The 72,089-nt window shown below is 37.8% G+C and overlaps 1 protein-coding gene and 1 long non-coding RNA gene across 2 annotated transcripts; one reads left to right on the top strand and one right to left on the bottom strand.

Annotated features, from left to right (window-relative positions):
* Positions 1-4,172: 4,172 nt before the first annotated feature.
* LOC143669683 (uncharacterized) lies at positions 4,173-14,725 on the bottom strand. Its single transcript, XR_013168969.1, has 4 exons — positions 14,412-14,725; positions 10,675-10,938; positions 6,132-6,212; positions 4,173-4,509 (listed from the first exon to the last, which is right to left on the bottom strand). It is a non-coding gene; the product is annotated as an uncharacterized LOC143669683 (long non-coding RNA).
* Positions 14,726-23,457: 8,732 nt separating this feature from the next.
* On the top strand, positions 23,458-50,898 carry HPGD (15-hydroxyprostaglandin dehydrogenase). Its single transcript, XM_077144387.1, has 7 exons — positions 23,458-23,590; positions 23,927-24,050; positions 27,046-27,152; positions 34,697-34,793; positions 46,139-46,215; positions 47,779-47,942; positions 48,939-50,898. Exons 1-7 carry the CDS (start codon positions 23,498-23,500, stop codon positions 49,075-49,077), a joined length of 801 nt encoding a protein of 266 aa, XP_077000502.1. The 5' UTR covers positions 23,458-23,497; the 3' UTR covers positions 49,078-50,898.
* The last annotated feature ends 21,191 nt before the right edge of the window (positions 50,899-72,089 follow it).

A 72,089-nucleotide genomic window follows, 5' to 3' on the forward strand; every position in this document is an offset into this window, starting at 1 on the left:
CATCATCGCAATCCACTTTTGAACATTTTCATTACCACCCAAAAATAAAAGTAAAAATAAAAATGAACAATAACACCCAAAACATCCCATACTTCCCTACCCCCATTATATATTTATTTATTGCTCTCTTTTTTACTTACTTATTGGTCCATACACTGGATAAAGGAAGTGTAAATCACAAGGTTTTCACAATCACATGGTCATACCTTAAAAGCTCTATAGTTATTAAATCATCTTCAAGGATCAAGGCTATTGGATTACAGCTCAACAGTTTCAGGCATGTACCTCTAGCTACTCCAAAACACCAAAATCTGAAAAGGAATATCTATATACTGCATACGAATAAGCTCCAGAATGACCTCTTAACTCTATTTGAAATCTCTCAGCCACTGAAACTTTACTTTGTCCTATTTATCTTCCCCTTTTGGTCAAGAAGGTTTTCTCACTCCCAGGATGCCAGGACCAGACACATCCCAGGAGTCATGTCCCACGTTGCCAGGGAGATTTACATCCCTGGGAAACATGTCACACGTAAGGGGAAGGGCAGTGAGTTTATCTGTGGACTTGGCTTAGAGAGAGAGGACACATATGAGCAACAAAATGACTTTTGGGGGGTGACTTTTAGACAATCATAAGCAAGCTTACCTTCTCCTTTTAGCAGTATTAAGTTTCATAAGGACAATCCCCAAGACTGAGGGCCTTGCCCATCAATTGGCAGTCTCCAATGATTGTAAGAATATTAGGTCTTTTCCCAGTGGAGAATAATATTTCTATCTCCCCCCCTCCCCAGTCCTTCAAGGGGACTTTGCAAATACTTTTCAATCTTCTGAACAAATTACTCTGGGATGTATCGGGGCATCACACCAACCTGTACAAACCAACAAGATCTCACTCCCTATTCAAGGTGTTATGTAATTATGGTGTTTGAATAAGCTGACCTTACAAGTTAAACATCTCTTCCTTTGGTCTCACACAAGTCGAAGTTTTAAAATACAGTCAATATCAGGGTACAAAGGGTAGTTCAGTAGTAGAATTCTCGCCTGCCATGCAGGAGACCTGGGATTGATTCCTGGCCCATGCATTCTCCCCCTGCTCCCCTCCCCCCAAAAAAAAACTCAAATGGTACTGCAATAATGGGATACTCACATGGAAAAAGAATGAAATGTGACCCCAGCCATGCAGCATGCAAAAAAAAAAAAAATGCAATATCATCCTTTACCCTTTAGTCTGCCTTAACTTAGTTCTACCCAGATCAGCTTCGTTTATATCTGTATTTGAAGTCTGGTCACTTTTTCAGTGCCTTTAATAGTTGCTGCCCATGCACACATTTAAACCATCTTCAACTCCTCTATCTAATACTAAATATTCCTCAAACCTATCCATTTTTTCTAGCATCATTACTACCATTTAGTATCTTTTTCTTACAGCCACTAACAGTTATTTTCTGACTGGTCTCCACTCTTCCATTCTTGTCATTTATAATCCATTCTTTCACAGCAGCCAAAGTGATTGCTTTGACACTTAAATTGCACCACTCTGTGCCCTTGTCATTTACTTCCCAACATGAAACCTCTATGCTAACTAAGTGAAAACCCATTTTAGGAACCAGGTCTTCTTACCTGTAGTGACAGTCACTTTCTTTCGTAATTATAGGCATGGAATTTCAAACATGAAAATAAATTTAATTTTCAAAAGATGCAAAATTATGGTAAATAATTTTTGTTACAATGCTTTCTAGAATAATTGTTTAAAATGGGAATAAAAAGAGCTTAAGATGATAACCAAATCTAAATGTTGTCATCTAATGTTTAGTCTTTTTGAAAAGAAAGAGCTTTATGCAACACTCCTGGATAGCTGAAGCACTTTACACCTGTTCAGGAATTTCAACTGGCAATAAGTTTATGTAATTTTTTTTTCTTTATAAAGAACACCACTTTATCACTATGCCTTTTTTTTTAAGGTTCAAGTAGGGTGCCTTTCTTTCAAAGTGATAGGACAACTCAATATATTAAAGAGCTCTTTACAGGTTTTCAGATTTTTATCTGAGAGTGTGCATGTCATTTAATCAGTACCATACAGTCATAATTGTCATTGTTTGTCCAATGAAGATGGCTTTGCGGTCAAAATACTGATGTTCAGTTCCCAAATACCAATTTACTGATTTTAGAAACTTGAGCAGTTTAATTAAACTTGTGAGCCTCAGTTTCCCCAATGATATATAAAGGAATAATAATTATAATTACTACAAAGTATTACAGTAAGGATTTAACAACATAATGCATGTAAAACTAGAAAGTCATAAATGATAGTTTCTTTCTTTCACAGGTGATTCATAATAAAAACAAATTAAAAAATGCAGGGGTTTCCCCCTAATTTTTCAGTTCCTTAATCCTCTTTCCAATTTTTAATGTTATTTAAAAACCAGTACATCTGGTATATAAAGAAGTTGCATTGAAATACGGTTTCAAACTAGAAGCTCTTTCTAAGGATCCACAGAGGAATAACTAGTTTGGAAACTGGGAGAAAAATAATTGTGAAAGTGTTTACATTTCATATATAGTCTTCCAATGACTGCAAATATACTATCATAAAATGTAAGAACTGGAATGGATTTTAGAAAGAATACCATTACAATGTATATGACCTTTGCTAATAATAATGCAAGCGCCTAATGTTTCTTGCATGCATAATATATCAGACATCATGCTAAAAGCTTTAAACATATTACCTCATTTATTAGTCACAATAGCAACTCGTATACATTGTTTTTATCCTCCTTTTATACATAAGGAAACTGATGCTAAAAAAAAAGTGAAACAATTTGCTTAAGTTCACAAAGCAGCAGTTTCAGAATTGAGTCCAAGCTGGGTAACCAGCTAGAAAGCCATAGATTTCATCACCATATTCTTTGAATTACTGAGAACAAAACACTTTTTAAAAGATGAAATAGGGTTAAAGAGCTGAGAATTCATAAAATAAAAAATAAAATAATAATCAATATAAATTAAAAATATCCAAGCTCACTGTCAATCAAAGACATATAAATTCAAATAAAAGCAACTGATTTAAAAGAGTAACAATCCAGAGTATTAGATAGTTATTAAGGAAAAAGCCATTGTCATACCAGCTAGGAGGAGTATAAATTGGTATCGAACCTTTGGAAGTCAATCCAGCATATCCTTTTAAAGCAGATATTTTGCCTCTATGAATTTAACTTAGGGAAATAATTAGAAAAAATATATATGTAAAAACTGGAAATAATCTTAATGTCCAACAATAGGATATTTGTAAATTAGCATACAATTTAAGCGTACTCTTTCACAGAATCATATTTTGCGATTTAAAATAATGCTGTAAGCAAGATAGCAAGTACATTTCAATTCATGTGCCAAATTTTTAAAAATCTTATAAATAATTTCACTTGCCATGGACAAAAAGGTTAAATTGGTAAACTATGCTTATTTTACTATGGATCACATTATTATTTAAACAATTAAGACTGATTTCTTAATGTGTTTAAATATTAACATTTTGTTTCATAAATTGTTACCAAAGTCATGCATATTTGGGCATATTTTGGCAATTGTCATATAATTCAAACTGCAAGCACATATTAATTTATGTTCTCCTTATAGACCATCTGAGTTTAATAGAATACAGAAACATTTGAAAAACGTGTTTACAAGACTCTGATCAAAAAGTAATTACAGGGCAGGCAACAGTGGCTCAGTGGCAGAGTCCTTGCCTGCTGTGCTGGAGACCCAGGTTCGATTCCCAGAGCCTACTCATGCAAAAAAAAAAAAAGTAATACAATGTATATATATCAAACAAAAAGGCCACAATTGCTTAAAAATATTAATAACAACAAAAAACGCACTATCAGTGACATGCAGTAACAGTAAAAGATTTTCTGTGATCATTCCACATCTAATCCATTACATCTTAGCTTTTTTTAAAATTTGATGTTTACCGTATTTCTCAGGTGTAAGTCATGATACCGTATACGTGTATACATATGTACATATATACATAAACATTTATGTTTTGGTTTTGTTTTCAAATTATCAAAACAAAATTGATAAATTGTATATATGATTACTCAAAAATAGTTTAATTTGAGCTCAGGATTTTCACAAGAAAATTCCCTGGGATTAATACTGTTCAATTTAATTAATCCTTAACCATCTTTCTTCAGAAATTGCAATTTGATTCAAAATGCCTTTTTGCAAACCATGTCTTAAAATGTCCCCAAAACATTTCAGGGTATAAAATAAGAAGTTCGTCGTTTTTTCATAGTTCTTCTCCTCGTTCAATTTTATAAATGCTAACATTTTTAATTCAAATTAGTTACATTCTTATGTTTTTAAAATGTAAGGAAATGTTCTTTTTCTCTTACATGAGTGGGTGAGGAGAGCCATCACGCCAGCCTGGGTCTCAGGGTAGCATGCTGGGGCTGAGGGAGGTTTCCACGCTGTGCAGTGGAGCCAGGCACAGCCCAGCCCAGAGCATCTGAACTCAAGCAGGGTGGAGGAGATGGGAATGGAGATGGGAAATTGGTTAGAGCAGTGTTAATCAAAGAAGACAATGAAATTCAGGTTTCTCACTATCAGAAAAGAGAGGTATAAATGTGGAGAAGGAGATAACTAGAATGAACCTATGGTTTTGAACTGGGATTTTGAGAAAGCCCTGTAAAATGGTTTTACAGATAGGTGATAGATGGATAACCGATAGATGAGAGATGATATAGGTACATAAAGATACAGATGGGTACAGACAGGGGTAAGACTGAGAGAGAGAAAGAAACAAGTAGGTATTTTATGCCCACCATGCACATTCCTACATGCGTCAGTGTATTCTCTAACTTTGGAGGAGAGGACTTAGAAGTGTCATCGTGACACAAATGAGCACACCTAACTCCCACCCTCCAGTGGGGTCTTCTTGGAGAAACGGCTGACTCCAGGACTGAGGCAGGAAAAGTACAAGACGAGCCTGGAGCATTTGTGTGTGTTTGTGCATGCACTTGCTTTGGGGGGGACAGGAGAGAGGGAGCCAGGCTGGTGAGAATTGTCACTTGTTTCTGAATTGCCAAAATCATCACCAAGGATCCATCAAGGAGTACATAAGAGGACAGAGGAGGCCGATGCACTGATTCTAGGGGAGGTCAGGAGTTTCGGGGGAAGGCTGAAGAGAGAGAGGACTCCCAGCTGCCCATTTTCCTTTGTTTCTGCATGCTGTGCAACGGGGTCACGTTTCATTCCCCTGCATGTGAATATCCTGTGCCTGTAGCATCATTTCCTTTCCCTTCTAGTGCCATGAGAAAGGGTCTTCCTCTGGCCAGAATCCACCAACCCCCATCCTGTTTCACTCCAGGTGGGGAAGGGGACGTGGGGAGAGGGCATAGTGTGAGTGGGCCCCAGGAGAGGAAGTGGTCTGGGGATGGGGTGCCAAAAAGCGAGGAAATGATTAAAGAACCAGGCGGAAATATTGAAAGCATACACAACCAGCTTGAAAAGATTCCGACTGGCTAAATTTGGCACAATTTAAGTAGAATGAACAGTTATATTAATGAATTGTAACTCATGGAATAAAATAGGATTCTGTGTGTCCATACTCATGCAAATAATTAAATAAATTTAGAATATGATGAGAAGTAGGATATTCACATATTCTCAAAGTGCTTTGTAACAATATATTTATTTAAAAAGGAATAAGAGTAAATCTACAGTTGAGAACTCTTACAGAAGACAGCTGAATCAAGAAATCAAAAATTCAGAGTAATATAATCATGGGATATAATTAGAACTTAGCATGATAAGCAAAGGGCATAATCTGAAGCTAATCCTGAGGAAATCTTAAAGCAAAGTCAAACTGCAGGGAATTATACAAAATATTGGTATGTAATTTAAAAAAATGTCAAGGTGTGAAAGTCAAGGACAGATAGAAGAACTATTTCAGATTTAAGGATACCAAAGATATATGAAAAACAAATGCCACAAGTGATTCTTGATTAGATCATTTTGCTATTAAGGATAACATTGAGACAGCTATAGAAAATTAAGAGGCCTCTGCCAATTACTTGGAATAGCATATCAATCACAAATTTATAATTATGATGCCAGTACTATACTTACACAACAGAACGCCCTTGTTTGTGTGTCCGAAATATCCTGGGGTGACGGATCATCATGCAGGGAACGTGCTCTCAACTAATTCTAGGAGAAAAAAGTTCCTTATACTATTTTTGAACATTTCTGTAAGTTATGGAATATTTCAAAATAAAAAGTGATTTAAAGAATCTAGTCAAATGAACTCACTCATAAATTGCATGTGTAAATTACAGCTTACAAGCCCAACTGAAAGATTCCTCTTCTGTATTTAATTTTATTATTAGCAGACTGAAGTATATTTAACTTTGCATTTTCTGGTATGTTTATACTTTCAAAGAATGAATAACCTACTGTTCCATAGGGGCATATCATTTTAGCTGATACAATAAGACCATATATTCATCATTAATAGATTTATCCTACATTAAATTCTTCAAAAGTAAACTTTGGAACTTGTTAGTTTATTAAAAACTAAAAGTGGATATTCAGTTTACTGAAAATATTTTATGTTTGATATTTATTTTATGTACTTTACTGAGAATGTAAATTTCTAATAAAAGAGAAAAAGAGAACTACTAATATTGAAACTATAGGTCATTCCTAATGTAGTTGTATACTTTTTGAAGTGGAAATAAATTTTAATAACTTTGAAAATGTTATTAAACCACACTTTTTCTTCTTATGGTTCCTGAAATCTAAAATTTTCTTGCCGACTTGGCTTTGCAGTATAAAATTAAGACAAAAAGGATCTAGTTTAGCACGAAGGCATGCTGATTCCAAGTTGTTATCCGTTCACCTCACTAAGAGCTCAAATACCACTGGATCAAAATTCAAGTACAGAGTGATGTTACCAACTGGTGATATGAACACCTCCTACAAACCTCTCCCCAGAGATTCAGGGAACAAAGGACAATTCTCACTTGCTCAAAACTCTGGAGGGAGGTAAAAACTGGAGGAGGAGCCACAAAAGTTGAATTGAAGAAAAAGAAAAATATCAGATAGGAAACTTCCATCCCTGGCCTGCTGGTCCCCTTCCTTCCCCTTCACTCAGTCCCAAACAGCTCAGGAAGTGCCCAGAGGCAGGAGCCACGAGCCCTCCCACCTCCCACCTGGGACACAGCAGTGAGACAGGTCCCCCCTATATCCAGACACAGAGACCTGAGCCCACAGCAACCCCTGGCAGGACTTAAGCTGCAGGGGAGGGCAGATATAAAAAGGCAGCAAGGACGAATTTTCAAAACAGAGGATCAAGGAAGGGACCTCAAAATCTTCCCTAAAAGCAGGAAGTAACCAAGCAGAAACTACCCAGATCAACTGTTTGGGGACCCTGGGGGACTGGGGAGGAAACTGGAAGGCCTGGGTCCGTGAGGAATGAACAGTCTGTGAAAATGTGGACAGAGACTGTGATTCTAGCCCTGGGTCCTGAGCCCCTCACCCACCCTTGAGGGAAACAGCAACAGAGCCCAGATCCTTACCTGGGGACAGCTATAGACAGGGGCATCTGGGGGAGTCCTCTGCCACAAGTAAAGGAGGAGATGCGCCCCATGTTGAGCCAGATTTTTGCCCATGAAGTGAGGGCCCAGGAACCCTGCAGTTTCAGCTCCACCTATTCAGACATTGCAAGGGGGTGGGGGTGGGGGGGGTCCAGAAGGCAAACAGCTTCTGAGGATGATTAAGTCACCAAACAGCACCATCTGCTGGGCATGCAAGAAAGTGCAGGGGTACAGCATGGCTTTTCAGAGCCTCTGGAGACCCTATCCCAGGTGTGGGTACCTGGCCCTGTTTTGGCTGAGAAAAAGAATGAAATGGGAAGTATTACCCTTCCTGACTTTAAAGTACATCATAAGGCCACAGTGGTCAAAAAAGCATGGTACTGGCATAAAGATAGACAATGGAACCAAACTGAGAGCTTAAAATGGACCTTCAGATCTATGGTCAACTGATTTGTTGTTGTTGTTTTGTTTGTTTGTTTGTTTTGCATGGGCAGGCACTGGGCAACAACCTCAGCTGATTTTGAATAAGGATCCCAAGCCCACTCAACTGGGGGACAGAACAGTCTTTTCAATAAATGATGTTGAGAAAATTGGATATCCATATGCACAAGAATGAATGAGGACCTATTTCACACTGCACACAAAAATTAACTCAAAACAGATCAAAGACCTAAATAGAAGACCCAGTACCACAAAACTCCTAGAAGAAAATGTAGGGAAACATCTTCAAACTTGAATGGTAGGCAGTAGTTTCTTAAAGTTTACACTAGAAGCAAAAGCAACAAAAGAAAAAATAGATAAATGGGAAGCCCTTACAATCAAATAATTTAATGTTTCAAAGGATTTTGTCAAAGGGGTAAAAAGACAACCGATTCAATGCAAGAAAATATTTGGAAACCACATACTTGATAAGGTTTGCTATCAAATCCTACGACACAACAATAAAAAGATAAACACAATCTAAAAATGGGCAAAGGACCTCCCCCTCTATACATGGGACACCTCCCCCTCTTTATGTGGGACAGGACTCCCAGGGGTGTGGACCTTCCTGGCAACATGGGACAGAAATCCTAGAATGAGATGGGACTCAGCACCAAGGGATTGAGAAAACCTTCTTGACCAAAAGGGGGAAGAGCTAAATGAGACAAAATAAAGCTTCAATGGCTGAGAGATTCTGAACAGAGTCAAGAGGTTATCCTGGAGGTTATTCTTACACATTAAATAGATAATACCTTTTTAGCTAAGGTGTAACAGAGAGGCTGGAGGGAACTGCCTGAAACTGTAGAGCTGTGTTCCAGTACCCATATTTCTTAAAGACGATTGTATAATAATAAAGCTTTCACAGTGTGGTTGTGTGATTGTGAAAACTTGTGTACGATGTTTCTTCTATCTACCTTATGAACAGATGAGTAAAACATATGGATTAAAAATAAATAAATAATAGGAGGAACAAATGTTAAAATAAATTTAGTAGATTAAAATGCTAGTGATCAATGAAAGGGAGGGGTAAGGGGTATGGTATGTACAAATTTCTTTTCTGTTTTCTTTATATTTCTTTTTCTGAATTGATGCAAATGTTCTAAGAAATGATCACGGTGATGAATATACAACCATGTGGTGAAAAAAAAAGAATGTTCATATTGTATGTTGATTGGTTTTATTCATAAAAAAATTTTTAAAAATGGGCAAAGGACATGAACAAATATTTCTCCGGAAAGGGAATGCAGGTAGCTGAGAGGCACATGAAAAGATGTTCATCTTCACTGGCTATTAGGGAAATGCAGATCAAAACCACAATGAGATATCATCTCACACCTTTAAGAATAGCCACTTTTAAATAAACAGGAAACTACAAGTATTAGAGAAGATGTGGAGAAATTGGAAATACTCATTCACTGCTGGTGGGAATGTAAAATGGCACAGCTGCAATGGATGACAGTTTGGTGGTTCTTTAAGAATCTAAGTATAGACTTGTCATATGGACTGGGTAATTCCATTACTTGGGATATACCAGGAAGTTCTGAAAGCAAGGATATGAACAGATATTTGCGTGCCGATGTTCATAGCAACATTATTCACAGTTGAAAAAAATGGAAACAAATCAAGTGTCCATCAACAGATGATTGGATAAACAAAATGTGGTAAATACATATGATGGAATACTATTCGACAGTAAAAAGGAATGAAGTCCTGAAGCATGCAACAGCATGGATGAACCTTGAGGAAATTATTTTAAGTGAAATTAGTCAGACACAAAAGGACACATATTGTATGATCTCACTGATATGAAATAATCATATTATGTAAACTCATAGACATAAAATATAGAATATAGGTTACCAGGATATAGAACGGGGCAAAAGAATGGGGAGTGGTTACTTAGTATGTGCAGAATGTTTAACTAGTGTGAACTCAAACATTAGGAACTTGACAGAGGTGATGGTAGCATGTCATTGTGAGAGTATTTGATAGGGCTGAATGGTAAGTGAGTATGGTGGAAAGGGGACGTTTAGAGTCACGTATGTCACCAGAAGGAAAGCTGGATATTAAAACATGGGAATATATATCACAATATATATGTGATGGACAATGCTCGTGACTAACTGTAAAAATATATAAAAGTTCTTTCATGAACTAGAGCAGATGTATGACACAATTATAAGGAGTTAGTAATAGAGGATTATATGGAGAAAATGTACCTATTGCAAACAATGGACTCTAGTTAACAGTATTATTTTAATACTCTTTCATCAACAGTAACAAATGTACTATGCCAACACTATGGATCAATAATATGGGAGGATAGGGAGTATGGGCAGATTAAACTTTCTTTTTATTTTTATAACTTTATTGGAGTAATGAAAATTGTTCTAAGTTTAGCACAGGGCTGTATGCACAATCATGTGATGACACTGTGAACAGTGATTACATACTTCGGATGGTTTCCAGTATAATTCCATACTGTGTGAATATACCTCAGTAAAATTGCTTTAAGAATATTCAAGTGTAGAATTATACTGGAGGTGAATGTGTACATCACCCCACTCCAGTTTCTGGAATTTATCTATACTAACCTCTTCTCCAGCTCCACTTCCCCTACTCCCCCCATCTTGATGTGTCTTTTCTCATCTTCTGGAATCTTATGTGGACTTGCCTTCGAAGATTGTTCACAGCAGTTCTTCAAGCACAAAAGAGAATGCTTTGACACTGAAGATGATAATTTGTTTGGATTCAAGATTAACATTTAAAAGTAGCTAGGTGATGTCTGTCAATCTTCCAACCCCTCACAATCTTCAGATTATATTTGGTTTGTTCTTTCTAGTTCAGAGAATGTTCTCCTGGACAAAGAAAATGGGAAACAAAACATCATCATAAAAGCTATGGGTACTCAAGTATTCACTTGAGTATAACAGATGACTTATTACATCAACATTAAACAAATGACGGTTATATCAACTATGCTATCTCCTTTCCACATATATATATATTGTTTCACAAATTTAAAGGAAGGTTTTTATTACCCTCAGTTGTGTAGAATCTCAGTTCTTTAGAGGCTTTGACCTTCATAAGACTCTTCTTCATTTACGTACCTTTCTTGTCTGCATTCTTCTACAATCCACACATGCTGGCTGTCTCATTCCCTTCTCAACTCCAATGTCATGGCCACAGAGACCTTCCTTTGCCCCTGGACCTCACAGAATTCCCCCTGCTCTGCCTCCCACTGGACTCCACCCCAGTCGTGCTTGTTGTAATTACATCACTTATCCAGTACTGGCAATGATTGCTTTCTTCTGTCTCCTTCAACTGGAAAGTGAGCTCCATGGAGGCAGGAACACTGCCATCTCTCTAAGGCTTCTTACTGGCCCAAGCACATGGCAGGTACCAAATAAACAGTTGTTGAATGCAGCGATGATATGCAAATATTAACTGGTATAGCAAAAGACACTGAACAATCAGAACACATGCCAGCTGTATAGCACAAGTATAGCAGAATGCATGCTACACTTGTGGACAGTCTGTGCACAGACTGATTATCGCCCTTAGTAAAATGAAAGTGTATTTGCCAGAGCTGCTATGGCAATTAACACACAATGGGTTGGCTTAAAGAGCAAGGCTTTATTGGATTATGGTTTTGGAGGCTTGATGTCTGAAATCAAGGCGCTAGGGAGGCCATGCTTTCTCTCCGAAGCGTAGGGTTTCTGCTTGCCACAATCCTTGGGCTTTCTTGACGTGCATATCTGCTTCACGTCGTGTGGCAATCACTCTCACCTGGTGTCTAATCTTCCAGTTTCTGCTGACGTCTGGCTTCTTCCTGTGGCTGTCTCTGAACGACTGCACCCAAATTTCTTATGCTTATAAAGCGCTTCAGTAATTCAGATTAAATAGGATCTGTATTTAGGCCATGACTAAATAGGATCTTAGAAGATCCTATGAATAAATGAATTCATGCTTCAAAGGGTTCTATTTATAAATGGGTTCACACCCACAGGAATACAGTTTAAGATTAAGAACATGTCTTTTGCTGGGAGTACATAATTTAATTTCCCATGTAATGAATCTAAGGTACAATGCCTATCATAGGGCAAGCCCCCAGTAGATGTTAACTGTCATTGTCATCATCATTATGAGTACTTTAGAGACATATTCCCAGGGAAGTAAAGCACATCTATTTAGCCATGTGAAGCAACTATAACTCTGAATGCATAACGCATACTTCTGCCTAGTCTAATGCAAGGATAATTTTCAGTACCTATAAGTCCTGTTACTGCTGTCTTCACAAAGATAGTTACGTGGCACAAAATGTACTACCTGAGAACAGGTGATCTGACTTCTAGATATGACTCAACCTACAGTAATTGGTGACCTAAGAAATGATAACTTAATCTTAGTTGCTTTAATCTACCTATCTTGAAAATAAAGGGATTGGAACAGATAATAAATAGCCAAATCTCCAACCAAATTAAACCTCTAGACAAGCCCTGTGTTGCGGTAAATAATTAATATCTAGGGTAGTAATAAATAAATCGTCTTTTAATTCCAAATTACTAAATTGGTTTTTAGCTCTCTGAAAGGGTTCTTTATACCATTTTACCTTCAAAAATAATATAACACAAAAGCACCAGTCTTCTCCCTAGGAGAAATTAATAAACTAATGACCTGAAAAAAATTAATGCAATGCCAAACAGACATTTGTCCATTCCTTGGTATAAGTATAGTCACCAGCCAGAATCAATTGCACCATTAATCCTGACAAAATCCCTATAAAGCATCTGAATGGTGAATATTAGCCACATTCTTTTATTACAGGAGAAAAAACTGATCATGTAAACCAAAGAATTTGCATGGTTTGCCTAAAATAATCCATAATATTGATGAGAGATCTAGAAGAAGAAACTGGTTTAGAAATTTCCATTCCAGATAAATAGATGGGAAATATAGGAGTAGAAGATTTCATTATCCTTCTTTTATTCACTGCCTCCAAAAAATGCAGTCCAGTTCCCAAACGGTCTGATCTGAAGGAAGTTTAGTGATAGTGCTAGTCTCTCCACCCAATGGAACTGCACACAAACTGGTTTTCTCCTCCACAGGATCACTGGGAAGATAATTGATCTTATCTCACTATCAAGATTGTCACATGCCATTGCTATCATACGTTAGAGCTGCCCTTACTGGATAGTCACTGTGCTTTGGAGCAGAGACTTTGATTCTTGGGCAAGGGACCAAGACACCTGTTCAAGGAACTCTGTGCTGATATATCGTTTCTTCCTTCCCTTCTTTCTCATTCCTTCCTTATCGTATTCCCCCTTCCTTGGCATTCCGACACCCCCCCCTCATCCAGGCTATTGTCCTTAATTCCAAAAGATTGCTTATAGATATTTACAGGAGTTAAAACCCATTAAATATATGAGTAGAAATATTCCTACCATTAGGTTGTACTGGTTTTTTCACAATGCAATATGAGGTCTCACCTTTGTAGTTTCAAGAAGTTGACAGCTTTTAGGAAAACTATATTCCAAAGCAGAATTCAAGCAAACCAGCACATTTACACAAAAGCAAATCTTGAAAAGACAAGTTCAGGTCAGGAGTTAATAGAGAGGTCTCATATTCTGCCTTATCTTCATATATCCGAATATATTTAGCAACAACCAAAAAAGCATTTTTTGAAAATGAGGATCTAAAAAAATACACTTACCCTGACTTGCCCATGTATGTTTGGCTTATTGTGAGCCAGAAAGCAAAGAAGGAATGAAAGGCTGCTCTAATTAGATTTAGCTCCAGATGTGGGAGCTGGTTCCCAGAGCAGTGAGGGAATGCCCATGAAATTATTCCATGAACTGTAAAACACTTCACTCATGTTCTGTCTTATTATTAGGTCATCTTGAAGAAGCGAGCCGTAAATACAAAATAGTTTCAGATCAAAGCCAAAAATTGGAGTATGTGCTGTGTCATTCTGAAAGCTGACTGAATCGTGCCCATTTGAAATAAATGTGTCTATTCACAGGCCTCTGAAGAAAGGCCAGTTCCACATTCTAACATACACTATTTGTTACAGTTATTGTTATTTGATCCAATGTAGCAGAGATCTGCATTGCAAGTTTCACAGTATTAGCAAATACTGGGCCTTCATATTTTTTCCTTCTAATGATTTTGCCAATGTTGCTTTAAAGCTAAGTTTCACCCGTATTTCAAGAGCAGAGCACGTGGGGTGAATGAGAAGGACAGCAGAAACCACTGCAAAGTATGTTCCTAGCTCTGCTTTCCTCCATCCCATTACCCATGTTGGTTTCGCGTGTGCTGACTTCGTACTCACCTTAGCCAGGACACGAACAGCTCTGAAAGTTGCCTGGAGTACTGTAGCCTCATATGCAGACGCTCCTCATCAAGGGGAAAAGACTGTGCGTGCACCAAGAGCAAACAGTTTTCTTTGTCCTACTCCCATTTTCTGTTTCTTAATGCAAGGAGCACATCTTCTACCTTAAAGGAGCGCTCTAGTTTATGCAACACCTGCATTTGCAGATGAGTCATGTGAGGATCTCGTCAGGTCGGGGAAAGCGAAAGGGAACTGCAACTGGAGCTGCGGCGGCTGTGTCGCCCCTCCCAACATGGCTTCTGGAACCGCCCCTTCCGGACACTTGACTTCCGGAGAACCGCCCCTTTTAAAACCTGACTTCCGGAACTGATGAACAGCCGCTTCCGGACACCTGACTTCCGGAGAACCGCCCCTTCCAGACGGCACCTGATCCTCTTACTTGAAAACTTGCCCACGCCATCACCCAGGCGCTAACTCACCTCTCTCCATCTTGGAATTGGTGAGCTCAGCCCGGGAGCGCAGAAATAAACCTGCCCGCCTTAAATTTCCTGGTCTACTGTCCTTCGTTCTCACCCTTTTGCCTCCTAAACCTTTCAGATCTGATCTGTGAATGTCCCCATAGCTTTCACATCAGCCTGCACTAGAAACCAACTGCCCCCTTATCTGCAAGTCATGACTCCTGCTACTTTCGGAATCGGGTTCTCTGATGTGTTCAAACACTCAGAGCCAAAAATATATTCACTGATTAATATTTTTCAGCCCATTTATAAATGTAATTAAATTGGGGGGGTGCAAGGGTAGTTCACAGGGGACAAGAGTAGTTTAGTGGTAGAATTTGTGCATGCCATGTGGGAGACCCAGGATCAATTTCAGTCCTATCTACTTCCCAAAAACAAAGAAACAAGCAAAACAAACAAATTTAACAAATCATGCTGCAATAATGGGATAGTCACACGAAAAAGAATGAAATGTGACCCTGCCATACAGCATACAAAAAAATAAAAATAACATTAAATGTAATTAAATTTCCATGCTAAATACCCTAAGATTTTATGAAACGTGGAAAATCGCGTATCAAAAGATTTCTCTTCAGTCTGAGAAATGGGCTTCTGAAATCTGACCTCTATTGCTCCCTGGTACTGATGGACAGCACAGATTTCCAAAGACACAGTAGGAAACATTCACATCCTAGGCATTTTCGTCTTTCCTAAAGATCAGAGGACACTCATAGTGCATTTGAATATGCTGAAGTCAGTTTTGCTGCAATCCTCCAGAATGCCTTCTATCTGATAGGACCTTCTATTAGCTATCCACAAGAATAAATGAAATTTTCTCTCTGCTGTGTATGGCAGGTTCTAAAAGGAACATGGAATCCTTTAAATGTAGAAAGCTCGAATTTCATTCTTCCCATACTCATAGGATTTGAATGCTAATCTAATCACCCATCTCTGCCCAGTATGATTAAATTACCAAATAGAAAAGAAGCCAACTCTCAACTATTTTCTAAGGTGCTTCGCAGAAGTTAAAAAAGAATAAATAAGTTCTGAAAAATGAAACAGCTCAATGAAATGCAAAGATGTCTCCTTACCAAAATTTAAAAGCCAAATATACTGGCTCTGACATCTGGTATTAAACACGATGTAAAATTTTTTTTTCATTATGATGAAGAGAATTACAAACTCAAAAATTTGAGAAAATATCCCCATGCAAATGTGAATGGGTGATTGTTGCCAGAGCTTTTATTGACATTCCTCACACCCTGATGACATTGACGGTGACTCTGTGGTCTCTGGTTAGCATCATGATGGAGTCTTCCACTCCCCTCTGCTTCTCCTGAACTCCTTGATTTAATAACTGTAGAACAGAATAAATACAGTCGCTCTGCTTCCATTGCCCCTAGCTGCGATACATTCTCCAAAGTGCAATGAGGATAATCTTTCAAATACCCAAATTTAAAAGGGCTCTCCAGTTCTTAAAGCAATTCAGTGGCATCTTAGTGTCTTAGAAGGAAGTCCGATGTCCATTTCATAGCTTAAAACACCACAAGAACGTAACAAGACAATAAAAAATGGTCAGCTCCTCTACTGAAGCTTGTGGTAGTATAGGCAAGGCAGGTACCCAAGATCCCTAATACTAGAAGAAACTGCCCTATTTTAGTAGTACGTTTTAGGTTTCAATAAAGAAAAAGCTCATTTCCCTATTTATTTAAATGTTATCAAATAACTTTCCATCAGTCAGGTGGGTGCACTGCCTCTCTGAGCATGGGCCCAAAACGAGGTGCATCGAGATCTCTGCTGACCACTGCTCATGGGGTGAAGGTCAAATCAGGTAAAGATTGACCCACTGTCCTTTTACTTCCAAGGCAGAACTGAGCCAGTGTCTATAAATATATATACATATATATGTAATTAACAAATTTTGATTTGAACTTAATTCTATTTTTATTTACTTGACTTTAAAGGAAATCACTATTCAGTGATGGTTAAAAGCATTGCCCAGCTATAATTATCCTGAAACAAAAAGTTTAACTTAAAAAAATTAAACGTCTTCTATGTTCTAAATAAGTGACTGGCTAAATTCTCTAATCTACCCAAACCTGTTTTCCTCATCTGTAAAATGACCACAATAATAACTACCTCACAGCTTGGTTGTAAGTAATACATGCAATTGCATATGTATTGTGCTTAATCATAAAAGCATTTATATAATATTTGCCAGGTGCCAGTCTAAATACTTGACGTGCATTAATTTAACTTAGCACAGCCTTCAAAACAACCTTATGAAATAGGTGCTATTATTAACATCATTTTGCTGAGGAAGATGAGGTCCAGAGAAGTTAAGTAATTTGCCCAAGGTCACACAGCTAATAGGTGGTGGGGCTGGATTCAAGTCCAGGCAGTTTGACTACAGAAGCTGTACTTTTAACCTTTACGGAATGCCTGCCTGTTGCAGCCCATCACAACCCCAAGACCAAAGAACACACCAGGCAGAACGTTACCCACGAGTTTTAATTAGGTTATGAACAGAAGAGTCTTCCCAGTGGTGGCTGGTTGGGAAACATAAGCCAGCACTCTTGCAAATGGAAGTCAGCGCTCTGCACTGATCAGAGGGGGAAGCAGGCTTTACAGTGGAGATAGACAAAGAAGGCACAAAGCCAAGAAGGGGCCTGCACATGTTGCTAAGAAAGTTAACTATTTTCTTATAGCAACATTTCACGGTTTCCTGAAACCTACAGGATATAGGATCATTCAAAGAAGTTTCAGAAGGTCTCTCCAAACAGCTTGACCATTCTTTCCCCCTCCAGAGAGGCAGCTTTCCTTCTGGCCTGGGCTACGTGCCGAAAGCTCTGTTTCTTCCTCTCTTCCCTTAAGGGAGGGGTCCCAACCTTTGGGTTGCTCAATCTACCCCCAAACAGCAGTTTGCATTGATTGTAGGACAGACATTGCATTTATAAGTCACAGCAGCAACACATTAACAAAACATGTAAACCAGGATAAAAAAGGAGAGTAATCTTATAGTAAATGTTGCCATGGTCAGGTTAAAAAATTCTACCATTTTGACAAAGGATCATCAGACAAATGCTCAATACTTTGTATATAACTTAACACTTGGATACCACATAGAATATTGATTACAGCACAGAGGGCTTTAGGTGACATTACAGCTTTAGAAGGTAAAATCTTGGGTGTTGATGAAAAATTCTTTCAAACTTTCCGTTGGCCGGTGTTGTTGCCGGGCAAGTGCCCACATTGTCAGATTGGCAAGGTCCATGGTCCACAGTAGGGCCAGTAGCAGCAATGATGTCAGTTCAGTGCACACGCAACATTGAAATTTATTGTTTGCATATAGGTTACTGCAGCCTGGAGAAGAAATACTGCGAGGGGGGTTTAGTGACCTCAATACCCCCATGGGCTTAGGATTCCCAACCAGTATGGCTGCATTAGCCAGGATCAGGGCCAATTGATCTTGTTTTCCCTAATTTTTAGTGTTTGTTGCACAGGCAAAGGCAGGTTGTTTTCGTTAGCTTGTTGTGCTTATGGAATCATTGGTCCTCTTTACCTGTATTCACAGGGCTTGCACAGGTCCAGCAGTTACTAATTCAATGGGAGAAGGGGCTGATGCATGGGGCCTAGAGTTGATGCTTATCAAAGCCAGGTAACAGGCAGCTGAAATTGTTGGGCCAGTCTCCACAAGGTTTGATATCCTTGATGCCCCATTTTCCTGTTCAGCCATTTGGCAGCTTCAGGTGACGTTGGTTCTAGGCCACAAGTCTTTGCCAGAGCAGCTGCTTCTATGTTACCTGGTAAGGAGGTGGAACCATGAGCAGAAACATGGAAGACAGTTACCTTATGTAAGTGACAAGCTGTTCAAACGTCTTCCCCCATTTCCTTTCCTCACAGGGGATGTCTGATGACCATCTGTTGTTCTTGCTTCCATGTGGCCATCCAACATGTCACTCCTCAGTATTCAGCCCAGTTGTCAGTTCAGACAGCTAAGTCATCCCCTGGTTCATGAAGAATCACCATCCATACAGCTCACAGCTCAGCCCATTGGCAGTTTCCTATCAGTAATCAGTGCTGGGCTCTATGACTGCTTCTGTTCAAGTAGCAGGTTTCCCATGTGCTGACCCATCTGCACACCAAGCCAACTCAGGTTTACTTCCACATTTATCTATGGTGGGCACAGAAAAAGCCACCTTGGGAGGATCAGCAGGGAGGCGCAAATGTTGTTCTTCCACACAGGAAACTGGTCCCAGAATATCACACATTTCTGCACTTAAGGGACTATTGTTGAAAATACCGTTGCAGCAGATAGGCTTCCCATTTGGTTGAAGTGCTAAGCTGAGCACTCCCTGAATGGGGTTTAGTGGCGGCATCATGCACCTACCCTTGAATGAGGATTGCAATCCATAATGCCACAGAACACTTCTGAGTTAGTCTTTTAACTAGTAATAAGGCATTATAGGCAGTGCACAGCTGTTTCTCTAAGGGACTGTGCTGCAGGTCAGCTCTTTTCTTGAGCAGGGAAAAAAGCTAATAGGATCTCATTTTGCATGTGGCCTTTGCCACCTAAAGCCAATATTGGTACTTGGCATATCTAATTTGCATGGCACATCCGGGTCCACCCTTCTAAAAGCATGAGCCTGTGTGATAGCCCACTTGGCTTTTTCAAAAGCAACCTACTGTGGAACATCCTATTCCCCTTTTTTTTCTTTTAATTTCTACAAAATTGTCTAAACATTTGTTATGCGACTTGTAACATATCAAATGAGCTTAACTATCTTTTAACACTTCATTTTTATAAGGTGAAATAACACATCTTTTGCAACAGTTTGCAACAAAAAAGATATCTTTTAGGGTTAGGCCTTGAGCGCACAAAATATTAAAGTTGTCAGGTTTGAAAGAAACATTTGGTTCCTTATTAAACCAAAGTTAAGGAGAAGGCTCAGCTCTTATAAAGTGATAGGACTTGATATTATTAACCAAGGACATGATAACATTAACACCAAGTACAGGAAGTTATTTTGATAAAACACAGATGTTTCTGCTTTTTACACTGATTATTCAGAAAAAACTTCTATAATCTTTTACTAAAAAACAGACCAACAATCCAAGATAATTTTGTTACTTTAATGGAGAGAAAACCAAACTTCAGCTTCACATTAGTACATTACTTAATACCTAAGCTTTTGTTCTTTTAAATTTTATAGACAGACTCACTAACTTCTACCCAATCTTGACTACAAGTAATAAATTTCCTTTTTTCACAAACCCTCTGCAACTCTCCACATCCATCCAAGCTTTGTTCCACATTTTCTTCTTTCTTCAACCTGTGGATTTCTCTGTCTCTGAGACAGTCTGCTATAGCTGGTCATAATGCAAACAATGACCACTGACTCAAATGCAGTCAAGTAAGTGCACAACCCCTCCCCACATCAAGGAAACTGACCACATGGGGATTATACTCCACGAAGCCTCCTTTCATGTTATAGGATTTACATACAGAAGAAATAATTACAAGCCATCCCAAGGTTCTCTCCAGAGATTCTACCTTCTCAGTACTCTTGTCTTTTGCGGCCAGTGGCTCTTTGTTCTCCTGGCTGGCTCGCCAATTATTCTAGCCCAACATAACCCCAAGGCCAAAGAACACACCAGGCAGAGCACTACGCATGAATTTTAATTAGGGACTTATGAACAGGAGAAGATTCTTCCCAATGGTGGCCGGTTGGGAAACTTAAGTCAGCACTCTTGCAAATGGAAGTCAGCACTCTGCACTGATCAGAGGGGGAAGGGGGGTTTTAGAGTGGGTGTAGACAAAGAAGGCACAGAGCCAAGAGAGTGCCTGCACATGTTGCTAAGAAAGTTAACTATTTTCTTATAGCAACATTTCAAGGTTTCCTGAAACATACAGGATATAAGATCATTCCAAGAAGTTTCAGAAGGTCTCTCTAAGTAGATTGCTCATTTTATCCCTCTCTAGAGAGGCAGCTTTCCTTCTGCCTGCGCTTTGGTCACACAGGTTGCTACGTGCTTAAAACTGTGTTTTTTCTTTCTTCCTTTAAGGGAGGGGGTTCCAGGCAACCCACACTGTTTCCTGGAGTATAAAGAGGCGCTATAAGAAGGAGATGAGACATGAAGGACTTCATATGTGATCCCCTGGAGTTTAGATATTTTAGGATTTTAAACATGAGAATGTCTATGCATGATTAGATTTATGTTTTAAAATTCTTTCTGAGAAGAGTGTGGAAGCTGAATAGGATTTTAGAAATTTTAGGGCAAGAAATAATTCAGGAGGCAAACTGCAGTTGTTATCACAGGAGAAAGCATAAGTGTCTGAGCAAAGGCAGTGATGGTGGAGATTGAGAAGAAAGAGGAATTAAGGGGTATTAATTGTGTCCATCCTTTCTGTGTACTAAAAAACACAAGAAAAAAAACTTTCTCACATTTTTCTCTATCTCAAATATGTTATCTATTAATAATCTAGAAGAATTAGTTAGAACTAATACTTATCATATTATTGTTCTGTGCCAGGCACTATAGTAGTGCTTTATATGCATTACCTGATGTTAATCCTCATCACACATTATAGGAGTTGTTACTTTACAAATCAGGAATCTGAGCCACAACAAGTGAAGCAACTTGCTCAAGGTCACACAGGTGGTCCACAGCAGAGACAAGATTCAAACCTGCTTTATCTGAATCCAATTACGATGCTCTCACATCCCACTCCCACCCCCACCCTCATACTGCTTCCTGCTCTTCCACTTCTCACGCTGGTTAATCCTGACCTTTTAGCATGCATCAAGGCCTTCCTTCTTTTTAAAAGACAACTTTTTTTGCTTCCTAATATTTCCAACTACTGTGCAAGCTATTTCTTTCCATGTAATGTTGGATTTGAATCTGTGCAATATCCATCCTCTCACCCACTATTTTCTCCTTAAATTTCAGCCATCTGATTTCTGTACCTTCTAAATTTACTCACATTAATTCTGATCCTGACAAATTCAAAGGTATTTCCCCATGCTTCTTTTTCATTTGCTCATTAAAGTACTCTGTTCATTGGTCACCCCTTTCTTCTTGAAATTATTTTCCCCCTAGGTGCAAGAGTGCTTTGGTCTCCCAATCTGTTCGTATGCTGGCCCAGCAATTCCTTCTATGTCTTTTCTTCAGACATAGAAGAAAATGTGCTCCACGCATTCCACAAGGGATGTTGTCGTTTTTGTTATCTGTTGCATTCTTTCAGTATGATCCCTTAACTTACTCTTCACGTTACAATTTTATAAATCATGATATAATATAAATGTCTCCGAGTCTTAATTCCTCATGGTTCTTTCAATACCCAATTTAAAAAGAATTTTGATGATATTTCTGCTTCAGTGGTTTACGACCAATTTACATTTTACACATCCCTTCTCCGTGGAGCCACTCTCCTTACCTTGTGTCTACTGTGAACAGACAAAAGTGCACAAAGGATTCTGCTAGTAGGTTAAGCCTTCTGCACAAACCCTCATCTCCTCAAGTGCCAAATGCCAGCCAGGAATTAAGTTTACACAACTAAAATTGAAGCTTGCCCAACGATGACACCGGAAGAAGGAGGAATAGGCTTGGCGGATGCATCTCGGCACACAGCTGGTTCTCAAGCTCCTGGAGGGCAGAGACTCTGTCCACGCTTAACGCGGAGCTTCCAAAGCTGGCCTCGCTCAAGAAATGGTCATTGCATTGAACCACCAGTTCAGCAGGCTACAGCGACTCTGGAAGTCTTCTGCAAGTGCATATTCACAGTTCTTGCGAGGAGCTCTCAAGATGAAACATGATTGACTGATCTGAAACATGAGTGCCACAAAATTCTTAAAGCCTCTGCCCTGAAATGATGTGATTCGGGGTTCCCCAGAGTGCAGTTCAGTTTTCTGGTCCAATATCAGTACAAGTTCTAGGCAGAAACACAACCAAGGAAAGCATGAGGGTGGTAGACACCTCCGCCAGCCTCCCCGCACTCCTGCCCTGCCCTCCATGACCCTGAAGATGAGATTTGACCCAAAAATTTATGAAAGAGCAACATCTCCCACATTTTTGCCTTTTTGGTGTGTTCCAGTTTTGCTTTTATCTGGGGGGTCGGTTGGAGTAGGGGAGGCCTGGAGAGGGCAGGGGAGGAGAAAGAACGCCAGCACCCAGGGCTCTCCTCTGCCCGCCTTTTATGGCGATGGGTTTTCACCCCATCAAATCCATTTGTTTGTCTGTTTGTTTGTTTGTTTAACTTTGGGGGAATCACCTCCTCTCTGCTTTTCCTCAGCCTGCTCACTGCCAGCCACGCCAAGGGGGGCGGCTGGGGGCGGGGAGGGGGGGGGGACAGCGCACCGGGGCTCGGACGCGAAACCCGAGAGGCAGAGCTCGCGGGGCGTGGGGCGCGGGGCGCTCGGGGGCAGGTGACACGGCTGCGGCCGCGGGTTCCCGGGCGCTGGCCCGACCGTCTCCTCCCCGCCCCCTCGCGGGAGAGCGCGGGGCCGGGCTGCAGGCGCGCGCAGGGGGCCATAAAAGCGGCGGCGGCGGCGACGCGCGGAGCTCGCCCACCGCCCGACCGCCCGCACCATGCACGTGAACGGCAAAGTGGCGCTGGTGACCGGCGCGGCGCAGGGGATCGGCCGGGCCTTCGCCGAGGCGCTGCTGCACAAGGGCGCCAAGGTGAGCGCGGCCGCGGAAGCGGGGCTGCCGGGGCTGGGGCGCGCGCCGCCGAGCCAGGGCTGCCGGGGAGCCAGGGAGGCGGCGCCCCGGGTCCCCACCTCGCCGGGTGAAGAAGCTGCGGAGGCTGAGCCTGTGGAACAGACCCCGACAACCCCCCGGAGGGAACCTGAACTTGCATTTCCGAAGTGCGCGTCCAAGAGCGGCGCGTCTGGTTTTCGTAGATCGGGTTTTTGTTTTGTTGTGTTGTGTTTTTTCTGTTTGTTTATTGCTTGTGTGTCTGTCTGTGTCTGTCTCGCGGTCCGCGGAGGACCTCGATTCCTCTCCTCTTGTCTGCAGGTAGCGCTGGTGGATTGGAATCTTGAAGCAGGTGTCAAGTGCAAAGCTGCCTTCGATGAGCAGTTTGAACCCCAGAAAACTCTGTTCATCCAGTGCGATGTGGCTGACCAGGTCCAGCTGAGAGGTGAGTCAGGGGCACCCGCCGTCCCCGCCGACCGCTCCCCCCGGCCGCCCCCAAAGACAGCTGGGGCTGTCAGGTTTCCTGCCGACACTCCAATGGCCATAAAACGTGAGAGAAGCCAAGACTGCTTGAGAAATCCTTTTATTTTAGTCATTTGGCAGCACATAATGTAATCAAAATTCCTTTGGATATTCAAAGACAGTGCTGCTGCAGTAATTATTACGTGATTGAAATTGCAGACTAAACTTGGAAAGTTCTAGTGTGCTAAAGACCGTGGCGAACAACTTCTCCCAGAAAGCTGGAAGACATGGAGTGCAATGTTGACGATGTAATGTAGCCGTGTTTTTCTTTCAAAACATATTAGCGTGCAAGTTCAAGGATCACCATCATAGACATGCTTCTTAGATGCGTGTAATCAGATGTCGCTCTGGTTTTTCCCCTGCGAGATGGGGCTTGACAATGAACAAATCGCATCCGTCCTGCAGTGTTAGGATTGCAGAAGAAAAGTCTCTATCAGACTTTCCTCATTGCTTTCCTGTTTCCCTCTACTTAAAATAGGCCAATATACTTGTGAAAGGGCAGGGCCAATATTGGTATAGAAATACACAGATTTGGTCATATAGAATGCATTTTAGGGGGAGAATAAAAGATCTGCATTCCACAAAGTTTTATTCACATAGTCTAAGCAATCTTTAGGTGCACCCTGAATCAAAGGATCGTAAAACTTCTATAAAACTCACTCTGGTACTCGGGGACACTGAGGTGTGAATCTCTTTTAAAATTTTGGGTGTGCTGTAAGAGAGTGAAAATGGGCTCGTGTGTTTAAGGAAGTGTTCCCCTACGAAGGGAAATTATTTTAAAAGAACATTTTAATTGCATTAAAATGAAATCCATGTAATCCATAGCATGGATTACAAACATAAGTAGAACAGATCTGTAAACTAAGTACTAGTGGAAACTGTTTTACCAGAGATGATTTTGTGGTTTGCATGTGATATTTTGGATAAAGGATAGCCGTGTCAAATCCCAACATCCATGCTGACGGAATAGGAAATAGTATAGATCATCTGAAAGCCATTTCTGTCAGAATTTGTGTAGTTTCGCATATGACATTTAACCTTAATTGTTTTACTTCCCACTGTTTAAAATTAGGACCTTGGCCATAAACACATTCCTTAGGATAAATGACTATGGAGGAAGAAACTCAGAAACATAATGAGTGACAAGGAAAGGCAGGTTCTGAGAAATCCACATGCTGTCTGCACAGCAGCATTATTTTGCATCTAGGGAAAACAGCATTGACTCTTCCAGTTTGACGATTTAACTGTTTAGACATGTGTCTATGACTTCTTTAACTGTTTAGACATGTGACCAGGAGCAATTTCATTGAAATCATAAAAATACACAGGTGAAAATGTTCTTAGAGATTATCTAGATATAACTTATTTTACAAAGGAGCAAATCACGATGCAGAGAGGTTGGATAAATTATTCAGAGTGTCACAGCAAGGGATACACAAGGTCTTGAACCCAGGACTAAGTGATAAGACAGAAAGAAGATGGCATATTTTATGTGAATAAGGGAAATGCAACAGAGACTAGAATGAGGAAAGGAAGTTAAAGAAGAAGCAATTGGGCAAACATATTTAACAACCTCATTTCCTATATAGAGGGGCTACTGAAATGGAGCTTTCCAGGAGTGGAAATATACCTAGAATGGAAAGCAAGAAAGTGAGTTTAATATTTTCTAAATTATTTCCTACTGAATGACTTTTTTCTCCTCTGTTGGAGGACTCTTTTATGAAATCATAAGGTATAGTAAAAGAATTCCACGAAAAAGTAAGTCAGTTTTAATTTTTGTTGGGTTTTTTTTTCCATTCCAGAACAGTGAATATAACAGGTACATATTAAAAAGTCTTGACAACATTTTAACAATTGATCTACATAGTTATTTATCCATTTGGGAACTGATTAATCACCTTCAAAATCTGTTAGGTGGTATTTAATAATTCTTTGATTTTGTTTTGATCCCAGTAAAGTTTGTGTTGAGCTACTATTTTAAAATAACTCATATGTTGGCCTGGAGTCTGGAAGCACATTTCTGTCACATAGAAGAACAACTAAAATAGTCAACAAAAGTCTCAAGTAATTGGAATAGAACCAATGGAAAAAAGATCCAGGGAAACAGTTTTAATTCAGTGGAAGTATACAAAAAGCTGTTTGGAGAAAAACTGAGCTTCTTGATAATACATAGGTTGGATTAACTAAGGGAGGTTTGCAGGGACTAAATTATTGAATATTGTAATGAGTGACCTTTGGGCTTCAAAATCTATGCAAACTTTGCCCTCATTGAAGCTAGTTTTTATAGAAACTAGGAATAATGGTGAGAAAGAAGAAAGAATGAAATAGTAAACCTCAAAATTATAGTCATCAAATAAATCCACTGGATGAAAAGTAGACTTTTGACTTTCCTTTATTAGTATATTAAAAATCCCAGAATGATCATAATGGATCTGATCACCAGAAGACTTGTGTTAATATAATACTTTCTGAATATAATGTGGCTAATTAAAAGGCATAGTCTAAGCATAGAGGTCCAGTAACTTCTCAGGGACAGAGATGCTGAGTGTCCAAACTGACTTCAGAAGGCTCTTAATTTAGGATGCTTAGTTTTCTAAAATTTAGTCCATTAAGTTACTGCTTATAGAACTTTCATGTGAAACACATCACCTAGGGATCTTGTAAAAGTTCTGATTCTGATTCAATAGGGCTGCAGCCTGAGATTCTGGATTTCTAACAAGTTTCCAGGCAATGTGAATTGATGCTGCTTGTCCACTGGCCACAAGCTGTGAAGCAAAACATTAAGTCACAGTGTCTAAATGGAATTTTCACTATGAGGGTAAAAAAAATAAAAATGCATTTATTGACAGGGGATGTGATTTATATGTACACATGGAAAGTCAGGAAGTATCTATAATGTCTTTTTTCTTGTTAATTAGATACTTTTAGAAGAGTTGTGGACCACTTCGGAAGACTGGACATTCTGGTCAATAATGCTGGAGTGAATAATGAGAAAAATTGGGAAAAAACTCTGCAAATTAATTTGGTAAGCAATCTTAATCATGTTTATTTCCTAAAATTATTCACTAAATCGATGTTTACAAAGAATAAACAGGAAGTTCTTATAGTCACAGAACACAAAAACATTACTAGAATAACTCCAGAAAAGGCAGTTACGAAAAGCTAGGGAAAAAATGCATGTAGTTTTTTCTTTTACAAATTTTCTTTTACAAATAGGAAGACATTAGAGACTTTTCATTATTAAAATGACTCTGTCTTAGCATATTAAAAGGCAATGTGGAAAAAAATGCATGTAGTTCCTTGCTGAATCATGGTTTGACGAATGAGGACCCACAGGCCAAACTGACCTACCACTTGTTTTTGTATGACCTGCAAGCTAAAAACAGGTTTTACATCTTCAAATAGTTAGATGAAAGTCAAAAGAAGAACAATGCCAAACATATGACTCCATGAAATTCAAATTTCAGTGTCTGTAAATAAAGTTTTATTTAAGCATGGCCACACTCATTCATTTATGCATTGCCTGTAGCAGCTTTCCTTCTACCACAGCAGAATTGAACAGACCCTGTGGTGTTCAATGCCTAAAATAGTTACTATCTGGCCCTTTATGGAAAAAGTTTGCCCACTCCTGGCCTAAGTTCATTTTTTAAAAAGTAAATCTTGATTAAATGTCAAGAACATAGCAGAAAACAAGTTTAAAGTGATGATTGAACTTTGTGGTTAAGATTTTTATCCTGAAGGTCTCTCTCTGTGCCTATCTAATTTCTACACTGTCTGATGATTAATTAGCTCTAATGATGCATAACTTTATTTGCATTATAAGAAAGGTAGAATAAGAAATAAAATTGTCTGCACCTAAGACAAATAACGTTGATTTTATCCATTGTCTCACAAGTTTGTTGGTAACCACATTTTATTAACACACTTAACATAAGACTTTGGGGTTTCGAAAATCCCAGACCTTTTGCAAAGAAAATGTAAGGGCTGGGTTGTGCATTGGGGTCACCCTGCCCTTGGTTAAGGTGGTTCTTCCTAGCCATGCAAAGCAGGCATGTAGAAAGCACAATGAGCCACTGTGTGTTATTAACATTTGGGGCGTGGCCTCACACTCGATATCCTCCTAGGAGATTATAAACTCTTAAAAACAGGAACCATGCTATGTTTTCTTTTGTTCCTCTCTTGGTAATGAACTCAATATCTTGAATATGGTGTTTAGTCAATAAATGTTTGGCTTGAATTGAAATTCCCATGAATAAATTATCTATAATAATAACTTGGCAGAGTTATGAGAAATAGGCTACCCCACACAAGAGCTGAAGCCCTAAGCCCCACTTTGATAATAGTACAGAGTAGCTCCCCAACCTTTAGGCAGATGCCTGGAATCCCTTACTCAAGAGGAAAGTGTGCTGTTTTCCAGCACAAACATCCTCCTTCTGGAGGTTCTCTTTAAAATTTTTCTCAAGTGTTCTGAGATTATTATATTTCAAAGTAGCTTTAGAATCCATTTTTCAAGTTTCCCTCAAACTTCTTTTTGGGATTCTTATAAAAAATATATAATTTACTAGTATATATAAATTTGATAACATATAAAAGTATATATTTGTTAGTGTATAAATGTACTAACCCATGTCAGTGGATTTAACTTTAGGACCATGCTGTCATTCTATATGTAAACAGGGTAAAACAATCCGTTTTGCCTGGGCCTCTTTAAATATCCTTTAATGGAATTTAATTTTTTTCTCCGTAAGTCTAGTGCATTCATGGTGGGGATAATTCCTAGATACCTCATAGTTTTTCTTCTGCTCCAAATATTTTCATACCTTTTATTACAATATATAATTGGATATTGCTGGGTTAGAAGATTGATCTTGAGTTTTAGATTAACTTTTTTTTTTCTTTGTTGCAAATCTTTTGGGCTCTAATTTTCTTTCCTTGTCTTACCTAAGAGGACAGAAACTCCTGGACAGATTTAGTGAGAAGAAATCACCTGTTCTTGTACCCAAACTTAAAGGGAATGTCATAGTTTCTTAAATAATTATGACCTTTGCCATGAGTTTTTGATATATAGAATTTAAGTAAATAAGCTCCTTGCCCTAGTTTACTAACAGATGTTATTAAAATAAGTGTTGAATATGACCCCCACTTTTCCTGAGTTGAGACAATTCTGTGATTTTCTTCACTGTTAGGATAATAACATAGTGAAATAAAATGAAATATTTTCTGACTCTGACTCATACTTGCATTTCTTGGATAAATCTTACTTTACTATGGTATAATAATGTTTAATATTCCATTGAATTTGGTTAGTTAATATCTAAACTTATATATTTGTATCTGGGCTTATAAATGGCATTAGCTTATTAGTATTTTTCTTTTAAAGAGCAGTTGTAGCTTTACAGAAAAATCTTGCAGAAAGTATAGATTTTCCCTATAAGACCTGATACATACACTCAGTTTTCCCTTGATTTGTGGATTTAAGCCATTTATATTTATTTTTACTCTTTCAATAGGACTTATTCTTACACCCTAGTAGATGTTTTACATTTGCCAGATATTCTTTTTGTTTTTGTGTACATCCACTTCAATTTTTTCCTGTTGGAAGTAAAACTGCATTTCATATGTAATCTTTGCTGGTTATCCCTGACTTGTTTAAGAACCATATTTAATTGCATCCTTTGGTTTCCTGATAAAACAAAGTTTTGACTATACAACCAATTAGGAACTTAAGGCATTCTTAGAATAGGTTTTTATAAGCATATAACTGTCTCCAAAACCACATAAAGTGATGAGACATTTTTTGAGTTAAGGTATCCTAGTAAAAATCACAAATTGCACAGCAGCTTTCTCCCTTTGGCATCACAAATGCTATTTTAATAGCTTCCTCATTAATAACTATAGAGAATTTCGTAAAGGCCGCTACCATATTAAGTTTCTATATTCATTACATTGATAATGGGCATCTGATTGTGTCTTTTCTCTGAGAAACACAAGGTGAAACAATTGAAATCAACAGAAAGAAGCACGAAAAAGAAAAAAGTGAGGAGATTATCACAGAGGTAATAGGACTTGAATTCTCCCTCTTCCTCCAGCTGAAAGGGAATGTTTGTTTTACTAAAGCCTGTGTGAATAAACACCTGCTCCAAGTTGGAAAGCACCAACATCATCTGTAAATAAGAAATCCTTGAAGACCAGGGAAATTTTACTGTGACCCTTTGGCTGCAACCAACCTCCTGGTACCTTCCCACTGATAATTAGCTTGTTTTTCTATTGCTTTGGACTCTGTTGGCATAGGCCACTCCTTAGTTTAACTCCAGAGAATGGTGACATTTATTCAATTTCTCATAGAAAGAATAAGACATAACCTTTGTTACTCGGATGCAACTGAGGAATGCTTTACTTTCCCTCCTGCCTACACCCATTGCAATGTCCTTGATGATCTCTGTTACTATAATGCATATATTTGTGTGTGGCTTTTACAATCATTTCTTTTTAGACCCTGCTCTGGATTTAAGTTGCCTCTCCCTGTCTTATATAATTCTATGAGTGATCTATTGCACATTTTTCTATGCTATTGTCATGTCAAAGGGTGATCGCCTAGATAAAGGACCTCATTAAGTGTCACTCCGTCTTCTGAAATCAGCATATCTCTATCATTCTCATAGAGCTTATTATTTTTAATTTTATGAGTTGTCTTTATACATGTGTAATTTATATTAGTATACCATAAATTCTTCAAGGCAGAAATGTATCATTTCATGTCCTTAAAGTAGATGTTCAAACAGCATTTATTGGAAAAGTAAACTGGCATCACATGACATTCTTCATACCTGAGCATCCCTCTCTGGGTTTAGTACACTGCCTGGAAATTTTCCTAGTAACATCAGTGTTGCCAAGCTGTCATCTGTCCTTCCACTTTTACTCCCCACCAGACTTACCCCTTCTTCATTATTTCCTCAGCTGATCGTGTCACTCAGCCCACACAAGGGGTACACAAAACCTCTCCCCATTCTTTAATTTTCCATGCAGAGGTTGCTTCTTAGTCTGAAGTGAATACTAGCAGCCGTATTTGTAGTTCCTAAGAGCTCACAAGGAATGTTCAGGAATGAATGAGTCTTTGCAAAACTAGCAAAAAAAACTGTGTTCCAGTAGCCTTGTGCCTGATGCTCCTTTTATCCAGGGTATAGACAGATGAGTAAAATGATAACAATAATAAGGATAAAAATAAATAAATAATAAGGGAAGATAAATAATAAGGGTCAAAATTGGGTAAATTGAAATACTGTGGGTCCATGAGAGGGAGGGGTAAGGGGTATGGAATATATGAATCTTTTTTTTTCTTTTTATTTCTTGTTCTGGAGTGATGCAAATGTTCTAAAAATGATCATGGTGAAGAATACACAACTAGGTGATGATACTGTGAGCCATTGATTGTATGATATGGCTGGACTGTATGTGTGTGGATATTTCTCAGTAAAACTATTTTTTTAAAAAACTAGCAGAAGTCACTCTGGCATTTGGGCTGAGACATAACTTTGGCATCCCATCCTGTAGTGTTCTTCTTTTACTTTAGCTTGTTGAAGCTGTACTGAAGCAAAATAATTCATTCCCACTCAGGTGGATTTATAATCCAATTTGAACATACCACTAAGCATCAGTCCCTCTGTACCATGCTATTCATATAAAAATGAAACAAAGTACACAGCTATTGCTGGTAATTACTTTTTTCAAAAATACAATATTGACTGAGAATTTGCATTGGAAAGGGTATGCATTTAGCATCAGTCAAAACTAGGTTTGAATCCTGAATCTACAGTTTATAAACTGTGATGTAATTTCTCTGATCTGTAATTTCTCTGATCTTGAATTTCCCAGTTTGAGAAGTGAGAAGCCTCCCATCCTCTAAGGATCAGTAAGCATAAAAGAATGATCATTTATGTGAAGCATCCAGTGCAGTGCTGCTATTTAGTACTAACTCAGTAAATTACATCTACATTCCAAAGTACCAAAACCAACAATTTTCATTACCAGTATCTCGTTTCTATGTGAAGTAAGTTTCCCTGCTCTGTGTTATCTCTAATGAAGAGCTGAGGAAATGGGTAGAAACCGTATTGTCAGTGTGTTTCTTTTCAACACAATTTCAAATTCAATATCACATAAAAAATTGTCTCTGAATTACCAAAAGTATTGACTTTGTGTTAATTAGATCATTTGTCAATAATTGAATTATAATATATTTTCTATGTGAAATTAGATGTAAGGTTTTCTTTCTTGACCACAAAATTTTAACTACTTTTATGAAATGGGCTAATATAAAACAATGGATTCTAGCTATTTTGTGTTTATGGCTGCATATGTCTGTAATTTACATTTCTCTTTTTTCCTATCTATACAATATATCTATACAATATATTAACATTGATAAAGGAAAAAATATGTAGACTCTTAATAAGAAATATGTACTTCTATGGTTTGCTGACTTCCTTTAATATACGATCTGGGATAAGGAAAAGATTGTTAGAGTAAAGAGGCGAAAAATGTCGTTTATGCATAGCCAAGATATTAGATCTTGTCTTGCAGACTCATCCATCCTAAGAATCCTTTGTTTGACAAGATACTCAGTTCACCCAATCATGGGTGAGAAAAATAATCCCCTGCGTTCTTCCACCAAGGATCTGCAAATAAATCCTGCTTTCTCTTTTACTTAAAAGTAAAGCTTAAAGATTCCCAAATTTTCTATCTAGCTGCATCTTGTAGATGTTGAAAACTCAAAAATGGATTGTCAGCAAAGCTGTAAATACCTGAGAATAAAAGCATAACGCCAATACACCTAAATAGGACTTCTGTTCAGACATGCTGGAGACTTTGGGCAGAAGCTAACAGAATCTAACTGACTTCAGTGATTTGAGCCATCTGCATTTTTTCATCTTATATAAACAATTAATGTTTTGTTTTTTCTTTTTAAAAGGATTATGTGGAGATTTTACTCATTCTTCCTAAGCCTACCCAATATCAAAGTGACACACAGCTTTAAAGTGAATAGCTCTTCAATTTAATTCTTTTGTTCTAGAACTACTTTTAGGTAGGAAAGACATCTTGAATACATGTCAAGAAAACTCTAAAAGCACTTTTCAAAATCTTAAAAAGAAGGTAAATATCAATATGTGCCCTCAGTTTCAAGATCATTAAATATTTGTCATTTTTCTCCTCTCTAAGGCATGGAAATAGTAAGAATTAAGATGTCAAAAAGAAATGTTCATGTTTCAAAAGTCTGAGCTCAAAAAGAGAGGAGTTCTTAAATCTAAAGGCGCAAAAAAGATCTCAAATATAAGTTTCATCTGAAAAGAATTTGTAGTGATGAATTCATAAATGCTAGAGTAAAAGCAGAAAAGTGCCTGCACATGGAGATAGGTAGCAAAACAGATTAACCTATCAAAAGGGTAGTGCAAGTCTTGATGACTAAAATTAAGAGAAAGACAGACATCATGAAGATCATTTGTGCCCCTCACAGAAAATCCCCACCTATGTGAGCTCACATAAAACTGAGTTTGGGATTGCTTAACCTGCAGCTAAGCGACGACTCATCAGGACTAAGTTTCTTTTCACCTCTCCTACCCACCATCCTTCATGATGGTTTCATCTTCAGGATGCTAGTAATATGCCAGGTAGGTCCAGCTTTCACACTGCCAGGCAGCAAGGTAAAGTGGATGATATCACCATCTCTTTCTGGTTTTCTTAAGAGCACTCCTCTCCCCCAAACCACCCCTCTCTCCTCTGCCAGCTGACTTCCCTTCGGGTCTCATTGGCCAGAACGGGGTCTCATGCCTATTCCTAAACCAGTCTCTGGCAAGGAGAATGGGATTTCTGTGGCTGAATTCAATTAATCAGTGTCTACACTAAAGTGGAGAGTCATCTTCCTCTGTTTTACAGGAAGCAGAGGTAGGTGCAGAAGCAAAATAGAGTTATTAAGAGAAAAAAATAGGGAAATAAGAAACTGTGTAGGGGGCAGGCCATGGTGGCGCAGTGGCAGAGTTCTCAACTGCTGTGCCAGAAACCTGGGTTCGATTCCTGGTGCCTGCCCATTCAAAATATATATATATATATGTATATATATAAACTATGTAGGAAAAGCAAAGGTATTCACTATTAAATATTATAAGATACAAGCAAATTAAGCAGACCAGATGAATGAATAATAACAGGATACGAGAACCATATGCTAAGAGAAGGAGCAATACATTCTACCTCCAGTATCTACAAAACATAAAGACCCTCGAAGATGCTGAGAACCAAGTTAAAGTGACAGTGAAACACTGAAATATAACCTTTAACATAAAATCTCATATCAGGCAACACAGGGGAGGTTTTGCAGTGATATGATAGACTTCACAAATATTAAGCAAGCAGAATCCAGAATCAATGACTAGCTTTACAAAAATTTCCAAAACCTATGCATCGATGATATTTGCAGAAATCTCCCTCGGTGTCTGGATTAGCAGTGAAAGCTTTGATGTGCGCATCGATGATAAAGGATCCTGACTGTGTTGGTTTCCCATTATGCCTCTGGTTTAGGTCTCTGTAATCAGCGGAACCTATCTGGGCTTGGATTACATGAGCAAGCAGAATGGAGGGGAAGGTGGAATCATTATCAATATGTCATCTTTAGCAGGTAAGGACAGTTACAGTGTTCAGAGTGTCATTCTTGTGCAGCAGTTTGGACCACAACTGCAGATCTTCACAGTGTATTTATTATCCCCTTGTGTTTAAAATGGAAACCTTATTTTGTTTTGTTTTTTTTTAATGGTTCAATAGAATTTTCTACTGGCATAATATCACGATTTTAACAGTAGGTTTATTTCAGTTCTTTTAAATTGTGACTTTTATGTTATGTCACTGTAGTACTATTAAAATATATAGAGTTCTACAGGGTCACTGTTTTTCAAAGTTTAGAGACCCCTGAGCAATAAGGCATGCGAAGGCAGCTCTGACAAAGTAAACAGTACTCAAACAAAAACCAAGGTGTCTTTACTCCTATATGATTTTAGTAAGACCATGAAAAATTTTAATATGGCATACTTATTAGTTGAGATATGTTAAACCGCTATAAATATAGATCCAAACACGCAGTGTGTTAAATACAGAATGCGCTGATTCCTCACTCATATTTCACCCCAGGAAGGATTCTTGCAGGCATCCATCTCTCTCACAGGCAGTCTTTTGGAAAACCAGACAGGCGGAAACTCTGTCATCTCCACTATGGAGCTTCCAGTTACTCTGGGACTGGAGGGTTCTTTTCCCTCTAACAGAAAGAGAAAGCAGGGAGGGGCATGCCTGTTCTTTAAAACCCCCAGCCCAGTATTAGCAAACCTCGCTTCACTCATGTTCTATTATAGAACTTGATCTCAAGGCTCAGCTAACTGCGAACAAGTCTGGGAAATGTAGTGTTGCTGTGTGCGTAAAGAAAGAATGGATTTGGGGGAAGAGCTAGTTAGTCCTCTGCGCTACAGTAAGCAGTTTAGAACTATGTATCATTTAATATCCGCTAATATTGTGTTACTTAATAACAGGTATAAACTATAGGCAGGCATTTTTAGAGCAGTTTAGTGAAGTAATTTTACTTTAAAATTCTAGAAGAAAATCTTACCAATCAATAATTCCCTGAATGCCTCAGTGAAATGATGAAGTTTAACAAGTCTGATTAATATTGACAGCAAGTCTACATTGTTTCTGTCCAAAAGTAATGAGTGTCCCTTATATTATGTGGTCGGGTTCAGTCAGCGAGTCCATTTCAGACCATTTCAGAAGGAAATGAACTCTGTCCTCTCCCTCCCGGCCCCAGGACTCGTAGGCAGGTCGCGCTTAGAGCTAACGGTGACTTTAACCAATGTTTGACTCTTGGAATTTTTCTCATTTCTCTGGGAAATCATTATCAGATGGTCAGTAAACCGCTCTGTAAACCTGCTGCTAGTAGAGGTTTAGAAATCTCCTTGTCTAGAAATTCTCAAATGGACGAGCGTCTCTGGATGCTTAAGATCAAAACAATATCCCCAAAGCTCTACAGCGCTACCTCTCCCCGGTCTTCAGGGCTAACTGGCTGTGTTTCCTAACAGACACTGACATCTGCTCATAAATAACAGTTCGATTTTAAGGAATATATGAAAAGGTAAGAACTTGGCAATATTTGAAAGAGATGTGTGGCTTCAGAGAGAGCCAAATTTTAGGTTCGGGATGAGGGGATCGAGTGCTAAAGGTAAATAGACAAAGTTGGATCTATAACTTTTTGAGGACAATCAAAAGAAATATATATATATAGAGAGAGAGAAAGAGATTATTGAAGAACAGGTAAAAATACCAAATATTTTATTAAAAGCGTAAATGTAAATACCCTGGGTTAGTGATCAATAGATAATTCCATGGATTTTTGCTATAAAGGGAAAAAGGATAGGAAAGTTTGGAGAATCACGAGTACTCCACAGGAAGCCCTTTGCCCTGGAGGTGCTGATTTCAATCCTGGGAGGCTGGAAGACCTCAGGGTTGAATCAATTTAGGACTCCCTGGGAGAGTTCTCTACTATAAAAAAAAAAAAACAACACTCACTTGCTCCAAAGAGCATGAGTGTACTGCCTCCTTTTATCTAATAAAATATTTAAATACATAATAGCAATTTATATTTATTGAGCTCTTATTGTTTACTTGATACCGTTTTAAGCACTGTGCATGCATTGTCTCATTTAGTCCCCAGGACATCTCTGTGAAATTCATTCTATAATCTCCATTTTGCAGAGAGGGCAGGGAACTTAAGTACCTTCCCCAAGTTTACACACCAGGTGATAGCAGAGCTGGAATTCAAAGAAAAGCAGCCTGATACAAGACAGTATTAACCCCTTGATTAACCATCTTTTCTATTTTTGTGTTTGTCAGTTAATTTATCTCTTTATCCACATCTATCTCAACCTAAATAAGGGAAGTCAAAGAAATTGAAGTTCTGTGACCTCATATGAACCCATGAAATTTGTTAGTCTCTTCCGGCCTCATGAGCACTGCTTTAATCTCAAGTCTACAATTACTAAATCTTCAGCAAAATCTTCAATTCTTTCCCCCATTTGACATACATAATGAAGTCCTGAAAATATCTGGGGAGCTTACCAGAATCACAAGTCAAAGCATGCCATTGAGAAAAGCAGTGTAAGGCTTACAAGTTGATGTCTGCCTTGCTGGCTTGGCTGAGAGCTTCATTACCCTACCCACCACTGGGTGTTAATTCTCTGCTCGCTGACTTCAGGGCGCAAATTTGGAATACTGTGTTGGTCTTTTTGTAGTCACCCAGATAAAACAGTCAGTGGAGAGAAATTCAATGGTGAGACTATTTCACTTTTAGATGACCTTTCTGTCACTATTATTATCTAAATTTTATGAATGTAGTAGCATTCTAAACTGCTCTCCTTATGACATCCATCCCAACACAAGGGCAACCCTATTTAAAATGTTTGAGGAGCTTAAGTTTATCGCTACCGTTCTGCTTGATGTGGTACCCTCTCCACTTTGAAAGGTGGCTCTCAGAAGCCACCCCAACGACCATTTCGGGGGTGCTTGCACCATTCCCGGTTTCCACTGCTCCATCTGGACAGTGCCTGCCATCTTGCCTCCCCTCCAGGAGTGGTTGTCATCATGTCTTTGTCTCACAAACAGCATTGAAAAGTATTACTTTGAATTGTATCCACTCACTGAGAGCCTCTGTGCTTCCCATGAGATAAGTGTGAAAAAATTCACAATATTGTATTAATGGAAAAAAGATAAAAGAGGACCCCTCAGCTTTTACCCTTTCCTTAGAAATTGTGCCAACAAGTTTATGCCCTTGAAGTCATAATACGTAGGTAGAGGTCAGAGTACCGAAAACATCTGAGAAGTTACCAGTTTCTAAGTATTTCTAATGGTTGCTTTATCTACGTTTTCCAATCTTTCCTTTCTCATTGATTTTTCGGATTCCCCCCTCCTCCCCACCACTCACGTGATTAAAGGGAGAGCTGTGGATAATACTTAGCTCCACCAAGGTCCAACCTCACAGTCTCATACGTGGATTCAGTGGTGTCTTTTTTCCTAGGAAAACCTGAAGTTGACACACTGGTTTGGGCAGAGAAGTTAATGAGTAATGACCACTGACGTAGACAGAGTATCAGATGCAATTAATAAGTATAACAAACAGAGGAGGAGCTAAAGTGGAGAGTGATGCCTCAGCACATTGAGGGAAGGGCGTGCTACAGTGGGCAGCCCGAGGAGTTGTTCTCATCATTGCTAGCCACGTGGACTCTGCTGCGTGAGCTTTGGACTTTTAAACACAACACACCGCCATGCCCATTTTGCCACATCCATTCTGAACCATTTTTATTAAAGTTGGAAAGAGCAACAGAAAGAATGAATGAAGTCTGGTTTAATGCAGCTGTGCTCCCCCTAAGATATCCCATAATAGTCAAGCATGCTGCCTACATTATCAGTTGCTTCAATATGTGGAAAAGGAAAAGTAGTTCTGATCACAGGGAAAGGATTTTGGTCAAACACTAGGAGAAGCTTTCTGAGAATTAACAATCACTGAACAGTGCTATTAGATGTATTACTCTGGAAATATTTTGATTATAGAAAATGGAACGGCTTTATGGAAGCATATGCCAGTTTTATGTCATGTCACACTTTAAAATGTGACTCGTTAATGGCGAAGAGGAGAAAAGCAGCATCAGATAAGGTGTTCCATTATGGAGAAAACCACATGATGAGGAAGTTACTTTAGTCACTGACATAGAGAAATAGTCGCTGATTTTCCCAGTTTTCTCATATCAGAGAAGTGATGGTTGAAACCAGAAAGATGGTTAGACAGTTTCTTTTTCGTTTTAAAGAAAATATGAGAACCTCAGTTGCCTGCCTTTTACCACCACCACTGAACCCAAGTTATCAAGCAAGGTCTAGCGTCATCAGTGTCAGTTTATTTTCATAAGTTGAATATATTTAGTACTTCTGTATGGCCCATGTCACCCCATTTTTATCTATCCTGAGGCAAGTATGTTTGAGGATTTGGTACAGTTGCCCAGTCTGAACAAGCTTCAGGTTTTGCAGAAAATCCTTTTGGGCTTTTATTTTTTATGCGCTGTAGAGATTAAATTTGGCTTTTGTAAATATGGTCAGAAAGAATATTAAAGATGGAAGAACTGATGTGGAAATGGAAATTAAAATTATTTTTGTAAGTGACTTTCTTGTTTTTTCAATAAGTGCATATGTGATTTGGGGGTATTTTAAATGTTTTTCTTATTAATTATTTCATCAGCCAGGGGTTATTTGGTGTTACTATCCTGCGTGGTTATCGGAAATATTTGTCTATCTTATGGATAGAATTTCTCCTGCTAGTCATATTTTTTTTCTAAATTTAAAGTTATGACTGATATAAACATGCTATTAATTAGACTTGGTATGTTTTGGAGGTAGCCATTTTGCATTTCTGAAAGTAAACTTGCACATTATTGGCATAGAATAATTACTGAAAAATACTGTTCTTAATTTTTCGAGTATAAGGCATCGATTTTGATGTTCAAAATAAAAGACCCCTTGTTATAGTAAACAAAATGGCATTTCTTTAAAATAGAGACAGCTCCCTCATTTTGACAGTTCTTTTTGTTGTTGTTGCTCTTTTTCTTACTATTTTTGTTAAACTTTCCCATTTTGGGGGGAGGGGTTGGTATTTACTTTTTCTTCCACTGACTTGTCTAATGTGGGAATAAAGTTTATTGGTAAATCTTAAATCCTTAACGTTGAAACAAAGCAATATCCCCGTATTTATGGAAATTAATTTACAAAGATTTTGAAAACCCAGATTCATTGTAACAGCTCGTCGTTTGGGCGCCACACTGCCGAAACTTCCCAAGCAGTCCAGATGAAATGACCCAACCAGTGTAATTCCACCGGCCCCTGCACCCCTGCTCCTCCCACGGGGTTTACATAATTCGAGTGTATTTTAAATGTTACTTCATTATTCTTTGCTTTTAAAAAATATTCACTAAGTAGTTCTTAAATGAATATGCTTCTATAAATCCTTTTGAATTAGGATTAGCAACCGACCCCAGTTTACCAGGGTTCAGAAACCAAACCAAGTTAGGACACTGTACCAGATTTGTGGCATTTTAGTGCAAATGATCCATTTTCATAAAAGCAAAAAAAATTTGAATGAACAAATAAATAAAGCCAATAAGACAATTCTTTGGGCTGTTTCATCTTAAGAAAAAATGTCTAACTTAAATTTCTTTTTATAGAAAAATGGTAGCAATTAGTAGTGCTTAATCTGTGTCAGGAGCTGTTTAGAGCATTTTGCACACATTAGCTCCTTGCAGACTCTCAGGGGCAGGCAGCTTCTGTGATTACCCTAACTTCACAGCAGTTACTTCTCCAAGCTAACACAGCTCCCACGTCATAGAATCAGGAGTTGAGCTCAGACAGCCTTACACTCAAGGTCCAAACCCCTATCTCATATTTCCCCTCTCAACAAATGCTACTAAAGGGATTTTTTTTTTAATTAGAGAAGTTGTAAGTTTACAGAAAAATTCATGCAGAAAAGGCAGAGTTCCCATATTACACCCCTCCCCCCAATTATAACACCTTGCATTAGTGAGGTCCATTTTTTACAACTGATGAAAGAATATTATAATTGTACTGTTAACTATAGTCCATGATTTACATTAGAGTTCACTGTATTGTACAGCCCATTGCTTTTAAAAATTGTATCCTAGTAACAAATATGCAACCCAAAATTTCTTCTTTTAACCAACATTCAAATATATAATTCAGTGCTGTGAGTTACATTCACAATTTTGTACTGCCATTACCACCAGCCATTCCCAAAACTATCCCATCACCCCAAATAGGGAATCTGTATAATTTTTTTTTTTTGTATGCTGCACGGCAGGGTCACATTTCATTATTTTTCTATGTGAGCATCCCGTTATTGTAGCACCATTTGTTGAATTTGTGTTTGTTTGTTTTGTTTATTTGTCTTTTTTTTTGGAAGAGCATGGATGGGAATTGAACCCGGGTCTCCCACATGGCAGGTGAGAACTCTATCACTGAACTATAGATTCCCTTGCACCCCTGGAATCTATTATTTAAACATTCAATCCTTCTCCTTTACCGATGCCCCGGACCCTGATTATTTTAATTGGAATAGTGTAATTATTCAAAAAAGGAAATTTGTAAATGGCCATATATTATAAAAAAATGACATTTTGATAAATTGTCAGTGCTCTCATTGTATTATATATTTCAGTTGAGTATTTTTAAAAGTGTTTAATTATGCTTGGCAGTTAATTGGTATTAAATACCTATTTTTTTAATGAATTCACTCCTATAAATCCTTTTGAATTAGCTAGCACCATTGTATTTTGAGGGAAATAAAAACTAATGATAAATATGACAATAATACACTAAGGCTCCCTCTCTGGAGCTCAAGACTGTGGGGGAAGTCCTGGCTGGAACTTAAATTTGAGAGTCATCTGTGTATGCATGTGTGTGAGAGAGATAAGGAGGGAGGAGGGAGAGGGAAGATAGGGAAAGATGAATTTCCACCCACAGAAATGGATAAGAACACTTAGGCAAGGTATGTGAGCAGGAAAGCAAAAGCAGCAAGAAACAGAGCTCTGGAGTTTTCCAGTATATTTACGAGATGGGTGAGGAGGACGAACCGGCAAAGGACTTGGAGACATAGCTGCCAGTAGGCGTGAGATAAAAGGAAATCAGCCTAAAGAAAGAAGTATTCCAAGAAGAATGTAATTACCACTGAAGAAGATAGCCATAAGATGAAGATAAGAGATTTAGGCTTAGCAAGATATTCACCAACTGTAACCTTGATAAGATCTGTTTGACTGGCATGGTCAGATGTAAGCCTGATTAGAGTGCCTTGTGGAACTAATGGAAGGTGAAGAAAAGACAATGAATGCCACGACTCTTTTGAAAACTTTCTGTGGTAAAGAGAAATGGGTTGGTCGCTGGAGAAAGATGTGGAGCTAACGGATATTTGTAGGTGGGTGATGTCGAGGCATGTTCGTCTCTCAACAAGAGTGAGCCTCATTTGCTTCCACACTTGACACCAGAGACCACTTTAGACCTCTTAAAATAATCTCAGCTTTCATTTCCGTGATGTAACTCCTTGCAGGCATTCTTCCTACCTCAGCTGGTTCCTGCTTCTCAGTCTCTTTTGGTGGAGCGTCCTCCTCCACCAGAGTGGACTGCTAGGCAAGCTGCACAGGTTTGGAACTGCAAGGACTTTAGGAGATACAGTCACATTAAAAAATATATATATAGGGCAGGCCACAGTGGCTCAGCAGGCAGAGTTCTCACCCACAATGCCAGAGACCCAGGTTCAAGTTATATATATATATATGAATTGCCTACAGAGTCTGCCTTGCATGCCTCACAGCTGTATGTACAGACCCTGGTAACCAGTCTCAGATCACGTTTCACTTGAAGACAGAATCACTATAATTCGGTGCTGTGGATCTAAAGTAAGCAACAGAAGTCTGGTTAACCAATACTGAAGCTAAATCACAATGACAATAATTCTATACTTGCAGAGGAAAAAAAATGGATCTTGAAATCCAATAGGAAATGTTGAATTTCTGGAAAAATATCTGTTCCCAACTAAAGTCATTATGTCAAAAAGAAGGGATAAGGGGTACAAGAAGGCTTTTAACCCCCGCTTTCAAAAGAAACTGAGGTACAGATAGTAAATTTCTACATTGAGAATCATTTATCAAGTTAGGATAAAAGCACTGCAGATCACCATCACCCACCATCCCTTTACCAACAAACCAGAGCCGTAAACACACACACGTGCTGTGAAATCCGTAAGGCTAACATCATCCATTCCAGCGTCCAGCCAGCAGGTCTGACTTGTGGGTTTAGAGCTCACAGATGGGACGTTATGTGGAGTGAGGATGGGCGTCAGTTCTGGCGGGGGCAGGGAGCTGTCTAGAGGAAGTTTAGGGCTGAACTTTATACAGGAAATTCTATAGGAAAAATAATGAACTGACTGGTTATTTGGTGAGGAGTGGGGGTGGGGGAATGACAAGGAATAAACATAGGGTGGAAGGCTCTGCAGGGAGAAGGGAAGGAGAAAGGATAAGAAGTAGCTCTGGATGCACCCAGCTGCCTTGGCAGACTAGAGGCAGGGCCATCCCTAAAATCATCCAGGAAAGCTGTCTACTGAGAAGTGGTTTCATTTCATTGCTTGTCATAAATTCCCAAATACAAATTTTGAGTGTTGACAGAAGGCATAAAATCATAATAAAAAATTGTACATTTTATTTGACAATCTCTGCAACAGAGATTTACTTTAGTGTGTGTGGGCTGTCTCGTGGTGGAGCTGTAACTGTGGGTGGTGTAGCCAGCTCCACCTTCACAGAGGTAAACTGAGGTAGAGACAGTGAGCGCCCACACTGAGAGCCGATTGGCAAGTTGGGAGGAGCAACCCTGCTGTAAACTCAGCCACCCACCTGTTCAAAACATAAGAAACAACATGCACGTGAAATCTGTATATACTAAGGAAATAAAGGAAGGTCCCGTTTAATTAACTTAATGAGTCTAATTGAAATAACTGAAAAATAGAATTTTTTTTATTTTAATAGCCCCAAACTGGAAACTGTAAATGTCTATCAAGAGCTGAGTGGCTGTGCAATTGATGATACATCCATGCAATGCAATATGCTTGAGAAGAAAAAGTTATAAGCTGTAGTTACACACCATGGATGGATGTCACAAAATTTATCCTGAATGCAAAAAGCCAAAGAAGATTGCACATTGTATGCTTTCATTTATATAAAATTCTTGAAAATCAGTGGTTGTCTGGGGGTAGGGGGTGCAGATGGGGTGTGAGGGGTGTTACCCAGGGCCAGGAGGAAGCTTTGGTGGTCATAGCTGCGTGCATTGTCCTGATTGTGTCCTGCTTTCATGGGTGTATACAGGTGTCTAAACTTATCAAGTGTGCATTTTAAATATGCACAGTTTATCGTGTCAGTTATTCTGCAAAGAAGCTATTAAAAAAAAAGCAGCAGCCTCATTTCTGGATGTATGAAGTTGATTTCTTCCGCCTTTCATCCAATTTTAGAAACTGAAAGCAGTGCAAAGGTAAACCTTTTACAAGACAGCAGTGAAAACATCATTAGCGTGATTCAAGAAGATTCTTAATACCAAGTGCCATCTTAAAAACGCAAGCATATGTTTTCACATTGTGGCTGTACTTCCAAGTCTCCCTTTAAAGGACTCTGTTCATTTTGTGCTTGCTTCCTAACAGAGGGAACAAAACAGCACTTGATTAATTTCATGTTGACAATACTTTGAGCCAGGTTGGGTTCAGGAGTTCAGCACCTCAGCATATGTAAAAGGAATTCATGCCAAACTTGTCTTTGACAATGTTTATGAACAATGCCCTTGTGTTTTATGTGACTGTGTCAACTAGCTTATCTCTGGTTCAGATTCTGTCAACATTTCCTGCCCTAGTTGAAGACCATCCTACAACTACTGCATTTGTCTCATAAACTTTTATGGGGTGGGTAAAGCAGGAACTAATTTACAAGAACAAGTAGCTGCAGTACCTGGCAACACCTACTTATTCCCTTAATCTCATGCGCCTAAGACATCTCCGTACCCCATGGAGACATCATAAATTCTTGTTGACTGACACTGATGAACTTAATTAACTTGTACATTGAACCTGACCCAAAACAAAACAAGAAGAGAACCAACGTGTTACAGTTCTTTGAGATCACTGGGTGGAAGCACTGTGTGTGAGCTACCATCCTCAGGGATTTAAACTGCTCTTGAGCAAACAAACTCTATAAATTGAGAGCTGGCAGGCACCCAGGAAGTGGTTAAGGTCTGCGTTTACTGCTGAACTTTGGCACAATGTGCTCCATTGGTGGTATTGTGCGAGAGTTACCTGGGTGGAGGTGAGCGTGTCTCAGCAGAATAATTTAGTATGATTAGCATGACATCTGAATCTGACAATCTAGTCATCAAGGATCACTGTTTCTTGAGAAGCCACAAATTTAAAAAGAGCTGCTAACATAAGCGTCAAAGCGTTAGTTAAAAAATGATACAAATGACTCAGGTTATGAGTTTGTGTATGGATTAGATGTAGCATTGGCAGTCATGAGTCATAAGTTTGTTATTGTCTGTTACTCCAATAAGATAGGTTGTTCTTTTTTGCCGTTTTGTTTCCTTTTGAGAGATTGTGGTGGGGAGAAACTACTGTACAATTTTTTCCTTCAGACCATGAATTTAATCAGATTCTTAAACAGTAACTATTATGTATAGTGGAAAATCAAATTGATTCCAAAATTGATTGAGTTATTGACTACGTAATTATGAAAGGGAATAAAGTAAGGCTGTAGAATGTTTAGTTCTGGCTTTCTTTTCTTAAGCAAAGTGCAAGCAGATCTAGGCATCTAACACTGATCAAAGTTAGAAAGTTAGCTTTTAATTTTCTTCACCCCTTAGAGGTAACATTCAACATAGGCTGATAATGACAAAGTTCATGCTGCCTTATAGCAAAGAAAAATAATAATCTCCAAGTCTCTCTTAAGCTATTTAATATCCTTTAGGGATTTTGAAGCCGTAAAAAAAAAAATGTAACTGAAAATTCATGATGGTCTATTTGATTTATGGATCACTCTCCTTGTATTTGAGAGATCCTTGACCTCTCTCTCTTGACAGAGTTAGAGGCAGGAAAATTTACATATCACTCTTGGCTGCATCCCTAAATATAACTTATCTATTGTAGGTTCTGGATGCTATAGTGGAGCTTAAGGAAGGAATAAACTGTACTATAGATTTTTTTTACAAAATTGTCTGGTGATTATTTTAGTGCTCTTTCCAGATTAATCTTAAATGGGAACAGACACAAATTATTCACTTGAATAGGCATTATTGCATATGGTCTGCTTAGTTTTAAACCAGATTGTTGACATTTTTTTTCATTTGTTTCAGGGCTCATGCCTGTTGCACAACAGCCTGTGTACTGTGCGTCAAAGCATGGCATAATCGGATTCACACGCTCAGCAGCGGTGAGGACATAACAACTATAGTATCCCTTCTCTTTCTGTGCATATATGATACATAGGTTCTATAAAGTAGCAGGGAATAAATTCAGAATTCAGAACATCTGGATAAAAGGTAGAAAAATAATGTTGCACTTAAATCTTTATTCTAAAATAGTTTTCAAATCACATAAAGAGCCAAATAAGAAATTGGTCCTATTAAAATGAAAGTGGGTTCTAAACATGGATATGTTATTGAAAAGTATCCTATGGATAAACAATAGGGAGATATTGAGTATTTTTTAAATTCCCACCAAATTTAAAAATTTTCAACTTTGGGCTTCCTTAAAGAGAACACACAGTGTGCTCCAGGCATTATTTGCCACAGGGGATGGGAAGAAACTGCAGTTGAGAACAGTGTCTCCCTGGAGGCCTAAGGTGAAAAGGTGCAGGAAGCTTAGAAGAATGTTTAGACCTTGTCCACTGCATGCTTGGTAGCCTGAGATGAGGGTATTTGCTGGTGAGCAAGGGGAGAATAGCATGAGGTGCAAATGAAGATATGAGCTGGGGTCAGACCAAAAGGCTTGTGGGTCCTGGTAATGAGCTCATATTTTATGCTAAGTGTATTCATCCATGAGTTGTTTTTTTTTTTCAAGCAAATGAGTGACAAGACCAGATTTCCATTTTCAGAAGGCCATTCTGGCTGTTGTGGGAAAATATGTTAGAGGCCAAGCATAGAACAGTTAGGAGGCATCTGAAGATGATTCCCTCTCTTTGTATCATCTCTTTGTCTAGATGATCCAAGGAGAGGGACCAGAGAGATAAAGAATATAATCAGCAGAGAAAACAGATGCCTGAACGTTGAACGTTAAATCAGAATGAGGATAAGCAGCTCTCAAATTCTTAATTTAGAGTGACTGGAAAATTTTATTTAAGTTGCAAAGACAATCTTTAATTCAACTCTTTATGAACATGTAACGCTGTTATACAGCAAAGTATACCTTAAAGGCCTGGAAGGTCATATTTAAAATTACAAGACTGGAAACTTGTAATTTATTTATTTTTTTTTTACAAATGATCACATAAAATTAATGAGTTTAAAATTAAGCCAAAGAATGTTGTTCTGAAAAAAATTCAAGTTGGCTTTGAATATTTTAAATATTAAGAGGGCTTTGGAATCAAAGCCCTAAAAACAGCAGTCTTTTTAAGCAAATATTCTCTATTATACCACCCCAATCTATGAAAGAAAACTTAGAAATATTAATTCTAAGGCTAAGCTTCAGATTCCAGCACAGTTCAGTAGAAAAGATTAAGTTAGTAATGTATGTCTTTTCAAGAGTTGCCCAGAAATATTGATTTAAAACATCATTTGTGAAACTTTCAGAAATTTATTTGGCACTTTAGTTATGTTTTCTCTTACTTTTTTTGTGCTTGCCAGTAAGCCTTAGCATCCTTGCTGGGAGGATATCTGCTTAATATTTTTCACCACAGAGTCTTTTAAATAGCTTTAATTATGAATGATCAAGTTTGTCCTATGCTATACATTTCCAAAACTGCTGAAACCTGCAGCCTTCTGCTTCTAATTGGCAGATGGCTGCCAACCTGATGAAGAGTGGCGTGAGGATGAATGCCATTTGCCCAGGCTTTGTTAATACCCCCATTCTCGAATCCATTGAAAAAGAAGAAAACATGGGGCAGTATTTGGAATACATGGATCAGATCAAGAGTATGATGAAATACTATGGAATTTTGGAGTAAGTAAAACAGTATCTTCCTTTACATGATGGAGCAGAGTAATCATCTAGACAGGCAGTAAAAAGTGAAAAAATAGATTTTAAATTTAAGAAATTAATACAAGCTCCAAAGGTTTGATTTGACTAAGTCTCAGAAAGAAAATATTTTTCCAAGTTTCTGAATTTTGCTTTGGAATTAGACAATGCCTCATTAACAACATTAGCCATAAGCAGAAAGAAAAAAAAGAAGGGTGATGTTTAGTTAATTTGGAGGCAATGGTGGTCTCTGTAACTTACCCGCCTAATAGCCAAGCAATTATCTAAAACACCTTTTGTGAAATTGGCTGCAGCACCATAACGTCAATCATTTTCATTAAGAAATGCTTATTATTTCAATGCACACATTGATGAACAGTGTCTAAATTAGAGCAGTTAAGGGTTTCACAGTGAAGTCTTAGCTATCAAGTCAAAGAATCAAAGAATCAAACCATCAGTAATCTAATCTTATCTCTGTCACCTACCAGGAACATATTCGTCAACCTTAAAGTGCCTCAATTCTTTTACGTGTACTGTGAGGATAATACTAAATCAAACATAAAGACTTTCAAAAGACATAAGTAAGATGATGCATATAAGATGCTTAAAATGGTGACTGGTAAATAATAGCTGGTCAATAAGAGTTAACTATAACCCTTAATATTTTAACTTCAACAGGCATTCTATCTCATGAGTCTAAAAGCTACTGATTGAATATAGTAATCATTTTGTCAGTGTAAATCATGAGTAGTATGACATTCTGCCAAATGACTGAAGGTCAGGCCTGGAATCAGCCAATAAACTCATCATTTAAATTATTTAATGTCTAATTGAATAAAAATTGGAAGAAGCAATAGCTTAATGCCATACATCTTATTGCATGTTAAAGATAATAGATTCTATTATAAAATAACTTAAAGTGAAATTAAAATATGCCTCATTCTTGAATGTCAAACTATCAGTGTTTCTTTTTCTTTTTAGCCCATCAACAATTGCCAATGGGTTAATAGCTCTCATCGAAGATGATACTTTAAATGGCGCCATTATGAAGATCACAACTTCTAAGGGAATTCATTTTCAAGACTATGATGCAAGCCCATTTCAGGCAAAAGCTCAGTGAACATTTTATATATTGGCCAGGTCTGAAAATAAGTACAAATGACTTATATTCAGGGCATATCTGCATTTGTATATAACTTCAATGCAATATAATAGCTTGAAGCTTTTGTTAAAAATGGAAACTAGAGAAATTTCCTTCCTGCATTTTGTAAAGATGTTAAAGTTTTTCTAAATGATTAGTTAAGTAAATGGATTTAAACTATCAAAAATATCACGCAAGCCAAAGCTAGATTGTGGCCTTTATGATCACATGAAATGAAATGAAATGATGAAAACAAAGGATATTCAAGGAATATTCTGCCTTCCTGAAACCTTATTTATATCTGTAGATTATAAATATTAATGTTTTTCAAACATCCTTTTAAAAAAAGATACTTGAATTGCTAATTAAATCAAACCTGATATTAGAAAAAACTAATTTTGTGGCTCTGTTTGCACTTTAAAAGAGGGAAACTACCTACAATGGCAATGTTCATCAGTAATAATTTTACTTATGTACCGTATTTTAGCTGATGATCTAGCTCTTTAAAGGTGTTGGCATGTAATGGGCCAGTAGTTAGGGAATAAATTGCAGTCTGAATATTTTCCAAATGAAAACTTCTGATAAATGGGAAAATGACAGAATGTGACCAAATGAGACTATTGATTGACAGTTCAGCCACTCATCTAGGAAAAACCCTTCTTTCCTCTCTGCTCACTTAAAAACTTTGACTGACTCCCAAAATCTCAGGAATGAAACCTTTAATAGTTGAAGCAGGAAAGGATAGTTAATGTTCTTGTCGCTTGAAAATATGCTCCTCAAGAAAAAATATATAAACAAAATTTTTTTTCAGATTACTTCTGTGTTTATTTTCAGATAACTGCTGTGCATCAATTTCGGAAGTGCTTACCTTTCAATAAAACCTTTTATTCTAATCCCCACAACTTAATTGGTACATACCCATGGAGTAGAAGAAACCATTTTTGTCACAACGACACTAAATATTTTCATATGCTGAAAACTGTAGCAACATAAAACTAGCTGTGACGCCCTGCCTTTTTCATTGTCAGGTGATTTAAAAGAGGGTTAGTAAATGCCCCTGCTTTAGGTGACATGATTTGCAATTAATGCTAATGAAAGTGACAGCACAAGATTTCCAAATTAACCATTTCCTCCTAGAAATGTTGTAAAAGTGAATCATCGCCTGCTAGGGCCAGAGCTCCTAACTTGGGACGAAATCCATTCCTGCGAGGCTGGTAAGGATTTCATGGAGATGCTACAGCCTTTTCATACCTCACTTTGTTGTAATTCTGCCGGAGATAATTATCGCCCTCACTTTTTTTTTTTTTTTTTTTGCCTTCACATTTAAGGAGTCATTTCAGTGCCAATAACTGTGATCTAGAGTTACAAATAATGTATTTTACAAACACCAAGAAGTGGATACCTATTAACATCGGAGAGAGAAAGGTTGTAATTAATCAAAATTGTTTGTAACTTAAGACAATTAACCAATCCTGAATGATGGCAGTATATGCAGTGTCACTTCTCCTCATTTTCCTTCTGTAATGTAAAGCAGGAGCGTAAGCTTTACATTTGTGGATAAGTTTTGTACTGGCAGGCTTCAATAAACTTTGAGCTTTAATTTTTTTTTCAAATCAATAAACTATTCAAATACCGAATAGAACTGAATAAAAATCTGTTGCATGTGTTAAAAACTTATTTTACATTAAAACTTATCTTCTATAAATAGCTTTAAATAAGCCTTTAATGTTATATAATATCACTATGTAATGATTGAGAAAAATAAACATTAAATTTGGAGGGAAAAGAGCCCTGGTTTTCTTCATTGTATTTTTCAGTGAAAATCCTCATGTAAGCAATATTTATTTATTTCAAATATATTTTTCTTAATAAATGAAGTAAAGACTCCTAGAACAGCAAAACTGCAAATATGTGGGCACTCTCAAAGAAGATTGAGACTTGATAATGACCAATGAACTACTCAAAAAAGTTTTTTCAATATAAAAATCATTTTAGATACTTATAGTGTCCATTTAAGATACTATAAGTGATTACATACTGATTTTTTTCTACTTTTGTTCTGTTATTTTAGAATACTGAGGAAGCTGAAAATGTAAAATTTTGTAACCCTCAAATCAGTTCACATTCTATATGCCATTTGAAGGGTAGCTTGTTTGCATTAGAATTTCACAAGGAAATCTACTGGTGCACAGGAAAAAGCTGTCCTCGGGAATCTGTGGCCTGTCCCCTTGCCACCTGCTTCCTGGATAACTCTCTCCAGGAGAGGAGCCCTGGATCTGTAGGCTCAGGTCTCACCAGCTTCTAGTCCAGCAAACAAGAACTTGCCTTTGGCAGAAGTCCTCACTGGCTTTGCTTAGGTGATGTGCTCATGGCTGAGACCCTCTGGTCAGAAAGATGGCTGCTCTGTTGCCCAGAGCTGGATGCCATGCCTCGCTGTGGAGCTGGTAGTATTGGGGTGTGCTGGGGAGATGGACATGGGGAGGAAATTTACCCAAATCTTATGGACTCTGAAAGAAAGAGGGATAGTTTCCCAGAAGAAGATTAAGCTGTCATTACCATAAAGTGGGCAAATGAAGGCTGAGCTGAAAAAACTATAGAGATCACAACTATAGAGGGAGACAAAGAGAGAATGAGCAAAAGATAAGCTATGTCTTAATCATTTGGATAAACCTACAAAGACTATTGTGGTTCCTATAACATAGCTTGATCCATGCATCACCTTGCATGGGATACAATAGAAGAGAATGAATAGAAAGTATCAGCAGGCCTCTCATGCGTATATGATTGTACTCATTCTCAGTGTACGATGCCTTTCTTATCGTCCATCACAGTGGAAAAGGTTTGACAGCTATTTGCTTTGATATTGACAGAAATTGTTGCCACTATGTTGCTCAATTTTTGAGTTTCTGACTATTCAACGATGCTAAATCCTATGGTTCCATTTAAATTTACTAACATCACTTCTAATTTCTCTTACTAAAATGGTATGGTACCAACATGACATTTGTTTTTCTTTATACAACTACAGCCTCAGTACCAGTAATACAAGGCTCTGAATAATGCATGACTCTTCTAAAACTTTCTTTATACTTTCTCCCTTTGCTTTGGCAATGTATTTCATTGTCAGCGTAAAGTTACATTAAATTTAAACAGGAATTTCTAAAGTTAGCATTAAATCATGGGAATATTGTTTTTCCAGTTTCAGGTGATAACACATCTGCATATATATTCATTCATACAACATATAACTACTGAACAATTATTTTGTTGGTTAACAAAAATCCATGTTTAAATATCTTGTGCATTGCAGAGAGAAGTGCAGGCATGTATCAAGACCCAGTCAGAAGAAAAACTTTTAAGTCCGAAGGAATGTAATAATATGAGGAACTAGCTACAAAGTATTGAAAGAGCAAAAAAAAAAAACAAACAAACAAGGGATGATGAGGCAATGCATACATCAGCGACATCAGGAAGGCATTCACTTCTAGAACTGGCAGGACTCAATACCCACCAGCGCCCAGGAGCCATGGTGGGTCTGCCAAGCAAAGCTGGGGCTACAGAGCAGGGGTTGTCTGGTGGGAGTTGGAGCCAGGGGAGGGACAGCCAGGGAGGCCACCCCAAGAGAGGTGTGGAGGAATGGCCCTGAAATCTCCCATCCACCTGTCCTTCAGTATCCTATCCTTCAGTGTCCTTCAGTCTCCTAGTTGGCAAGGGAATTGGAAAAAATGAAATTTGTGGACCAGCATTTTGAAATATAGAGCAGTGTAAGGGAAGTAATGGATTTAAGAACAGACACGTGAATGACAGGCATGCTGTACATTTGATATTTTCCCTGCTCTATTCATAGATTTGAACTTACTATTTACCCCACTAAAGCTTATTTTTAAGAGTCACAAGTGAGGATACCACTTTAACTCTGTAAGAATAAAACGTTTTGATGTTTCTGGGACCTGGCCCCATGACTGCCAGTGACTCTGCAGCCAACTTGGACATAAGTAGCTGCTGGTGCATTTAGCCATAGGAATGTATGAATTTATTACTAATTCCTATCACTAGTACTTAAGATCATTTATCTTATATGATGACTTTGGATATGTCCTCAAATACTGTCTGGCTATCATTGGATAGATGCACTGAAGGATACAGTGATACTAAAACATGTTGACTGTCTTATTAAATCAACCTCAAACTTTGGGCTCAACTTGCTAAATTTAAATTGAAAGAGGATAAACTGGTAAATTCCTAGATTTAGGCTGTCCAAAAGCAATTGCATGCTAATCAGATGTCATTATATAAAGGTGTACATTAGGTATTTTTTTATTTCTTTGATTACGTGTGTAAGAAATAAAATGAAAAAAAAACTACACTAGATTAATGGCTTTCAACTGTTTTGCTGCTGTATTCCCACAATAATTTTTTTAGCCTTTGTAATCATCGATTTTTTTTCTTTGCTCATTCAAGAATCCAAAGCTGGGATTTGAGAAGTGGTTTTCATGTGGTGACTCAAGATCCATCTGTCCTGTAGCAATACCATCTTCTTGGTCCTCTGTGTCACTCACTTCCCGCCAGTGGACCAGGAAAGAAAGAATGGAGAAGGCACACCTGCTTCCCAAACATTTCAGTCTGGAACATTCCAACTTACAGCTTGAAATGTTCCGAGTCCACCAGTGAGAACCAGGCACATGGTCCTGTCTAAATAGGATGAATTTGGGGGAGTGTAGACTCTGTGAAGAGCTGCCTCCCAGAAACAGCTCTGTACGATAAAAAGGAAGCACGAAATTTTGGTGGAAAAACAAATCTTTAGTGACTCTGCCACACTATTCCTCTAAATTCCTTATTCTTTCCGCTAAATGCACCCAGTAATATTCAAGGGAGACGCCCTAATATCCCACACAGTTACAACATCCAACTCAATTCCAGGATCTCTGGTTGATGCACAGCCTTCTCCAATAGAGCTCTCAGGGCTTCTCACGGTCTGGTGGCAATTTACTTAACTCCCCCCCACCCCCCACACACAAGCATGCACTCGCGCATATCACTATTATGACAAGCCGGGAGAGCAAACCTGCTGTAAAGACTCTAATTTGATAAATGGGACAGACGCAGCAGTCACTGGTCTGTAGCAATGTACAGTTCCCCACTGCAGCCGCTGTCGGGTCCTGCTCTGGCAGTGGGGACTTTCCTTGACCATACACCCCAATCTTCAATCATGGATAGTAACAATTTTGCCATTGTTCTCAGCAGCTTTTGGCTGCGCTCCCTTCTTCTTTGTCCATGATCTTCCATTCTTTGGCACCAAATCCTCTGGGAAATTGTGAAGTTTTCACACACTGTCGGCAGTCAATGCAAGTTTCAACACCTAAGATTTGCTTTAATGCCCCAATAATTGAATGCTCTCTTAGGCTGGCTCCTCTCTCTTTGGCAGTGCAGTTCCTTAACATTAGTAGAGCTCTGATCTGTTTGCTTCTAGTTAATTTCATTTGCCTTTAAAACACCCAAATATCCTGAACAATCATGAATAATAGTCATTAATTTTCATAATTCTCAACCCTGATGTATTTCTTTGCTCCCTGCACCGCTAATTCCTTTCTTCTTTCAACTGAATGGTTGGTTGTTACACTGAGAAAAGCAGTCTTTGAAAGGAACACTACAATTGCAATCTGTGGCAGAGTATGTTTTAATGGAGCTTTGATGCAAAAACATTTCTAAGTCTTACCTCTTTGTGCTTGAAGTCTAAAATCAGTTGGTTTTCCAAAAGGGCCCCAAATTTCTGCATTCTCTCTTCTTTTCTTTCCATTTTTATTGCAAAATAACCAATTCCAACCTGAGCCCTCCTCTTGGTTCTATACCTTACTTACAGAAAACACCAAAACATACCACCAGCCTTCTGTCTCCAAGCCTCTCCACCTAGAAATCAGCCTCGGTAGTCACGTGACAGGTAACACACTTACCAAGTTATACCTTTGCTAAAATTGGTCCTCCGTTACCCATCTTCTAAGTCAGCACCACATGGGTTAGGTTTCTGTGGGTTTTATGTTTTCTTTTGGTTTGGTTTGGTTTGTTTGCTTGGCAGCAGTCCACATCTGGTATCAGTTCACAGAATTTAAGGTAATATTTAGGACTGTAGGAAATAAATCCCCAAATCTCCGGGGCTTGACAATAGAAATATATTCCTTTCAGATGCAAGAATTCAGTGCAGGTGTAGAGGGGAAACATTCCGATTATTATATGCTTCACAACCCTTGGGAGCCTCAAAGTTCACTCAGAGACTGGGTAAGGCACACCTGCCTCAGACAATTCACATACCATTGGACAAACTATTCAGGTGGTCCCACTGTGATGCAAGGGCTGAGGGTCAGCTGCTGGGAAATCTAACCGCTGCCTGAAAAGGCATTTCCACTAGCAACTCCACCCTCTGGAAAGGCAGTATGAGTCAGCAGAGCCGAGCAAGTCATTCTGTCATACCTCCTCCACATTTTTAAGTTTAAATACAATATTTATGTTTAAATCTGTGCAAGGAGTGTACTTCTGTATCTTCTAAATATTGGCATATTAATATCCAATAAGGAAACTAATAACACCACCATTTTATACACGTCACCATTGTCAACTTTAAAACTCAAGAATAACCTCCTTTTGAATAGTCAGACATTTTACCTTGTTCTATTTTTTGTTTGTTTTGTTTTTATTTCTTGTTTTTTTTTTACCTTGTTCTATTTTATTATTTAACTTGTGTTCACTTCCTCTATAGAATTTTATCTTAATGCAATACATTTGTTCTGGAAATTATTGTTTGGTCACAACTCTATGCAGCAAATACACACGTGTGGTGAGGGATTTCCTCTGGATTCAGTATAATTTAAATTATTAATATACAATTTATCAAAATACCATAATTATATTAAAATTTCTTTAAATATTTCAAAATAGAAAATAGAAATGTAAAAGGAAAAATGCATTTTATGTTATAATTCATATTCCCAATTTTTCTTTCCAAATAATTCATATATTTAGGAATAGTATTATTTATTAATATAATGATATAGGGTCAGTGTCAATTTTACTCCCATCAGATAAATATGGGGGAGCTTTGTTCATACAAATAAAGTAGCTGGGAATGAAGGGAGTTTTGTGGCAACAGTGCTACTCAGTTCTTTGAACTCCCTCTAAATTATATACCAAAAGCAAACAGTAATCTATTATCAAAAGTATTTTTAGGTGACAACTTATTGCTTCCTACAATTTTTAGAAAGCAAAGAATTTGTGGTCATTTTTCTTGCAAAATAATTTGTGTCTCGCCTTGTAGTCTAAGACTTTCTCAGTTGCTGGGAAGTATAACAAAGTGGCTTTCTCAAATATGTTGGAATCTTCCATTTGTCCCTCCAAATCCCCCCCTTTTCTTGTTAGAGAAGTTGTGGGTTTATAGAACAACCATGCATAAAATTCAGGACTCCCATACGCCACCACACCCTGCAGTGATGAAGAACCCTTTTTTTAACTGATGATAGCATAGTTTTACAACTTAATGACCAACTAAGGTCCATGGTTTAACTTAGGACCTAATGTTTGTGTAGTGTAGTTCCGTGTATTTAAAAAAAAAATTTATTCTGTTATCACATATACAATCTAACATTTCTCTTCTTAATCATATTCAGATATATATTTCATACTGTTAGTTGCATTTACAACGCTGTGCTGCCCTCGCGACAGATCCACCATAATCTGCCGTTTGCCCCAGGATGATGCAGACTGGGCTATTTCCTTACCTTTCAGCTCCTAATTAGACTCAGTCAATAGAAGGTTCTCAAAAGAGATCAGAGGACCAGAAGAAGTGGGGACAAGCCACTTATTTCCTGAACCTCCTTCCCGGATTGGTTGCATCAGCTCTGTCAGGCAGAAGCTATACCTACTCACTCTAGGTTCTGGTAACCATTTCCTCCTTTGTCCATCTGGCCAGGGATGGTGACAGCTCCCTGCAGTTACTAGCCCCAGGCTGCTATCCTTTGCTATTTCCCTGAACTCTGCAGATTACTTTATAATTTTATTATTACCACTCAAATTACCCAATTTGAAATTGACATTTCTTTCCTGCCAGCACCATGACAAACTAATACCTATGAAATGGCTATTAACTATACCTTTTACTCTTTCACTCATAAGCACCCTGTTGAAGGGGTTAAAACTGGAACTGGACGAAGGGTGGGCCACGGTGGCTCTGCAGGCAGAGTTCTCGCCTGCTGTGCTGGAGACCCGGGTTAGATTCCCAGTGCCTGTCCATGCAAAAAAATTTTAAAAAGACCATATGAAAATGAAGTGAGGTAAAACACCCTATACTATTGGGGAGGGAAAGGAGAATTTATCAATAACTAATCAGAAATAAAACAGACCCTACAGACAAAAAAAGAAAAAAGAAAAAGATGGTACAAGGATATTATGAACAAATTTACAACAGTACATTTCTATATTTGTATAAAATGGGCAATAACCCAGAAATATGCAACTTACCAAAACTTACACAAGAAAAAACAGAAACTTAGATTAGTCAGATAATTGATGACTAGTCAGATAACTACTGAAGAAACTGAAAACTATCCGAATTATTTAATCTATAATTAAATAACTTGCCATAAAGAAAATTCCTTGTCCAAATGGCTTCACTGGCAAATTTACCAACTACTTAAGGATGAAATAATTCCAATTTTACACTGATTCTTCCAGAAACAGAAAAATAAGCCAATTCCTAACTCATTTTATGAGCTCTGCAAAATCTTGATTTCAAAACCTGATAAAGACATTTAAAAAGAGAAATTTAGAATGATCTCACAATGTACATCATGACTGTAGATTTTAAAACCCTAAACAAATTAGCAAAACAAATTCTCTCATATCAAAACTGAAAAAAATCATCAACAATTTCGGTTATTCCAGGAATTGAATTTGATTGAACATTCACATTTAAACAACAAGGAAGTAATGGAATGTTAACCCATAACAAACTCTGAAATTTGTTCTGTAACTATTTGTTGAAGTGTACTCTGAAAATCCTTGCTTCTCCTTTCTTTTCTTTGTATGTTATATTTAACAATAAAAGTGTTAAATTTTAATCAGCAAAAATGATCATATTAACCAGCTAAAAAGAACTCTCATATGATAATTTCAGTATGTGCAGAAAAGTCATTTGATAAAATTCAACATCCATTCTTAATAAAAATAACAAAAAAGCAAAATAAAGTGTTCAACTAGGATCCCTGGAAGCATGGGATTATGCTGGAAAAAAAATGACAATATAAATTCATTAAAAAAAACTAAGCAGTTTTCTTAATCTTGTATAGGGAAGCCACAAAAAAAAAGCAAAGCAATTGTCATACTTAATGGTGAAACTAAAAAACTTTGCCTCTGCAATTTGAAAAATCAAAGAAGACTCCATCTCCACTTTTATTCAAAATTATGCTGGATGATCTAGACAGTACAATCAGGCAATAAAAGGAAATGACAATATAAAAAAATGGAATGGAAAAAGTAATATCATTGGTTGCAATAGAAATGACTAAATGTAGAAAAGCTCAAAAAATCTGCAGATAAATAATCAGAATTAGTGATGACTTTAGCATGTGTCACAGACAACAAAAATGGCTACAATTCCAGGCCATTCACAATTGTGGAATTATGGAATTCACAATTCTATCCAAAGGTGAAATCTATTTCTCCATCCTTTGGATTTGGACCGGATTATGACCTCCTTTGTCAACGAATGCAGGACATATTGTCTGATTTCTGAATAGGCTTGGCATGCTTCTGCTTTTATATCTGAAATCCTGCCACCTCATGAACAAACCTAAGGCAAGAACCTGCTGGACCATGAGAGACCACATGATGGAGAAAAAAGACATTCCAGTCAACCATGGACCAGTTCCCACCATATCCAACAACTGGCAACAGATACCCAAGTGACTACCCAAGATCAGCCCAGTCTGACCCAAATCCATCTTAAATTGCCAATCCATGGAATTGTGAGATAAACTGCTGTTTTAATCCACTAAGATACAGGTGGTTTCTTAGGAAGCAAATGCTAACCAGTAGAGGAAGGTACTGAACACAAAGACAATATGGAAAAATATGTGAAAATCTGAAAACAGAAAAAAATTAAAGTACATCACATCCAATAGCATAAAAATTATCAAATACTTTATGGCTACGATGGATTATTTGACACACGCACACAGATGCCAACTAGAAAAGCTTGACTGAATACAAAACAAAACAAAACAAAAGCAAAAACATCTAATTGATGGCAAAGGAGAGCTAACCAGACAATCATAATTTGATAGTCCAAGATGCTAGAGAGAAAAGAAACTCACTCTGATGAGCTTTATGGTTTTTGCCACTTTACCATTTAGGAATTGATCAATTTTTAAAAATGCACAGAGAAGCCAAAAAGCAGAGCAGAGAGTGGCTGCTAAGTTGTAGAGAAAAAGACCAAAGCAGAAGTAAAGTGGTACAGGGCTGGGGACAAAAAGAGAGAGAGAGAGAGAGAGAGAGAGGTAGTTTAGGACTACCAAGGCAGCCAGGACTTGAGGGGAGAAGATTGAATAGAGAAAGGAAGTACAGGAAGAATGTCCAAATGTCTGAAGCCAATTTTGTCACAAGGCATTCAACAATACATAAACAGCTTGATTTGACAGATGCTAACTAAGCATAAAGAAGCACTAAGGGATTGAAAAAATAAACAGATCTCATCAGTTTTGTGGGTGAGATGTATTTTAGTTTCCCAGGCTCCTTAAAGCAATCCCATGAAATATTTTGGCTTAAGTAATGGAAATGTATTTGCTTACAATTTTGAGGCCAGGAAAATGTCCAAATCAAGGCATCATCAAGGTAATACTTTTTGCCCGAAAACCACTGCCAATGATTCTTGACTCCTTGGCTGTATAGCCAGGCACAGAGTGGTAGGCACAAAAGTTCCTCCTTCTCTTCCAGATTTTGTTAACTTCAGCTTCTTGCTTCCATGGCTATATTTTCTCTCTGCCTTAATTTCATTCACTTAGAAAGGACTCCCATTTTAGGATTAAGATCCATTCTTATTGAGGTGGCTCACATCTTACTGAAGTGGCTTCATCCAAAGGTTCTACTTACAATGGGTTCATACCCAGAAGAATAGATTAGATTTAAGAATATGTTTTTTCTACAGTACAAACAGCTTCAAACTACCATTTGAGAGAAAAAAAATAAGAGTTCATTTCCCATCACAAGGGAATTTCAAATGAGGCTCCCAAAAGTCTGTACTCTACAAGTAAAGTCAAACCAGAAAAAGAAGCCAAGGTTTATGGTGGCTAAAATCCAGACTTACATCAGCTTAATCACTCTTTAGATTTAACTGACCTGTAACTAGTCTATCAGACTGCCATAAGCTAATGAAAACCTTCTCTGAAAGGAAATTATCCACCAGAGATTCTATCATTTTTCATATGCAATTTGTAATATTCAAAAAAAAGTTAACAGATGTATAAAAAGATAGGAATAAAGTAATTTTTTAAAAAAAGAGGGAAAAGCCCCTGAGGAAATAAATATTGAGTCATCAGACACAGGCTTTAAAATAATTATGATTAATATGTTCAAAATTTGATGACAGGACTAGGAATTTTTCCAGAGACCTAGAGACAATGAAAACTTTTGAAATTACAATAACTGTAATTCAGGAAATAATAGATTAGGTATGGTTGAAGAAAGGATCAATGAATCAGAAAACAAACCAGTAGAAAATATCTGCTAAGAGAAAAGAAGATGGAAAATACAGTAAAGAACATTTTCAATAATAATTCAAGAAAGGCATTTCCAGAAAAAAAAATCTGAAAGATAATTTGTCACTATTAAATCCACTCAAAGAACTATAAGTAAAGAGTTTTTCAGGCAAAAAAAGGAAATAAAATTCCCCAATGGAGGCAGAGAAATGCAGGCAGGTATGAAGGATCATGGAAAAGGTAAAGATGTAAGGAATTAAAAATAAATATTTGCTGCATGATACAACAAAAATGACTTACAGGATTTAATCTGTATGTATAAAATATATGACAAATTAAAACAAATGGCAATGAAGCACAATTGGCAAGAAGGAATGATAGAGTTAAAGTGTTCTAGGGCGTTAGTCTTTTCTAGGATTTGGTAAAAACCACAAAATGATATTAAATATTAATAAGTCAAGACTGTCTAGTGTAATCTGTAATGTATAAACAACATGCAATGAATAAGATACTTGAAAAGAAACCTAAATAATAATTCATTGATGAGTCCAAAAGTGGGCACGAAAGAAGAGAAAAGGGTACAGCTGAAAAGAAAACAAATAGTTGCATGAGTGACCAAACTATAAGTGAGAAGTCTCCACACCCCTCTTTAAAATCCTCCAATGGTTTCCTCTTGTACTTAGGATAAGATCCTTCCTCTCTGGCAACACCTTTTTCACTCCCCTCCTTTCTGACTTCAATCCAGCCTCACTGGTTCTCTGACCCACGAATGCACCAAGCTTTTCCCCCCGTCATGGCACCTACACTCATTCTTACCTCTGCCAGGATGTCTTTTGCCTTTATGTTTCCATGACTGGCTCACTCTAATGTTACCTGTTCATCATGGCTCACCATGGCCACCGCTCTCCATTAACCAGTCAGCAGCTCTGCAGTACGTTTTCAGGCCACTCTTTTTTGTGTGTTTTTACCTCTGTGATGATTGATCCTCTGTGACTTTATGACTTTATCTTGATCATTTTCTTTTCTTTTCTTTTTTTAGCTCATTATGGTTTGTCTACTCTACCATAGTATGAGCTCTATAAAAGCAAGACTTTACCTGTTTTCCACCAAATCCAAGCATATAGAACATGACGTGTTTTAAGTACATATTTGTTGAATGAATGTATGAAATGTCTGTTAAATGTCTAAAGCAGTCTTGACTCTCTAAATCATCTTATCATTAATCTTAATCACTAATGTTCATTATGGTATTTTTGCAGTATTTTGCTTTTGTTCTAAAATTTAAAATTTCTGGTGTCTCTAGTCCATTTAATATCTAAGGTGCTTTTTTATAAGAATGCTTTTAGAACTGTGTGGCCCTATTTTGCTATTTCTATGGCTACTACTACCTCTTATAGCCACCTACATGCCTGCTTCCAGTTTCTGGCAGGGACCTTATAAAATGAAGCAGAATGGACACCTGAATTTGGATAAATCCAATGCTTATTTTATTCAGATTTTGTGGCAAAATGTTCTTGAAGTATTAGTTGATCAATGCTTTTTTCTATTCTTTCTGTCCATAGACATAGGGGTGGGAAGTTTTCTGCGTCAGGAGGAATTTGTGGCACCAAACAGTTTTCTTAAATGAACCATATTATCCTCATCTGATGTAGTAAACTGTTACCATAAGATTTATCCCTTTTTTGGTTCCCTCTTATGTCTTATCCGTGAGATAATGGTGTAAGTTTATGTAATGACACAAGCATTCACCTGGGGTTTTATGGGGGTGAACATACCACAATTGAAGTTTATAAGACAGAGTCAGAAAATTGGATCTTTCCAGCCCAAGATCTTTTTTATCCCCAACCCTTTTTTCTCTGACTGACTTCGACTGTCCAAATCAAGTTCTAATAATCTTTTACATGTGCTAATTAATGTATTTTGATTTTTCTCATAAATACTCTCAAACCTCCAATGCTTGTCCTATTCAATTGACTCTAAATACTGTGGCTGGTATAACCTACTTAATTTATGCCTCTAATCTGGTCACTCCCAGCTCAAAACCTTAGGCCTGCTGTTTCCAGTTTAGGCCTCCTGTTTCCGGAGACCTAAGTCCAGACGTCCAGCCAGACACTCCAGACTTTCACAATCTGACCACAATTCATATGCTAGCCTTCACTCAGCCATTCCTTATCAAGTACAGACTTTCCCAAATCCCACCCTGCTTTTGCTTATTCTAATCCCCTTTCATCCTCATCTTTAAATCTTTCCTTTATTGAACGGGGGAGAGGAATGTGGGTGAGGAAGGGTTAGAATAGAATTCCTACAAATGGAAGAAAATTACAATTGGGGAGTGAGTGGATGGTAGTATTAGGGTAAAGACATAGGAAGAAATTTGAATAAATCTTAGAGAAATATCTTTTCAGATCTAGCCTAGTATAAAAGCAAAAGGAACAGATTTCCCAATGTAATTCTCTGTACACAGATGTTTGTAATCATTGCTGATTCAGATTCAATTGAATGATGAATAAGCCTTTTATATTATAATCATAGCACCTAAGATAGAAGAACAAACCATTCCGTGATTCCTAGTACGTCACTGGTTTATAGTAAGTGCTTATTGCTTGGTGGATTTGATCAATTTAGTTGTGGTGTGTTATCAGTCATCATCCAAAACTGTTCCCTCCCTCAGACAACCTAGGATCTGGGTAATTTATATATATATATATTCTAAAACAGCATAAGTTAGGCCCAGGAGTTGCTGGGTTGCTCCTGCTCTCATTATTTCACACATAATACAACAGAGCTGTGACTGATTTCTCCTTCTCCGCATCTTTATTCATCTTAGTACAAGTTGCATGAGTGACTAATGAGGAATGCTGAACTCCAAACAATCCTATTTTTGTCATTGCTATAAAATATTCAAAACTTAAAAAAAAGAATAACAACATTTGAAAGCTGTTCTTCCCCCCTCCCTCTTTCTCTCACACATACACACACACACACACACACACACACACACACACACACATTTTGATGAGTAAAAAGCCAGAATGAATAGAAACGTTGATGTCCAATAAAACTTGCTCTTTTAAAAGACTACTCATTTTACGAAGTTTCTGAGACCAATCTTGGTGACTTTTTTCATTTAACTTCTCCTGGACCCTTAAGTATTTTCTAGCAGAGGGAAGAGGTTGAGCCCCCACAGTAATTTTCAATCCTGGGTATCCCTGTATTCCAACCCCATGGCATGTTTCACAGAGACCAAAGGAAATGAAGGGAAATACTAGCCTTCTTTAAACTCCCCATTGTTCCAGACATTGTGCCAAGCAATTCATTTTAAATTTCAAAGCAATCTTATGAGCCAAATATAATAATTATACCAATATAAGAAAATAAATGAAGTTTGAACAGGAGGAGATAGTTGAAATGTAGACTGTAACACTGGTAACTTTGCACTAAAATCATTCTTTTCAATGCATTTTAATGCATTTAATCTGAAGTCTGTCAAATAGTTACTATTTATTTTACCATATCCATGTGAGGCAGGGGTCAAATATTTAGTCCACTCTAATGTATGGGGAAAGTGACTGATCTGGAAAGCAAAAATGACAACAGCCCAGGGATAGAATTCTAGGTCTCATGAGTCCTAAGCTGGAGTGTTTTTCTGATTCTCAGTTACCATTACTGCAGCAGATATTGTCTTCAGCTTTGCTTTACGGACCACATTTCTGTGGAAGAGATGCTAGGAAAGAATATACATGGGTTCAGGTTCTAGGTTTCAATGGAAAGAGATTCAGTCCTAATTTAAGCAAAATGGTTGATTTGTTATAAGGGTTCCAAGGTGTTTTACAGAATTCAAGGAGAGGATGCAGCCAGATGGAAAGAACAACTGGAACCAAGATCTTTGAAAGCATCAGCATTGATCCTTTCTTCTGGTCTGTTTGAATCTTCTCTCTAATCCTCTCTCTGCAGACTGCAGACATATTACTTCTGTCAGTGTAAGATTTTCTTTCTTCTTTGAAGGATTTTTTTTTCTTTTGCATAGAAAAGATGAATCAAAGCTCCTGGGATTTCTTAAATTAATATTCAATTAATTTAAGTAAAAATTCTAAAATTGAGTTTCCCTTAAACCTTTGATTTTATTTGTATAAATCATATAATTCTGTTTAAAAATTCAGTAAATTTTACCCTTCACTTTCAAAGTGCTCTTTGATTACTGAGCAATTTTTTGAGCAAGTCTGGTTGCAGAAATCACCAAGCAACCAGCCTTCTTAAATCTAAGTTAATTTAATTGCCTTCAACATTCTGGAGATCATTCATAAAGCTAATGTGTTTGGCTTACTTTTTAGTTGCCTGACCTGAAAAACAAAATTTTCCTAGGTACTTCATAGAGCCTAATAAATTAAATCTATAATTATGGTAAATCTGAAGTCTGTCAAGCACTCCAATACTCTTTACAACCTTAGAAAAATTATTTTATTCCTTTCTACATAAATCATAAGTCCAAATCGATTGCTCAATTAAAATTTTAAATTGAGATCAACAGCCTCATCTGTCAGATTCTTCAATAAGCTAAATATGGCCAACAGCTTTCAAGATGTCACCCAAGTGATCTTTGCCTCCTGGTATTCATCCTCATGCTTATAATCTCCTCCCTTGAGTGTGGGCTGGATTTAAGGACTCCCTTTAAGCAAATAGAGTATACAAGGAGTGATAGTATGTCACTTCCAAGATCAGATTACTGAAGACCTTCTGTGGCTTCTGTCTTGGGTGACCGCTCTTCACATTTTGCTTGTTCAGTCTAATGAAACCAACTCCATGCTGTGAGCTTCCCTGTGGAGAGGTCTATATGGCAAAGAACTGAGAGAGGACTTTGACCAATAACCAGTGAAGACCTGAGAGACTCAGTCCAACAACCGTGAGGAACTGAATCCTGTCAAGAACCACGTGAACCAGCTTATAAGCATATCCTCTCATGTAGGGACTTCTCTTCTGTTCAATGGGCTATCCTCTCTGTAGGGACAGGCGTTCCTCTTGCTTAGTGTCTAAGGATGTTTCTTCTGAACAGGGCTTCGGGGATAATTAGGGAGGCTTGATCTGCTTTATCTTAGAGATAGAAAATCTGTGGGAATACTTGAGCATCTTGTGGATGTTTTGACCACCCATACTAGAAAACATTACTGAATAAGCAATCTATCTAGTCTTGTCCTGATGTTTGGACCCTCAAACTCTATCAGATATGTTGGGCTGTGAATTACACTTCTTTATTCTTCTTGGTTTATTCTGAACCAGGCTTGTACCTCATTCTTACTTGCCACAACCGCAAAGCACCACTTTGCAAATGCTATCCTCAATTGGTTGCAGGTGGACCAGGAGTCCGTATTTGTGTCCTATATTTATTTCCTGTCTGGGAATTTTTTAAAGGTATCATGGCTCATATTTCATTCAGTATTAAAAAGAATTGGAAAATCATCAAGTCAAATTGAATGAAGTTTATAGGATCCCATATCCTAGGTACCATCTGAATGCCCGTCTCCTCTGTGTTAGCTAATTTTATACGTCAATTTGGCTAGGTTATGTTGTCCCAGTCGTTTGGTCAAACATTGGCCTAGATGTTCCTGGGAAAGTATTTTGTAGCTGGAATTAGCATCTACAGTTAGTTGATTTTAAGTAAGGGGGATTATCCTCTATAATGGGGTAAGCCTCATCCAATCATTTGAAGGTCTTAAGAACAAGAATTGAGGGTTCCAGAAATTGGAAAGAATTCTGCCTCATTACTACATCCTCTGATCCTTCCTGAGTTTCCAACCTAAGGAATTTGGACTCAAAACTTCAGCACCACTCTTACTGGGATTTCCAGCCTACATCGTATTCTACAGAATACAATCTTGAAGCCCCATAATTGGATGAGCCAGTTCCTTATAATAAATCTCTTCATAGATAGGTAGATAGATAGATAGAGAGAGAGAGAGAGAGATACATTCATGCATCCTGTTCTGTTTCTCTGAAGAACTCTCACTTCTTCACACATATTAAACATCATAAATACTTCATCATCAGATATGCACGTATTATCTTAATATTAAATCATTAATACTATGAGTTTGTTGTACTTAATTACCTCTGTATTTAATTCTAAGCTCCCAAGGAGACAACTTTATAATTCAAAGAAAAACCTGGTATTGTAATCTCAGAATGTTGAACTTACATATTGATCCATAATCTTGTGGCTAGGATGAGAGACCTGGAGCAGCAGACACACAGTTAGATACTTCTCCTGACACTAGCAATAAGGTTCAAGAACTTCCTTTACCTAATATTTTGATCTGTTTTGAATAAATGGAACTCTGTCACCTGAGACTTGAGCTAATTTGATTGACCACTTGATTGGATTTTGCACTTCTTTTTATGTTTTCTTTTTTAGATTTAAATAATGCCTAACAGAACTTGCATATTTTCCATGATTTTGCTTAACTCAAATATCAACTGATGACTGCTTCTAGATTGTCCTGTAAAGTAAAAAACATGGCTCCCAATAGATCTCAACTCCTCCATCTTCATGCCAAGCTTACTAAAAAATACTGGCCACCATTTCTTAACTTTCATTTATAATAAGGATTCTAATTGATCCAGTTCAAATAGGACGCCTGTCTCTGAACCAATCAACAGTGACAGGAAGGACGAATTACAAGAAAGTTCCCATAGTAGCCGTGAGAGTGAGTGGATGGGACAGTTTCTAACAAAATATGCCAGGTAGGCAATCTCTTAGATTTCCAATATATAGCCATTAAAATTCATGGGGGTAGGACTTGCATTGCTTTAATTTTAGTTGATGAACCAAAAAGTGTGAACTTTTGGCTCTAAAAGAGGAAAATTTCAAAATAAAAGAAATGTTTTTTAACTCGTCTCAACTCCTAACTCAGCCAAGCATTCTCTTCAAGGACTGCTCTTACACTCATTTTCATATCTTCTCCACAACAGTGACTCATCCATGTCTGTCCTTTCACCACAGCAAGTAGACTCCGTACTACTCCCCTGTATCAAAGCTTGGACTTTGAAATATGCAGCTGAGAAAAGACAGAGTCAAGGTCAGAAAGGCAGGGACTAGCCATTTTACATTCTAAGCTTGACATGATGGAATTTGCATATTAGTAGCTGGAAATGTTCTTATATATGTAAGGTGAATTGTGTTCTCTTAAAAAAGCAACTTGTTGGGACAAGGTTTAAATACAGATAGGGAATGATCCAGCAGATAAGAATTTCAGGCATCGGAAGATGGTAAAGAGATATTTTTGGATATAGAGACTCTGGTAATAACGATGTTAGGGGTTTGAGGATGGGTGCTATAGAGCCACGTGTCACAGTCAAGCAGCAAAATGGTCATTTGCTGTTTCTGCACCTGGATTCTCCTTAAATATTTGATCATGATGATCTGAAAGTGAGGAAATTAAAGCTAGATTTTCTTTTAGTTTTCCCTTCAATTATTTTTCTAAAAAAATCACCTTAATGAGGAAGGAAATACAATAAGGACATGAAATGAAAATCTCTAACTATTGACTATTAGATGACATGGCAGCAATAGAATCAAGAAGAGAGATGAGGATGAAGGATTTGTCAATAATAACTCAATACTGAATTTGTTCTTTCCTCAGAATCCTTTTTTTTATAAATTGGATATTTATACATGCTCTGCTTTCAGTCTCAGAATGGAAATTGTAAACCTGAGACCAAACCATGTGGAATTCTAAAGGGTATTCATAGCTTTGGCTAGATATCCTCTTGGTCCTTTCCCTCTTAAATTAATTTTATGTGACAGTTCAGAACTTCCTCATGTGGCTGGAGGCCAGTGCTACTTAATCATGTGGTACTTAGAGTCTCCCTGGTTAACTGTGTCATTCCAATTCTAAGAAATGAGGAAAGATTTAGTTACTATAGAATAGAAAGAAACTTTCTTTGCCAAACCAAATATGAGTCACAGAGTTTTCCTGTTTGGCAAACAATGAACTGTATCCCCCTGTTTTCTTTTACATTTTTCAGAGGTTGAAAGCCCAGTGTCCATATAAATAAACCTGGTGAACAATATTTGGTTATGTACCCAGAAATTATTGTACTTCTGTTCCTTTTACTAACTGTATTCTGATTTTCCTTTGGAACTGCCCTTCCCCCATTATACTGTAGCTAGAAAATTTGGGTAGATTGACTCCACCTCAGCTGCAAATATGAGTCTAAGCTGCATAACCTCAACCTGCTTCCACAATGATTGGTTCGATGGAGATCATCACCCAAGCCCAGAACAAGCAGCACTTGGCTTCTTGCTGGCGATAGTGATTGTCCAATTAGAGCCCAAGACTTCTGTTAATGATTGTAGGGACTGAGATTCTCTCAGCCATTGGATATGAACTAAGAAGCATGTTGCCCTGCTTGTGATTGGCATCCATCCTATGAATACATCGTAAGTTGACCTGAGAATGAAGCCAGAATACAGAGGAGGGCAGAGCCAAGAAAACCACAGAATGCTAAGAGACTTCCTTAATCACAACGTGCCTGGACTTCTCAGATATGTGAGCCAAAAAATCTGGTCTATTATTTAAGCTAATTTATGTTAAGGCTCTCTTCCTTGCAACCAAAAGCATCCCAACTGATATACAAAGCATCTGGAAAGGTAGACCTATCCAGGAAATGAATATTAGAATATAGTGAAGTTTAAATAAATCACTACTATTTATCTTCATTCACTGTAGCATCTCATGGATTCCACAATATCAGATAGAAAAAAGCTCAGAGTTAATCAAGACCAAACACTTTTGATGTTATCTATATGCAGTAGTGGATTCGAGTGCTTTTTACAAATGCTGGATGCCAACTTTGGAAGTCCAACTAGAAAAAGATGAAGAAAAAGGGAGTTAGCCATCTGGACGTTACTCTGTCTAAAATTTTCTCTCTACTAACCAGGTGCTCCATTATATAAAACCTGCAACATTAGTCATTCTTTCAAGATAAGGCCTTGAAAGATCCTAATATTCAAAATTATTATCTTATGTGGGCAGGGTAAGAGCTATTATTTATTATTCAACAACTCAGCAAGTATCAATTTATCATATTCGCTCTAGCAGAGACAAGAATTCCAGAGAAAACAGAATACAAATCTTGTGAAGTGGAGGAAGGACACAGAATGAAAAGTTCTGGACCATGATATACAATTGAGGAAGGCAGTTCTGAGTGGGGACCCAATCATGAGGTCAGCTGGGGGTGAGAGAAGGGCAGCAAGATGACAAAAATAAATAAGTTGAAAATCTAATCTCACTTACTTTAATTTCCCCAGAGCCAGCGATATGTGGAGAATGTTGATAAATTATACCTAATGCTTGGACTACGTATAAATGAGTATGAACCCTGACACCAACAATTGCCAAAGCAATAAGGTCATGTCCTAGAATGAGAGAAAAGTTCAGGCCAGAAGCTTGCTACAAACTGAATGGATACCATATTTTAACCTTACAACTTGCCTTTCTACTCCTCTTTCCCATCCCCTCATTCCACCCCAACCTGCCAACCAACAATTTTCTTGGCAATCTGTCTTTACTAGATATTTACATGATTTCTCTGCTACATTTTCCATCCAAACTGGAAATGAACCAGGATTATGAAAAACGTCTACTTGTCTCACTGGAAGAAAGCAATGATTAAGTACTAGAATTGCATCCAAACGTAACTGAAGCTTTTTAAACTCTTATTTAATAAACTTTGTTTTTCCAAAAGTAATGGGGTCTTTCTTTTTCCTTCCATTCTGCTATCTGTCTACTACATCTTTGGCTGTCTTCTTTCTAATATCAAGTAACAGATTGTTTGGTTTGGGGTATGCTTTCAAATATTTATGGAGTAGGTAAGAGCTACTTTGGGAAAGAAATTTCTTTCTTCCTACAGAATAAAAGGAACTTAAAAATATATTTTAATTTATTTCTAACCCCCCAAAAGGGTGGGGGGAGGTATTACATTAAGGTGTAAAACCACTCATTATGGACCTAATATATTTTTTAAATTATCCATATTAAGAAAACTCTTTGGTGTGTAAAACTGCAGTATTAAGAAAACCCAATGCTCTGTAAAAAATTTTTTTAATAAAAAATCCTTCTCAATGAGACTGGTTTATGGCTTGATTTCAAAAAAAAAAAAAAAGAGGAATGCCATTCAAACTCATTTGAATTGTAGTACCAATTTATCAGTAGATGAATGTCAAGTCCTCTTATTTTTGATATTCTGGCTTTTAAATTTCATTTTGTTTAATCATGAGGTATTTAAAACTATACTATTTAGGCTTCTAGATTTCAGGTCAACTCCTTTCCCTCTTCTGTCCAGGTTCTGGCAGAGGCAGACTAAGTCTGGTGGACTATCAAAGTTTATCAAGCTAGAGGAACTGCACAGCCTTACTCTCCCTCTCCACCTCTCATGCCACACTATGTATCCCAGCATAGGAATCGGTAATGCAATCCAGGAAGGAAACTGAGTTACTAACTCAAATAGAGAGTAGCAGAGAATTGTACGTGCAGATGATTGATTTAAACTTGTCTATGGATCCTTAATAAAACATTCATAAGCATGATGCCAAAATGAAAATGAAGAAAATCCATTTACACATGCACCAGCCACCCTTCTCACTCCTGCCCCATGACCAGTTGAAAATTAAACTTTATAACCTTTATTCTTATAGCCATAGAACACGGACCCAGCTTCTATAAGATATGGGAAAGTTATTGGAAAGAACTTGAACAAACAGGCACGAGGTGACCTTGGGACCTTATATTTTATTTCCCTCTGAAAATCTCTACCTTGAAGACAAAAGTTTTGATTACATAAATGGTAGCCTAAATATATGGCATTCAATGAAATCTTTAAGGAGATAATCCCTCAGTATTGACTTCTAACTTCAAAGTATATTGAAAGGGAAAAACTACAGAAGACAGAGGATTCTACGTGGAAAAAAATACTGAATATAAATTTTTAAAACCAATTTTTTCAATATTGAGAGGTCTACCATATTTTATTATTCTTACCTTTCTCGCTACCTAAATGTTAGTGGACAAATTCTAAATTTAAGAAAAAATGGCAAATAATACACATCACTCAGTTGCAAGCTTCATACTCTGAATATAAAACTCACACAAATTAAATAATTATCTTTCATTTTCCTATTTTTCAGCTTCTAAAGCAGCTCTTGGATGAATCATGGACCTATCTCCTTTTACTCCCCTCTCTGCCTCTCCTACACACTTT

Source organism: Tamandua tetradactyla, chromosome 26 (genome assembly GCF_023851605.1).
Source record: "Tamandua tetradactyla isolate mTamTet1 chromosome 26, mTamTet1.pri, whole genome shotgun sequence".
Lineage (NCBI taxonomy): Eukaryota > Metazoa > Chordata > Mammalia > Pilosa > Myrmecophagidae > Tamandua > Tamandua tetradactyla.

Coding starts and splice junctions, on each gene's coding strand:
- HPGD (XM_077144387.1), top strand. CDS start 23,498: ATGCACGTGAACGGCAAAGTGGCGCTGGTGACCGGCGCGGCGCAGGGG. Junction 23,591..23,926: donor TGCTGCACAAGGGCGCCAAG/GTGAGCGCGGCC, acceptor TCTTGTCTGCAG/GTAGCGCTGGTGGATTGGAA. Junction 46,216..47,778: donor GATTCACACGCTCAGCAGCG/GTGAGGACATAA, acceptor TCTAATTGGCAG/ATGGCTGCCAACCTGATGAA.